This window comes from Lactuca sativa, chromosome 7 (genome assembly GCF_002870075.4).
Source record: "Lactuca sativa cultivar Salinas chromosome 7, Lsat_Salinas_v11, whole genome shotgun sequence".
Lineage (NCBI taxonomy): Eukaryota > Viridiplantae > Streptophyta > Magnoliopsida > Asterales > Asteraceae > Lactuca > Lactuca sativa.
Genome location: NC_056629.2, coordinates 164,523,899 through 164,595,987, shown reverse-complemented (window position 1 = coordinate 164,595,987; position 72,089 = coordinate 164,523,899). Strand labels below are relative to the sequence as shown.

Genomic DNA, 72,089 nt, shown 5'->3' with positions numbered 1-72,089 from the left:
AAGATCACTAAAATCCGAGTTATAACGAAGAAGTTATGACCAATCGAAAATCCACGACAAAACTGGCAAAACACTGTTTAGTGTAAAAACTGAATTTTTAATAAAAGGCTTTTTAGCCTTAACAATCTAAATGAACGTTGTAGTTTATGTTAAACTGAGAACTTTCATAAAAAAGAACGCCAAAATCTGATTTCGTATGAGGAAGTTATGATTTTTCTAAGTTTCAGTATAGCAGTGTACAACTAAAAACTCGACATAAAGATCGAGTGGTTTTTAGCCGACACAACCTAAACGAGAATTGAAGGTTTCGTCATTAGTAGTACAACGGTAAAAAGACAGACAAAAACGGACGTCGGATAAAGAAGTTATGAATTTTTAACGGATTTTCCCATCTCGGTCTGTTTAAAATAATAATATTAAAAATAAATTCAAAATTAGCCGACGAAGTCTAAATGAAAGTCGTAGAGTATAATTTTACCTACGCGTGCACATAAAGAACGTCAAAAACAGAGTTCGTATGCAAAAGTTATAATTTTTACAAGTTTTTGGCACAAAAATAAAGAAAAATCGGGAATTTTCGCATGAACAGTAACGCCACGTCACCCTCGCATGCGAGGCCTCCACGTGTCGGCTGGTGATTGGACCGAAGCCTCGCATTTCGTCTTCTGATTGGAACAACTCTGCGGTCCACTAAGCTTCGGACAGGCTCGCAGGAGACACCCTGCGGATGCTCCTCGGACACCCCCATCGCATCGTGGCATCCTCCCATTGGACCGAAGGTTGGTCAAATCTGAAGCCTACATCTGTCCGACCCTCTCACGTGTACACTTCGCATGAACGATGCGTGGCTGCTGACTCCTCACCCTCGCCAGCTGTCCCTCTTCGGACCGCACCCTCGTACCCCTATATAAAGGGTGCGAGACTTCTCGGATTTGAGAGGTTTTTCACCCCAAATTTCACCATCTTTCACCTTTTCACCCCCTAGACTTTCTCACGACACCCCAAGGCCCTGATATCACATCTAAAGCCCGAAGCAAGCCCCGGAGCCCCGAAATTCTCGAGAATTTATCCTCTCTCCTGTCGAAACTCTGTTCGATTCACCATCTATCAAGTGAGTTCATACCCCCGTATTTTCATAATTTCTACTGTTTTAAGGGGGGGGGGGGGGGAATACAAGTATAAAAAAATAACTTTGTGTTATAAATAAATGATTTCAAATCACGATAAAATGATTCAAAAATACTCCAAATATTGAACTCTTTTATAAACTTATATTTTTCCCAAACATTCATATTTGCATATATATATATATATATATATATATATATATATATATATATATATATATATATATATATAATATTTAAAAGGCTTAGGAATAATAACTCATTCTAGGTCGTTTCCCTTGTTTGGATGTGGACTTATAGTAGCCGTTATTTGTCCGAATGTCGTTTAGCTTTTATTTATCTATAAAATTGTATATGTATATAAATATAAAAGTTATTTCACTAAGTTTAATTACCTTTTGTAACATTGAGCAAAGGATTACATGCAAAAATAGTTATTTACCAATTCATAAAGTACATATAAATTATAATATGTATAATTTATGATACATAGAACAATAATTCATGATTTAAGTATACAAGAATACACTGTTTTACATAAAACGAGGGTTTTAATTCAAAACAAATCAAAGGTTTACACTTGTCAAATACATGTTTGGAATACTAATTCAAGAACATATTGTCAATCATTTATTTCAGAATGATTGGGTTTGCATAAGTGATATACATGTAACATTTATATGCTTTTTATGAGACATTCAATTCAGGTTGTTTAATTCATTTTAGACAACCAAGGTAAAGCCCTGACATTATAACCAGAATCTCCAGTCTGGGGATCGAAACAAGTTGTGTGTAGATCTATATCGGGATTGACAACCCCACACTCAGGCTGCTAGTTACAGTCAGGCATACACGCCAATGAGTGGCAATTGTTATCAACAGTTTAAACGCTCACAAGGCATTTGTTTCAGGCGTTCATGTCTTAGTATGGTTATAATAACTCATTAAAAAGATATTAACAACACGTTAGTGTATAAACAACTAAACGTAAGTATATCTTCAAAGTACCAGTTTACAAAATACAAAGTACAATGGTATACTACAGTTTTCAATAACAGCTGATGAAGCTCTCTTTCCAAATTACTTGTATTCTCAGGGAAATAATAATAGGTACTCCCTGAGCTTTTTGAGAAGATGGAGCCATTATGAGTCATATCTTCTTCTTTTGTATAACTATTTTGGTTTCAATATACAATGATTGAACACATGTAAATATTATACTTTTAAATACAATGGTTGTTTGTACTTTGATTACTATGATGCATGTGTTGTGATACTACAAATGAAGTCCTCCACCCCCGGACGTTTCCGTCGTCTAGTTTGGGGGTGTGACAGATTGGTATCAGAGCATTATTTATAGTGAACTCAGTATATCAATCCATAAAAGATATACAAACTATAAATACATTGGGGCTAAGAGCTCTGAGTACAAGTATACTTTGTAAGAATTCTAAGTATTTTTACAAGAAGTATACTAACCCTCATACCTACAAGTAAATAGTCATAAGAACTTAAAAGTATTTGGATGTTGAACATTACAGTTAAACCCGGGCAGTTATGTAATCATATCTAGAATTAATATAGCCTGATCAACTATATTGATTTCAGACATGACCAACATGTGTTTGGGAGTGATAGTAGTGTTGTGACATATCTAAAACTTACCAACTACAAAAGAAACTCTAGAACAGAACATAAAATACTATATGAATATTTTAAACATCGATATGCTTTAGTTTTTCAGGCATTTCTCATAACCTTATTATCGTACAGACACAATGGCAGGACATCATCTACCAGGGGACCCTTATGTTCCAAATCATGGCAATGAAGGATGGATAGTGGAGGATGTGGAGGAGGATCCGGAGGAGGATCCAGAGGAGGATCCAGAAGAAGACTTAGATGAAGAACCAATTGAGGACAGCGAATCAAGTGGTACAGATACAGAGCCATAAGCCTGCAACCTGGGGTTACGTCCCCCGAGGAAAGAGGAAGCAGTACCCACACCCGAGTAGGGCCAATACATAAACCATTGGAGTCGACAAGACGGCCAACGCCCTCCCTACGAAATCGCATGGGGTTTCTATAACGTCTCATAAGGTGGAACAGCCGACAGAGCTCTTCTAGTTATAGTGAACCAAATAGACTGACAATTTTATCAATCAAGGATGTCAATCAATCGCATCCTAGAAGTGAATGTGACTGCACAGGCTAACACTGCAGATATCCTTCGTCTTGATGAGATGCAAGATGATACCCAGCACCATACTAAATCCCTTCAAAGGAAACTTAATGTTGCTGAATCAGAGATCAGAGAACTCAGGGAGCATCAAGCTGCCTAAGAAATCGCAAGACGAAGCGGAACCCAGTAACCGTCGTAGCAACCGCCGCATGTAGTGTTTACACTACTTTCTAGTTTAATATACTGAATGTATAGACTACTTTAAGGATATGTACAAATCAAGTATCAATAAAATAATTAGCACTTTACTTCAACAAGAGTTATTACAATTTTCATAAACATTCCATTCCAAAGTTTTGGGATTATGGATATGTTCCAGTGTTATTTTTCATACTTTTCAAATACAACTGCGAAAAATTTTATTTTTGGTAGGCCAGTTTGATGTCGATAGTTTCGCAATATTGTGTATTAAAGACCTGCTTTAGGGTTAAGTATCCAAATTACATATACTTAATATACCAATACAATCGACATGTATTTTCATACTCTTTGACAAATAACCACTTCATTTTATACTATCTTGTTGCAAGTTGTACTTGCAGTGGACATCCATTTTCAATTCTTTACAAGATTCTTGTTGAATTAAGTGTTTAAGTTTAGAGATATCAAATTCATATTAATTCTTGATATCTCACTATCTTTTTATCTATTGACTTTTATAGAAAAATTTGCCTCCTTGTAGAAATCCAAGACGTAACAATGAAAGTGAAGCACCGACGCCACCTCCACCACCACCCCCTCAATTCGATGCTGTTATGTTCCAAGCAGCAGTCACGACAGCTGTAGCGGCTACCTTATCTCAAATTAATGCTCCTGGTGCTAGTGGGTCGGGAGCTAGTGCACATCCATCTAACCATGTCGAGGGTCATGAGCACTCGCGAGAGTGCACTTATAAAGACTTCTTGAATGCCAAACCCAAGAACTTTAATGGAACTGGAGGAGTGATGGTTTTAAGGCAGTGGATCGAGAAGACAGAAGCAATCTTTGAAATTTGCTCCTGTCCAGAGGGTAGCAAAGTTAAATTTGTTGCCTCTACTTTCTCAGATAGGGCCCTAACATGGTGGAATGGCCATGTTAAATCACTGACTTTGATAGTGGCTAATACTATAAGTTGAGAGAACCTAAAAACCATGTTGATGTGGGAATACTGCCTGCGAGGGAAAATTCAGAAACTGGAATAAGAACTCTGGGGTCTTACTGTTGGAATAGTGTCTAAGGCTGCAACTATATTAGGCAAGTATTTGACCCGGTTGTGCATGGTCCTTTTGGGTTGCCTTCACCATAGCAACTTGATAGGATGATTTATTAAGAGAGTAAATATTATTAATATATTATGAGAATAATATAAAGAATAATATATTGTTATTTGATTAATATAAGTCATATAATTAATTAGAATTAATTTGGTGACTTAAAGAGATTAATTAAATAAAGGGGTATAAACTGTCAATTGTTTGATAGTTAAGCTTTAGACTGTAAATCCTTATAGATATACAAGGGACAAATTCTAGAAGCTAAAGGATAGCTAAATTCGTCCAAGGCTTATCTATGGAAAGGATTTGGATAGCCTTAAGAGAAGATTATCCAATTAGGGTTTAGGTTGTAACCCTTAAGGAGTCTACAAGTATAAATAGACCCCATGGCTAAGGGAAATCGGCAACTCACCTAAAGTAAGAGAACCCTGGCCAATTTCCTCCCCTCTCCTCTCTCCTAAATCATCTTCCTTGCTATTGGTGTTTGTAAGCCATTAGAGGAGTGACATTTGTGACTCTAGAAGCTCCAAGACCACAAGATCAACAAGGAACTCAAAGGTATGGTTCTAGATCTATTTTAATGTTGTTATTTAACCTAAATTAGTTATTAGAAGTCTTGGATTCAAAGCATGTTTAATTAGAAAGCCTAGATCCAAGCATTAGGGTTTTGCATGCGCACATAGGAAAGTTCTTATGGCTAAAACCCATCAGTGGTATCAGAGCCAAGCTTGGTTTTCTTTAAATTGTTGCTTGATTAACTGAAACAAACTTGCAAAATTCGATTTTTTGTTTTCTGAGTCATGGACTCGGCGAGTTCCAAAGTGGACTCGGCGAGTAGGCCTGACTCGGCGAGTCTAGGCGTCAGGAATGGCCAGATTCGGGATTTTTTCAAAATTATCTTATGGAAACTTACCTTAATCATAATAGATCAATCTAAATCCGATTTTTTTATATATATGACTATTATCTTGATCTAGTTAAAGGTATTTATCAACTAATAAAATACTTAATTTCCTTATATGATAATTAATTAATTGTTTTAATTATTTTGGTAATTATCTTTCAAAGAAATCTTGAATAAAATCAAATATAGATAATTAGGACATTAATTGTTAATTGGAATTATTTGTTATTTGATCCTCCATGTTTTTAAATGTTTAAAACTTGCCCTCAAGTTTTGAAATTTATATTTGTGATTAAAAGTTTTAATTTAGACAACTTAAATTTCAAACCCTAGATTTTAAAAGGTTTAAAATACAACCCTATAGTAATATGATATTACTAGAATAATATATATATATATATATATATATATATATATATATATATATATATATATATATAACTAAATGCTAGTATTACCGTTAGTAGGCCTCTATCACGAAGCCGATCTATAAGGTGGGTATAAGGTTGCGGCCTATAAAATGGCGCTTAATGGGCGTACACTCACACCCACCGCTTGCTTGATTGGTGGAGGGTCGTTAGCCGAACGGGTAGGATAGGGCAACCTCATCCTCTCATTAAAAGTATAATAAGTAATACAAAGTAACTACACATTATTTTTAAAATTTCCCAATCTTAGTTACTTTAGGAAAAGTGAATTGATGCAATCCCATGAAATTACACTTTGCACCCTTGCTAAGAAGTTAGTGGAGCGTGTGTGGTTTACCGGCACACTAATTGGTTCTAAGCAAAGGTGGCAAAGGGTGATTCATTGTTTATCATAGTTCGATGGAGTGTGTGTGGTTTACCGGCACATCGAATAGGTGATCGTTACAATGAAGGCACCATGTGAATTTGCATGGTAATTCACACCCGCTTTGTGATCCTCGGTATCCCAGTCACAAACAAGAGGGGCATATCGAGATTTAAACATGCCATTGAATAGTTCAATGAATCTCATCCGAACCTAGGAGTTCTCAATACACTTAGGACTAATAGTTTAAGTTTTGTGATGGAGAATTAGTGAATCGTCATTCACTTACCTTCAATTTATTTACATGTTAGATTATGGCATCCCTTTTCTAGTATGTAAATGTTATTGTTGGATCCTAGCCCTAATTTTTCTTATTGGGTGATAATTAGGGATTCTTATTCTAATATATCTTTGTCCTTTTCTTTTGTAGATGTCAAACGCAAACAACGCTGCTGCTAGTTCTTTCACGTTGATGAGCCTTTGCCAAAAGGTCACCTTCGATGGAACGAACGTTAGCGAATGGATAAGATACATTCGCACCATTGCTCGCTATGAGGATAAGGAGTATGTCCTAGATGAGAAGCTCGAGAAAATCAACCCCGAAATCGCTACTCCGGCCAAAATCACCGCTTTTGAGACTCATGAGCGAGATGCAACGAAGGTACATTGCATCATGATTGCCACCATGAACTCCGAATTCCAAAAGTCCTACGAGGACATGTACCCGTACGAGATGCATCAACACTTATTGGAGAGATACCACCAAAACGCGAGACAAGAGCGTTATGAGATTTTCACTAACATGATTTCCGCTAAGATGGGTCATGGAGAATCTCTTACCGTGCACCTGAAAAGGATGCAAAGGTATGTCGACCGCCTTCGCAAGTTAAATGTTGACTTTGGGGAAGATTTGGCGATCGACATGGTGCTTCACTCTTTGCCTCCGATGTACAACCAATTTAGGATGACCTACCACATGAACAAAGAAGAGGTCACCCTAAGCAAACTCCAAGGACTTTTGAGGGTCGCCGAGAGCAACTTCAAAGACAAGTCTGTTGCACCTACTCCCAATCCACCTACTGCTCCTGTCTTGGCTATTGGTCAAGGAAAGGGAAAGAAGAGTAAGGCTTCATTGAAGAACTATCGCAAGGTCAAAGCCCGAGATGGTGCCTCTTCTAGTGGCACCAAAGTTGATCCCGCTAAGCCCTGTCCTAACCCGAAGGAGGCAGAGTGCCACCACTGCCACAAGATATGACATTGGAAAAGAAGCTGCCCAGAGTACCTGCAAGCAGTGTTCTAAAAGGCGTGCCATGGCGCGTGCCAAGGCGCGCCATGGCGTGAGGCGTGGCTTCGCCGTTACGAAAAGCCTCATAATGTTGCTGTTAGGCGTAACGCGTGGCAAGGCGTGATATGGCGCGCCATGGTGCGTTATGGCGTGTTATGGCGCGTGTTTTTTCGTTTGAGACATAGTTTTTTTCTCTTCGTTATGTCTTTTCAAATCGGAGATACAAGTATTGTGGTTTTTGTTAACTTTTTGTTATTAGTTATTGATCTAACACTTCTAATAAGTAGTTATATTTAATATAAATTTATATTTATGTGGTAATATAATTTTAAATTAATACAAAATCGCTGCCTTACATCACGCCTTGAAAAACGTCGTGGCTCGCCATGGCTCGTTAAGCTTAAGGCTTGGCCTTGCCGCCACGCCACGCCACACGCCATTTAGAACCTTGCCTGTAAGCAATCAAAGAAGGAAAGATCAAGCCATCTTTCGCAGGTATATACACAATTAAATCTAACGATTCTAATCATGCTATTTCTTGGGTTCTTGATACCGGTTGTGGTTATCACATTTGTTCTAATGTGCAGGGACTAAGAAGAAGTAGGGATGTGGAGCAAGGAAGGATCAATCTAATCATGGGGAACAGAAGATCGTCGCCTGTGACCAAGATTGGAGTGTATTCTTTAGTGCTTAGGAATAATTTGGTTTTAGATTTGAACAATTGTTGTTATTCGCCAGAAATGGCTAGAAACATCATTTCATTTCATGGTTTATATAGTCAAGGATTTAGATTTTCTTTTAATAATGAGAATGGTTCTATTTTGGCTTATCTAAATGGTGTCTTTTACTTTGAAGCTATACCATGTAATGGAATATATGAGACTGTTATGATTGTTGATAACTTAGGAAATGACGTTTTGAATATTGATTCTTCCACTAGTATGGATAAAGCATCCTTGTGGCATTGTCATCTTGGACATGTCAACAAGAAACGCATAGCCCAACTCCAAAAAGATGGAGTGTTGGAGTCATTCGACCTTAGGGAAGATGACACATGCAAGTCTTGTTTACTTGGAAAGATGACTAAATCACCCTTCACAAGTACGTGTGAAAGGGGTGAGGGTCTATTGGATCTAATACATACCAATGTATGTGGACCGTTAAGATCAACCACGAAGGATGGGAACCGCTTCTACGTGACTTTATCAATGATTATAGTAGATATGGGTATATCTATTTAATCAAGCAAAAGTCAGAAACCTTTGAAAAGTTCAAAGAGTTCAAGAATGAAGTGGAGAATCAATTGGGCAGGAAAATCAAGATGCTTCGATCCGATCGTGGAGGAGAGTACCTAAGTCTTGAATTCCACGATTATCTCAAGGAGTGTGGAATAGTTTCACAATTGACGACTCCTAGGACACCACAGTTGAATGGTGTGGCAGAAAGGCGTAATCGAACCTTATTAGATATGGTTTGCTCTATGATGAGTCGTGCTTCACTACCTATCTCTTTTTGGGGGTATGCCTTAGAGACTGCCGCCCATATTCTTAACCGAGTCCCTACTAAGAAGGTTGCCAAAACACCTCACAAGATGTGGACAGGGAAAGCTCCCTCGTTGGAACATATCAAGGTTTGGGGTTGCGAGGCTTTCGTAAGATGAGATACTCACGAAAAGCTCGAACCTCGAAGTGAGCGATGTATTTTCATCGGATACCCGCAGACATCCTTTGGATATCTCTTCTATAGACCAAAGGACAATGTTGTCTTCGTTACGAGGAGAGGAGTTTTCCGAGAGCGAGAACTCATAAGCCAAGGAGACAGTGGGAGGCAAATTGAACTTGAAGAAATTCAAGAGTCGATAGATGAAGGAACCTCTACCGCTGGCACTCAACCCGAGGAGGAAACTCTGGTTGAACCAATTGACGAGTCCTTACCTCTTAGACGTTCCGATAGAGTTAGAGTTCATCCCTAGTTTTATGGTTTTCATATTACTACCGAAGGGGATACGTATATTAGTGATGGTACACTAGTAAATCTTGATCAACCTAATGGCTATAAGGAAGCCATGGCAGGCCCGGAGTCTGCGAAGTGGAAAGAGGCAATGGATAGCGAGATCCAATCCATGTATGATAACCAAGTTTGGAATTTGGTTGACTATGTGCTCGGACGTAAGACCGTTGGGTGCAAATGGATCTTCAAGAAGAAGACCGACGTGGATGGAAACGTGCACACATATAAGGCGCGATTGGTTGCGAAGGGCTTTACTCAAACTCCTGGAGTTGACTATGATGAGACCTTCTCACCAGTTGCGAAGATTAAATCTATTAGAGTGATGTTAGCAATTCCCGCATTTCATGATTATGAGATTTGGCAAATGGATGTCAAGACCGCTTTCCTTAACGGAAAGTTGGCTGAGGATGTTTACATGGCTCAGCTAGAGGGGTTTGTGGATCCGAAGCATCCGAATAGAGTGTGTAAGCTTGAGAAGTCCATTTATGGACTTAAGCAAGCGTCTCGCAGATGGAATCTTTGCTTCGATGAGAAAGTCAAAGAGTTTGGATTTGTACGAAGCGAAGACGAATCTTGTGTATATGTCAAAGCCAGTGGGAGTATAGTAATCTTCCACGTTCTATATGTCGATGACATATTACTCATAGGAAACGACATCCCGACTCTACAGGAGGTTAAGTCCTGGCTCAGGAAGTGCTTCGCTATGAAGGACCTCGGAGAGACTTCTTACATTTTGGGAATAAGGATAGTAAGAGAAAGAAGTAAGAGACTAATTGGACTTAGTCAGAATACTTACTTAGAGATGGTACTAAAACGTTTTAGTATGGAAAACTCAAAGAAGGGAGAATTACCGATACAAAGTAATGCCAAGTTGAGTAAGACTCAAAGTCCGAGTACCGAAGCTGAGATAGCAGAAATGAGCCGAGTACCATACGCTTCCGCAGTTGGCTCAATCATGTATGCTATGACTTGTACTCGCCCTGATGTAGCCTTCGCTTTGAGCATGGTTAGCAGATATCAAGGGAATCCTGGCAGAGCACATTGGATTGAGGTGAAGAACATCCTTAAGTACCTTCGGAGGATGAAGGAATGGTTCTTAGTCCTCGGAGGGAGTGATGACTTGAAGGTGCGAGGGTATAGTGACGCCAGTTTTCAGACCGACAGGGACAACTACCGTTCGTAGTCAGGCTGGGTCTTTACCCTAAATGGAGGAGCAGTGACATGGAAGAGTTCCAAGCAGGAGACCGTAGCTGATTCAACGTGCGAATCAGAGTACATTGCAGCGAGCGAAGCGTCGAAGGAGGCAATATGGCTGAAGAACTTCGTCGGTGATCTTGGAGTTGTACCTGTCATAAAGGAGCCCTTGGAGATTTTCTGTGATAATGAAGGAGCGGTTGCCTTAACCAAGGAACCGAGGGATCATGGTAGATCAAGACATATCGACAGAAAATATCATTTCATTAGACATCGTGTAGAAGAAGGAAAACTCGTAGTAAAGAGGATATCAGTAGAAGATAACCCAGCAGATCCGCTTACGAAGGGACTGAGTAGGGTTAAGCACTTGCAGCATGCTAGGAGTATTGGGCTGAAGGATGATATTAGCATAGATTAGATAGTATTAGAAACGTGTAATAGATAAATGTAATTAACATTTGATGATTAAATAAAGGAGTTTTATTTATGAGTAATGTTACTGTCTTATGTTAATTATTTAACTATTGTTTCACTTTGCATGTTTTGACTTCCAGAATAATTGAGTTTATTAGGAATAATCGAATTGTTCAAATTGTCCACAATCGTTCATATGATGGAAGAAGATATGAATGAAGATTGTCATGAATTGGTGTGTAGAATGTCTAAATGGTGTTAGACATAGCAAAGGGTTGCTGCAACATTCATGAGTGCTTATGAACTAGTTTTGAGCATTGGAACAAACCCGCGCTTGCTGGAATCACTTTATGGAATACGATATAAAAGGTGATCGCAAGACGATAATATCATATAGTCTGAAAACCTAGATATATGGTTTGTTGTTTGTTAATTGATTGTACATTGATAATGCGAAAACGCATCAGTAACTTGATGTTATAAAACGCATTGTTGTGTATAGTTGATTAATGAATAAGTAAATGCATATAAGTCGAAGTTTATCTGTAACTTTTATCTAAGAAGGTAAAAGAGATATCTCGGCCGCTCGATGATTTGATTTGACTTATGTGCCGGGCCCGGTCAGAACTGAAGTGATGTGTTCGATTAAGTTCTATATCAAATAAATCAGAGATCGAGAAACCTGAATGCTTGACCAACAATTCCATAGGATTGTCAGCATGATATCTAACAGAGGACTGTACGATCCCTTATCTAAAGGACAAGATTGATTAGATCAGAGTTTGACAGCGTCTTTGAGAGCTACGATTGCAAACCGAATTGTACTTGTGCATATAGTTACTAGACTTATCCAAGTGGGAGACTGTTGGAATAGTGTCTAAGGCTGCAACTATATTAGGCAAGTATTTGACCCGGTTGTGCATGGGCCTTTTGGGTTGCCTTCACCATAGCAACTTGATAGGATGATTTATTAAGAGAGAGTAAATATTATTAATATATTATGAGAATAATATAAAGAATAATATATTGTTATTTGATTAATATAAGTCATAGAATTAATTAGAATTAATTTGGTGACTTAAAGAGATTAATTAAATAAAGGGGTATAAACTGTCAATTGTTTGATAGTTAAGCTTTAGACTGTAAATCCTTATAGATATACAAGGGACGAATTCTAGAAGCTAAAGGATAGCTAAATTCGTCCAAGGCTTATCTATGGAAAGGATTTGGATAGCCTTAAGAGAAGATTATCCAATTAGGGTTTAGGTTGTAACCCTTAAGGAGTCTACAAGTATAAATAGACCCCATGGCTAAGGGAAATCGGCACCTCACGTAAAGTAAGAGAACCCTGGCCGATTTCCTCCCCTCTCCTCTCTCCTAAATCATCGTCCTTGCTATTGGTGTTTGTAAGCCATTAGAGGAGTGACATTTGTGACTCTAGAAGCTCCAAGACCACAAGATCAACTAGGAACTCAAAGGTATGGTTCTAGATCTATTTCAATGTTGTTATTTAACCTAAATTAGTTATTAGAAGTCTTGGATTCAAAGCATGTTTAATTAGAAAGCCTAGATCCAAGCATTAGGGTTTTGCATGCGCACATAGGAAAGTTCTTATGGCTAAAACCCATCACTTACCATGGCCGGTGTAGACATAACAACTTACACGAACCGGTTCTGTGACTTGGCGATTCTGTGTCCGGAAATGGTTGCTCTAGAGAGCAAAAAGATTGAATGGTATATTTGGGGACTGTCTTCCTAGATACAGGTAAGTGTCATTGCATTTAGGCCTGTTACCTTTGACAGTGCCAAGGAACTGGCACAGTCACTTATTGACCACGGAAATCGTCAAAACTTTGTCATTACTGCCCCAGAACAACCTAGGGAGAACAACAACAACAACAACAACAACAAGGGTTGGAACAAAAGGAAGGGAAAATCTCCTCTAGAACCTTTAATAAAGCAACAAATAGTGGCAGTCCATGCTACCACTGTACCTGCTACCATACCTACTACTGTGCCTGTTGTTGCCCTTAACAACCCAGCACCAACTAAACCCTATGCTGGTAGCCTCCCTAAATGCAACAAGTGCAATTTTCACCACACTAGAAATTTCCCAGAGATGCAGTGCCGTAACTGTAACAGGAAAGGGCATACTGCCCGATTCTGTAGAACACCACCTCAACCCCTTAACCAAGTACCGGCCGCTGGAGTAGGTCGAGCATGCTACCAATACGGTGATGTGGGGCATTTCAAGAGAGATTGTCCAAAAGATGGAAATGCCGGTGGGGTTGGGAGAATTCTAGCATTGTGTCACGAAGAAGCGGTGGCAGACCCTGCAGTGGTCATGGGTACGTTCCTTCTCAACAATACATATGCATGCATTCTTTTTGATTGTGGTGCTGAGAGGAGCTTCGTGAGCCATAACTTTAAACATCTACTAAATCAAAACTCCTAACCAATAAATGAAACTTTCACAGTAGAAATGGCTAACGGGAAATCCGAATCCACCAATGATATATACATAGGATGTACCCTTACCTTAAATGACTTGTCTTTCTCAATAGACCTTATGCCAGTCTCTATTAAAAGTTTTGACGTCATAATAGGCATGCTCGCGAAGTTTTCAAAGTGTGAATTTTGGGTCAGGAAGGTAGATTTCCTAGGCCACGTGGTCAGTTCAGAAGGAATACACGTTGACCCTTCCAAAATAAAGGCAATTGAACACTGGTCAGCACCCAAATCACCTACAGAAATCCGTCAATTCTTAGGTCTTGGTGGCTATTATCGTAGATTCATTCAAAATTTCTCTCGAATAGCTAAGCCTCTTACTACTCTAACCCAAAAGGGTGTAACCTTTAGCTGAGGAGAAAAGCAAGAAACAGCGTTCCAAACGCTGAAGCGAGCCTTGTGTAGTGCACCAATCTTGTCTCTCCTTGAAGGGACATAGGATTTTGTAGTGTACTGTGATGCTTCTAATCAAGGGCTTGGATGTGTTCTTATGGAAAGAGAAAAGGTTATATCCTATGCCTCAACACAGCTAAAGACACATGAAGTCAACTATACAACACAGGACCTTGAACTATGAGCAGTGGTGTTTGCTCTGAAGATCTGGAGACATTACTTATATGGCACAAAATGCACAATATTCACAGACCATAAAAGTCTCCAACACATCTTCGATCAGAAAGAGCTGAATATGAGACAACAATGATGGGTGGAGCTACTGAACGATTACGAGTGTGAAATTCTTTATCACCCTGGTAAAGCAAACGTAGTAGCTGGCGCCCTTAGTAGAAAAGAATACTCGGGATGCCGGGTAAAGTCGTTGACCATGACAATCCATTAGCATCTGTCCACGCAGATCAAGGAAGCTCAACTTGAAGCCTTGAAACCTGAAAACGTGGCAGGTGAAACCCTGAGAGGAATGGATAAGAACTTCAAAGTCAGGGATGATGGAATCTATTATTTCATGAACCGGGTTTGGACACCAAAGTTCGGTGGTTACAGAGATGTGGTTATGAATGAAGCACACAAAACCCGATACTCCATCCACCCAGGTTCAGACAAGATGTATCTGGACCTTAAGAAAATATATTAGTGGCCTAACATGAAGGCCGAAATCGCTACCTTTGTGGGCAAGTGCCTTACTTGAGCCAAAATTAAGGTAGAGTACCAGAAACCTTCAGGTTTATTAGAACAACTTGAAATCCCTGAATGAAAGTGGGAGCGGATTACAATGGATTTCATAACCAAGTTACCCAAGACATCAAGTGGTTATGATACTATTTGGGTAATCGTCGATAAATTAACCAAATACGCACACTTCTTATCAATCAAGGAGACTGACAAGATGGAGAAGCTAACAAGAACATACCTCAAGGAGATTGTTAGACTGTATGGTGTGCCAATATCTATTATTTCGGACCGAGATAGTAGATTCACCTCTCGTTTTTGGCATTCTTTACAAAACTCTCTAGGAACTAGGCTAGACATGAGTACAGCCTACCATCCGCAAACTGATGGACAAAGTGAGAGGACAATTCAAACGTTAGAAGACATGTTATGAGCTTGTGTGATAGACTTTGGAAAGGCATGGGATATTCATTTACCCCTTTTTGAGTTCTCTTATAACAAAAATTATCACACTAGCATAAAAGCTGCTCCATTCGAAGCCCTCTATGTCCGCAAGTGCAGATCCCCTCTGTGCTGGGCTGAAGTGGGTGACACGCAGCTAGCTAGAGGTCAAACTCCTACCAGTGCTCTCACGGGTCCATAAATTATTCGAGAAACTACCGAGAAGATCGTACAAATTCGGGAGCGACTTAAAGCTTCCAGAGATAGATAGAAAAACTACACTGATAAGAGGAGAAACCCCTTGGAATTCCAGGTCAGTGACCGCATTTTGTTAAAGTTCTCACCCTGGAAAGGCATGATACGCTTTGGAAAGCATGACAAACTGAATCCAAGGTACATAAGACCAAGGTACATACGCTTATGGAAGTTTCAAAACTCTTAAGATCATAACTTAAAAAAAAAACTTTTGAGTTCCAAAATTTTATGACAAAATTTGTAACTCCTTAAAACCACTTAGATCAAACTTTTAAAACAAATAAAATAATCATATCATTCTATCTTTTAATAAATTGACCTAATTCAACTCTTGTAGTAAAGTGACTCAAATTTTACAAATAATTAGTTTTTCATAAAATCAAGTAATTATCATAAAATTTGACAAACTTCATGTTTTTTTTCTTTTTTTTTTCATCAACTTGAAAAAACAAATACATTTGCATCAAATATAGTAGAAAACAACCCATGGCTCTGACACCACTGTTGGGTTTTGGTATAATACAACATCCTATGGTGCATGTAAAACCCTAAATACCTTGGATCTATGTTTTCACTAATTATACATGCAAATGGTTTCCAAGGCATTGACCTATAACTAGCATGCATTTGACATCAACCATATAATATACTAGTTAGGGAAACATACCTTTTATGTGGCTTGAAGTCTTGATGTATTTGGCCTTAAGAGCTTAGCACCAATAGTATGAAATGCCTCAAATGGAATCACAACACACCTAGGACAAAGGTGGCTCTTGAGAGAGAATTCTATGCACCAAAACACCTCCATATTTCTCTAAGAAAAGAAGTGGTGATCTTGGCTATGGAGTAACCTATTTATATGTAGGATTCCAAGGGTCATGGGTATAACCCATAATCCATACCCATGGGTTTTATGATCCATGGTTCATGTGGCCCAACTCTTTATGTATCCATACATAAACTTGGTCCAACATGGATCATAAGCCCAACACATATAAATATAACTAATTATCATAATTAGTCCCCATAGATTTAATTAGTCTCTTTTGATCACTAAATTAATTCCAAATTAATTACTAATTAAAACATATGATTTCATATTAATATAATATAACTTATAATATATTAATAAACCATGAATAACCTTCTCTCAAAAGTCCATCCTAACAAATTGTCATGATGATAAGCAACCCAAATGGACCATGCTACTCTCGGGTCAGGTACATACCAATAATAGTTATAGGCTTAGACATCTAATCCAACAGTATCCTTCAATTTTATGTTATTTGGATTTTGGGATACTCTGATTACTAAAATACACTTTTGAAACAATGGTTTTGTAAAAATTTATGGTTTTGGGTTATTTATGTAAAGTTAGAATTTGTTGTGATTTTTGGGATGTTACAGATTTTTAATCCGATCTCCTTAAAGCTCTTTCTCCAACGAAATCAGGTCTCTAAGGGTTCCTTGGTTTCTTTTGGCAAAGAATTCAGAATCTCTCAATGGATGCACCTTTAATTATGACCTAAAAATTGGTATTTAAAGTTGCATAATTATGTCTTCCATGCCATGGCAATATGTTCGACACACCGTGGGAACCACATAATTCGCGTAAGTAGCAAGTCTTCAGTATAATCGAGAAGCTTCCTATCGCCACGACGTGGACTAGAGTTAACCATGGCGTAGAGTTCTTAGAATGCACACTATTTTCTAGCTTTCCTTCTTTACGAGGATTATATTCTACAAGTTTCCATCTTTTCTCAGTTTCAACCCTTCTCCTTGATAATGTCTACTTTGATATAAAATAGAAGTTAAACTTATAAGTACCCAATATCTTTATATTATACCAAATTATAGCTCAAATGTATTAATATAACACAAATATGTATACAACTATGGAAAGATCATATGAATTATGAAATAGGTGTTTTTGTGATCACGAAAAAGCAACTATGGTGGAAGTTCTGATAGAACTACACCAATCAAATGTTATTTCCACACAAAAAGTGTAATGTAATTTAATTTTTGTAATACATGATCATAAAACTAAAACTACGAGAATATAGGCCTTTAATGACAAGTGAACTATGATACGTATTGGCTTTATAACATGCAAAAGTTTGTATCGTAAATATAATGTCGTCTCTGCTAAAATGTAAAGTGTTCAGGACACAAATTTTGTGTGTCCTAAAATTAGCATCGTTTTATAAAATTTTAAGAACATGCGTCGTCATCCTTAATAGCTAAGGAGGGAAATGATATCCCTAAATTTTTTTGAAGACCACATCTTCCTCTAACTCTACATACTCTTCATTCTAGATCTCTACGCGTTGGACCTTCATTCTCTCCCTCCCTTCTCTCTGCAAGCCCTACATCACTGCCATCACCATCGAACCCAATTAGATCTAGAAGTTTGGACAACATCTGATGAAATCCGATCACCGACGATGCTATAATAGTTCTCTCACACTCGAACCCTAGATCTTACCTCCTACATTCCTACATCTCTAATCTCTCCGTTTGACCACCAAACCATGCATGAGCACCGTCGATCGACGAAGTCATGACGCCTATAATTCTGAATCATGTGCACCGCCAATTGAAGGCAACATGATGCATGTATATCCAATTCCTCTCAAACCAAAGGTGGCATGACATCTTATATACAATGACTGCTGCTCCTCATTGTTTCATTGGTATCATCTTATTGAATCTGAAGTCCCAACTTCCTCTTTATAAGGCAATAATGGTTCAATCAAGGTTCATTGTGTGTTTACTTCTTATTTGTGTGTTTATTGTGTTTACTTTTTTGTCTGTGCTTCGGTTTGAAAGAAATTTTCTCTCATGTTTTGCTCCACCTTAGGTCGGTTGCTTCACTTCCTTTCCATTATTAGTTCTTTAGTTTTCTTGAATAAAGTAAATAGACATTTTTATATCTTTATCAGTTACATTTAATCATAATAATCTTGATACTTGATTTTTGCATCTTGTTGCAGTTTTATTTATTAGTGAAAGGGAGAAGGGTAGGGGGTAGGGGGTTGCAAATATTGGAAATCTTGGTTTTCTAAACTTCCTTATATCTATATTTTTTATGTATTTGTCTCTGCTTCCAATGGATATGATTTCGTATGGTCTAAACTGCAACTTTTGTTTTCAGACAAAACTGAATGGAGAAAATGGTCGGTATAAATCTCAAGTAAGACAAGGGTTAAGAGTTATGTTGTCAGAACTAGGATAACATAGAATGGAATAAAACATTTGCAGCATGTAACTCATCCCAATTTCATTAGAGCTATTGTAAACAAGCAACAAAATGTTGTCCTTCTTGCTGATAAGATACCACTATTCAAGGAAGCTGGTTTGGCCAAAGGGTATTATGGTTCTAAAGCAATACACAATGGAACTAACTTGAGTAGAGATTTTCTAGTAAAGTTGTGGGTTGCAAATTCTAAAATGAAAAAGACACAAGAAAAAAGAAAGCAAAACTTTATTGAGCGTGCAGTTAAAGAAGAAATAGTTTTTGGCACTAAAGGTTTCCAAGTAGACCTTTAAGTGGGGATGGACCTTATGCTTCTAAACAATTCACAGAGCCTCTAGAATCTTCATCTGCGAGGAGGTGAAGCTTTTAATTTTTATTAAAGATTACTTAGTAAAATTAACAGTTAAAGAGACAAATGACACACTCATTTATTGATTCTTCATCTTCCAGGTTTGGATTACACCTATTTTTTCAAGATCTAATATGCTAATTACAAGGGACATATATGGGCCAATCTTACAATTGATTTTGAATGCTAATTGAAACAATCATGCATGTATACTAATTTCACTTTAGATATGCAAAAAATAGTTGTTTTAATTTAAATTGACACCTTTATTAGGCAAACAGATACGAAATAATTGATGTCAGCAACCGAAATGAGGTATTTGCAAAATCCATTTTCTCTTTAAATATTGATGTTATATAAAATTAAGACAACATTTTTCCTATCAGCCTGCAGGTTTTATTCGTAAGGAAAACTATGTGATTACGAGACAGGTATATCATTCTTGAGATTAATCATATTTTGTTGTATATAACCTAAAACTAGGGATTTTATAGCAATGTTATGTTTGTGGATACATTGTTGAATATGATGCTTTGACTTTTTTCTCATTTTGCATTTGCAGTTGCTTTGTCTTAGACAACCTTTTGTTGCTACTATTACCGATGGCTTAGGTAATGAGATGTTTACGGTAAGACTCATGGACTTATATAATTAGATTTATTTGTATAATTTTATTTAGTGTATCACTGACTTTCATCTTTTTAAGCTAATTACATATATTCCCAACGGTTCTAAGTCTATTTTCTAAGAATTTTTTACTTGAAGATGTTATAAATGGGTTTTTAATTATTAACCTTAGCGTCATCTAAATGGGTGATGTTTATTAGGTTGAATTGTTTGGTCAGTTTTTTTTTTGAAACACTGAATAGGTCTCCAAGATATTGTTATCTGAGCACAAAGGGTATATATATATATATATATATATATATATATATATATATATATATGTATATAAGATGTCTAATAATATATCATTTATCAAAGACTATCTGGAGAAAGTATGTGTTTTGTAAGCATGTTGAATAATTCTTCATTAGAGAAGTACCTTGTTTTTCATATTATTTATTTTGACTAACTTTTTTTCTTCAAAAATGTCATTTTTATGATGGCATAAATTCTTGCAATACAACTCTTGAAGTCTTGAAAGTGCTACTTACTGATGTTGCATCTACCAAGATTAGAAGTAATCTTAATGCTTTTAAGGGATATTTATTCTGGTTATATGGTGTGAAATGTTAACGTTATGCTTTCTTATATGTAGTTCATGGGGAAGCATTACTAGGGGTAATTAGAGTTTCTCACTTCTATTTTCATATGATGCAAGAATCAATTCGTCTTGTGCAACAACAAACCATGGAACCAAATGGAGATGTCATGGTAGAATTCTCCCAGAAGGCTTATTATGTTTATCATCATATATAGTGTGTGTAACTAGCTAGTGTTGTAGTCTACCTAATGAAATGAATTTGGTAGGTGTAAATCTTAAATACAGGTTGGTGGTGAGAGATTTGAAAAAGAATATGTAAACAACATATAAACAAATTACGGTAAAGAAGTAATGAAAACTACAAGTTATCCTGATTTGGTCATCCATCAAACAAAAGATTGTCTGGATAATATTGTAGAATGGTTCCAAGATCACACAAAACTATTGATTATAGATGGTGAATTGAAGAGGCTGGTAGAGGTGGAAACTTGTTGTTGAAGAGGCTGGTAGAGGATGGTTAAGATAGATGCATCTTCATGTGGTGAAGTAGCAAGGGTTAAAGATGTCATAGATACTATAAAAGAAGAGCTTACACATCCTTTATTTTTTGTGTTTTGTTTTTCAATAATATTTTTTTTTACAATATTAACAATTTATTACACCTATTTACCGTTGTAATGATCATTTGTATTTGGCATGTTATATTTGTTGCAATGAGTTATCTTTCTTGTGTATGATATTTTATGTTGTATTATGATACTTTAAATATGTTATTTAATTTGAAAATTAGTAAATCTATTAAAATTATATCTTTTAGAACATTGAAATTATGACATGCAAAAATGTGTGTCATCTTCCTTTATGAAAGGGGCTTTAATACATACAATGTGTGTCATAAATTGATGTTGTAAATGGGTGTCATAAATAGATGTTGTAAATGGGTGTCGTAAATAGATGCATGGCGTCTTACTTTATGATGGGGGCTATAATGGCACACATTTGCATATCATTTTTACCCAATTTATGACACGCAATGTGTGTCATTAAAGGGTTATTTTCTAGTAGTATAATGTACTTTAGTTTGCTTAGTATATGACAGAAACACCAACGTGCTTTTATGAATTACAAAATATGTGTTATCTATGATCAAGGCAAGGAACCTATAGTTAAAGGGGTAAATACATGGTTTGAAAGGGTGAATGAGGGGAAACAAGATGTAGAAGTTGTACTAACTTTTAAAGGCCATAAAGAGGCCTAAGATCTTCTCAAATTAAGAAACTCAAAAGATGAAATACTAAATGAATTGAAGGAACTCACATTATGTGTAGAACAAGCAGTACATGACGTGGATGTGATTATCAAAACACAACAATATGAAGGAATTAAGGAAACACAAGAAGGGGAAGCAATTGAGGAAACATAAAAAAGGGAAAATAATTGAAGAAACCCAACCATATAGGAAAAAGCTTAAATTTAGGAAGAAGTCAGAGAAACTTCTAAAAGAAAACTAAAGAAACCCAACCCATAGGTAAAAATGTTGTTGACTGTGCTAGCACTAAGGACGCTCTAAGCTTAAAATACAGAATCTTAAGAAATAAAGGGGTATATGGACATTTTCTGAAATCCCCTTTTTTATAAATGAATCCTCTTGAATTCAATGCTTTTTAAGTGGTATCCCAAAACTGTAGTACCTTTTTTGTACATTGGGTTGGGTACTTTGTAATTATTTGTCATGTATGATGAATTGACTCTCTTTTGTAAATGGCATTCCCAAACTGTATTACGATTTTTGTAAATTGGGTTTGGTACTTTCTAATCCATGAAAAATGTAAATTATGGTAATTGTGGTATTTTATGACATATAGTATTTTTTGTGTGTAAGGTAGTTGATAGGTGAAACGGTATGGGTTGCTTTAATATCGTCTCAAAAGTATGAAGGACCTGATACAGTTGGTAATTACATTTCCAATATTCAAGGGTAAAATGTTCTATGTTGGCTAATTAGAATAGAAATCGAACAAAGATCCATACATGCCAAGGACCAATGGAATCATGGTCTTTTTTCACATGATAAAATGGCCTAGGTTGCTACTATAGACCAATTGACTTGATCTAATCATGATTTTTTTTCATCATCTCTCAATGGTTATTTGAAATTTCACAATTAACATAGTATCATTTTTTCAACTGTCAAAGGTATAATGGACCAATAGATTTATTGTAAACTATTGCTGCCAACCATGGACCAGATGTATAACTATGAAGTATTGGTTTATAAAATAGATAGTAGATTGTTATTTATGACAATATATTGTTATTTAAATTGAAAGTATGTTGCAACATAATAACCAAAATTTCGTATCGACCTTATTTTTCACAAGGTGAATTGTTTTTCTGTCAAGGGTAATTGTGATAGTACAATTCTATTTAATTTGAAGGCACATTTTTTTCAATTGTCAAGGGTATAATGGACCAATGGACCAGATGTAACTACATGGTTTTTTTGTTAGATTGTTTGATTGTTGTTGAAATAGGAAAAAATGCATCACACATTATTTCAAGGGCAAAATGGTCGACCGTAGTTCAACATCCATATCTCATGTGGGCTAACTCTTCATGGACACTTACATAATCTTAGCCCATCATCCATCAATAGCCCAAACAATATATATATATATATATATATATATATATATATATATATATATATATATATATATATATATATATCACTCATTTACATAATCAGTCCCTATTAGTTCAATTACTCTCTTTTGATCACTAAATTAATTCCAAATTAATTCTTGATCAATACTAATTAAATATGATTTCATATTAATATATTATAATTATAGTATATTAACAAATCACAAATAACCTCTTTCTTAAATATCCATCATATCAGATTGTTTTGGTGAAGGCAACCCAAAAGGACGATGCTACTCTTGGGTCAAGTACTTACCAAATATAGTTATGGGCTTAGACACCTAATCCAATAGTCTACCACTTGGATAAGTCTAATAAATATAACTGCAAGTACGACTTAAAAGCCGACTAGCAATCGTAGTTCTTAAAATCTGATGTCGAACTCTGACCTAGTCAATGATGCGTCCTACAGATAAGGGATCACATATTCCTCCATTCTAGATATCGTATGGACTGAGACATGGATTATAATCGTTCTCTCTGTCCATATGCTATTTCCCGATTTCCGATTTATGACGACCGACTAATTGAACAAATCAAATCAGTCCAGGCTTGGCCAAGCACTTAGGGTTATCATCATAAAATCATCGAGGGGCCCACATATATCGCTTTTATACCTCTAAGGGTAAAAGGAATCGATAAACTTCAACTCATTTTCTTGCTCTATTCACTCATCAAATCACATACAATAATATGTTCTATAACACCATGTTACTGGTGCGTTTACATATTATCAATGTGCAACCGATTTGTAAATTGCAAGCATATGTCTCCGTTTCAAGAATATAAGATATTATCGTCTCACCAATCACTCGTGATAAAATCCATGAAGTGATTCACATGAGCATGGGTTTAATACAATACTCAAATCTTATAAGACTACCCATGAACACTGCTGCAAACTTATGTTATGTCTAAAACACTTACACAGTCTACAGTCAAATTCATGAAAGTCTTACCTCATTACTTACTTCCAAAGTATGGTTGACCATAGATGTTTGAATAACCTAATTATTCGGGAAGTAAAACATGCGAAGTGAAACACAAGAATAATCGAATCCAATATGGTCTCAAAACTTTTGAATATAAATAAAACACTTTTTATTTTATCACCATATTGATTACACATTATTCATTATATAATGTTTCGATTAATCAACTTAAGACTTGAATAATAGTTATCCCATGCTCCAAGCATGCACACTATGTTTACGTATGGTCCTTACTTTGTCAAATAAATTAGTTGAAGACACATCACTGATGCAATGATCCTTTTGTAATGTCGAGGTACAAAAGTCAAAGAGAGTTTGCCAATAATATTACAAAGTATTCCTTTGGAGATTGATAACAAAATAATTCCAAGGAAGTGAAGTCTCAAATTCAAAGTACATTCCTTTGAACATCCTTCATGCATAAATAGATTCTTAATATCCATCTCCCATTATGGAAACATTTCCATATATGCCATATGACAAATCATTATCAATAGAATCCTGTCTATTCATTATAATGTCAATATGGTCTATTCATTACTATACTTCCAACTGTCCTTAAGAAACCATTCCTTAGCGAACCTTAGATTGTCCTTGACAGTTGTTTAACCACTTTAGTCATATTTAGTTAGAATCCTTTTTCCCTCTTAATGCCCTAGTCATTTGGAAAATTAGAACACGTGAATATTACAGCATATGCAATCAATCCTATATCTGAAGCATATAGGACACGATTCATAATATCTTACATAAAGAGATGATACTTGACCAGTCTTTTGTTATTATATTTCTATATATAGAATTTCCACTGTTGAAATATTTCAACATGGTATTTATATATATCCATGACAATGTTTGATTAATACTTCAATCTAAACTTTTAGATTCGAAATAAAGTATAAGTATCCTCTCCCTTACTATAGCGAAACAACTTTTCAACCTTTGCAATTTTACAAATTAGAACTTTGTTTCCTATATATAGCATTGCTAACTCGTAACACTTACCATAATAATTATGCTCCCACTAACATAAAAATTATTTTTTTACTAGCATAACATTTATTCTCCCACTAGATTTAACATGTATCCAAAATCAGTTGGACTTCTAGAAATCAATACTTTATTGATTTTCTTACCAAAGTTCAGATTTCTTATACGAGTTGCTTCAATAAGCCTTTATCTAAGCTCCTACACCTTTTATTAGAAAGCCCATATGTGTCTAAACTATTTCAGAACTTACAACAATAAGTTCTAAATGTTCCAACTATTTGCCACTTCTCACAATTCGAACTATGAAGAGGGATGTCGTAATCAAAGTCGAATTTGAGAATGCAATTAACATAACTGCTATATCCTTAAATCTACTTAGTGAAAGAGTTTCCTCAAAATCATTTTCATGAATTGGAGAAAAACCTTATGAAACTTAGATATTAGGGTGTATGTGTTCCTATCCATGTGAATCTGTCATTTCCAACTCTAACGCCTGTAGATCCGGGCTAGTCAACTTAGAGATAAAAGGGGTCGAAAATGACTTTTCGACAAAATATTATTTGGAGTAAATAATATTAACCAACTCGTAGAATATGTCTCAAGGCTTCCGTACATATAAAGAACACCGAAATCCGAGTTATAACGAAGAAGTTATGGTCCGTAGAAGTTTTACGGCAAAACCGGCACGACACCGGGAGACGTAAATGGTGAACTTATGATGGAGGAATTTTTAGCCTTATAAATCTAAACAAAAGTTGTAGTATACATTAAACCGAGAGCATACAAAAAAAAGAATGCCCAAATCTGACTTCATATGAGGAAGTTATGATTTTTCTAAGATTTGGCTTAGCGGTGCACAGCCCGAAACTCGAATTTTAGACCGAGTGGTTTTTGACCTATGCGACCTAAACGAGAATTGAAGATATCATTAATAGTAACTCAACGGTAAACATACAGATGAAAACAGAGTCCGTATATATTTAGAAGTTATGAATTTTACACAAACATTTAACAGTATAATCTCCTCGTACTGTTAAATTTAAGATCGGTCGAGAATTAGCCGACAGAGGCAAAATGAAAGTTGTAGATCTTATTTTTTACCTATGCGTGGATATAAATAACGTCAAAAATGGAGCTCGTATGAGAAATGTACGGATTTTATAAGTCGAAAGTGTGCTGTGAGAAAATGGGTGACATGGCACAATCTTGGCAATTGCTTTCTCCCCAAGTCTTGCCATCAGATGGTGACATGTGGCACCAAATTCAGCCATATTTCACCCTACAAATAGAACCTCTCCCACCCTCTTTTTCTTCACACCTTACCCATTCTTTCTTCTCTTTACTCTTTCTTTCTTTCTAGAACCTCTCTCTAGCCCCGAACCGCGCCCCCCCCCCCCCCCCCCCCCGAAAAGCCTAGGGAACCTCCCTAGCACGAGGCGGAAACCCCGTAGTGCTCGACGGCTCCGAGAAGAAGATATTTTCGGCTTGGTAACGTTGCTCCAAGCAAAGCCAGGTTTACTATAAAACCCGTTGTAAGTGAGCGACGCCTAAGCTATTTTTAATATAGCTTTTATTTAATTATAGCAACGTTATTAGAAACTTATAATAAGTACTTGGGCTATTATTATAGGTTATATATGTATTGTTTAACGCTTATATAATAGTAATAATAGCTAGACTATTAATTAGTCTCGGTGAATAATAGACTAAACTTTAGTGGTAATAATACTAGGTTTCGTCGAAGAAAATTATTTTTAAGAAGCGAAGCACTGTCTGAGTTTGGAATCACCACCTTTTCAAGTGAGTGCATAGTCCCTTTCATCTTAAACATAGATATGAAGTATTTTAATATAAATTACGTGCTATGTGTGCATATTGTCTGAATACTTGCTGTCTATGCTGGGTGAAAGATTTTTATACATGTTTTAAATGATTTAAACTATATATGTATTTTATATCTACAAAATGTGTTGGGTAAAACATGGGTAGATGAAATAGTTGATGTGTGATAACACGATGAAAAAACATCAATGTTGACAGTGATTCATTCATCTAGTGGAGTATAGATGAAGACCACGGACTATACTAGACAGTCCAGTGGAACGCTAGCAGGCTCGTAACCTGTAGGTGTTTTTGAACTAGGTGCTCATTAGGTATTTTGAACTGAGTGTGTTCACTAGGTATTTTTGAACTAAGTGTGTTCACTAGTTATTTTTGAACTAAGTGCTCACCATATGTTTTGGACTACGTGCTCATCAGTTGTAATCTATAAACCTTGGTAACGACGGACTTCATGCCAATTCCTTAGGATGATCCTTAGGAATAAATGAACGATGAATAGTTGATTCTTAGGAGTAAAGAAGATAAAGGGGATGGGTAATTGGGTTGATTAATTGTTTTAACAATAAACATAATAATTATATTATTGTGGGTTGAAAACCCTATGTACTCACCAGGTTTCCCAACCTGACCCACTCAGTTTATTTATATCACAGGTGTTGATATGAAGTCACATTACACTGAGAGATTAAGGAGATATAAATCACTAGTGATAATGAATGTAAGTTTTGTTTATGCTTATGTTTCTGTATTGACGATGACATCCCAAATGTTTTAAAATGAATAAAAATACTTTTCTATGGAAACGCTTTGATAACGTATTTATCATGTTTTACTAGGAACAAATTCCACAACATTTTTATTAAAAGATGTACTCTGATTTTTACAAAGCATAAACAAAATCGGTCTTTTTTGGCCATGAAAATGGATATGTCACGCCAACCATTATCATAAGACAAGATCTTTGACAAATTCAAACTTATATGGACTGAACTTGTTCAATCTTAATTTCTTGCCACTTGGCAGCACAAGGGCCTACCATGTCTTCCAAGTTGTTCAACAGATCACCCTTACTGATCAATGAACTTTCATTAATCAAGATGCTTTGCCTTATGCAAACAATTGAGAACTCATAGAATTCACATGCATAGTCACCTTTAACTGGAATGGGCACAGAAACAAGAATATTTTAACACGATAGGTGATGAACCTCAAGTCGTGTGCTAGCGATAAAAAATCGGTTTTATTCTTGATTAGTTTTTGAATCTTTTAAACATCCTTAAGACTCACACTAACCTCTTGATATATAAGATTCTCTGTCAAGAACTATTCCTTGACAAACAAATATTCAAGAGTTAGTGCGGATTCTTATCAAGAATGACACTTCATATAATTGGTCTTAGTTGGTCTTTGGTTTAGCCAAAACATCACAACTACCAATTTGAAATATTCAAGAGTTAGAAAACATTTCTATTCCATATTTCATGATGTGTTATAAACCTACTTAAGACATGTCACTCAAGTCATTATCTTGGAGAATGACTCTATGACTTGATTTTGGAACGAAGTATGATTCACCTTAATTGATTTAACCATTTCAAAAATTCCTTATTCCTCTTCTTAGCCATACAAATGTACTAAGGTGTCCTTAGAGGATCATTGTGATATGGTTTTCATAATCATTAAGATTATCATAAAACACGATACTAAAGTACTCTCCTTTTGTTTCAGATTGGAGAACTTTTGTCTTTCTTCCTAATTGATTCTTCTTATTCGTCCTGCTATACATTGAAACTTTTTTTCAATGATTCATAATTACACTTAAACTTGTAGGCATAACCATATTTAATAAACTTTTAGTAAATCATGATGAATAGTCTTATCGTTCTTTGTGCTGGACCTGACCAGTGCGCAACCAAGTGTACTTGATCCCCTAGTCCTTCACTTGACTCAAATATACATGTGAACAAGGAATTACTCTTTATTTCCAAAAAATGAAGGTTCTCATTCATCACACAATACAAGTCACATGTTTCCAAGTTTCTATCCAATTGAAACTTGCGTGATGAGAATCTTTCCTTATTTGGTAAATTTAGACACTACCACAAACGATAGAATCATATCAATTTTCAACATTGCTAACAATAGAAATGTACAAACATCAATTTTCACAAATGCCATTGCAAGGAGATATAAGATAAGATAAAATCAAATTTTTATTTATTTATAAAATGTGGAAAAACTTTTCTTTACAATGCAATTACAAATCAAAACTATGTTGCTACATATTTCTAAGCAATCTTTCATAACTCCTAAGAAGCAGCTCAAAAATCTGATCATCGAATCAGGCGATTAAAATCCATCTCTTCACAATCAGATTTAGATTACTGTTCCTTTAAGCTTTCTTTCTCTTCTTCGATCCTAGAAAACATCAAAATGTAATTACATTACATCATGTAATCAGAATTTCCAAATAGAAACTTAATAGAGTTAGATAGTGGACTTACCTGAAGCAGAGTCAAACATTTTGACTTTACCATCCTTGTGGTCCTTCAGGTAGATACGACAGTTTCGCAACCAATTCCCCTTTTCTTGGCAGTAGAAACAAACAAATTCTTTTGGAATGGTACATGGGACAATCTCAGACTTAGCCTTTCTCTTTACAATTAGGTCAAATGGTTTGACCATGGTCAGTCCCTTTCCATTGGGAAGAGAATACTTTTATGCACTTCCAATGTTACCATTGTCAATGTCCATGGAAGTTTGGAAGGGAGACCTTCCAATCAAATTTGTTTGACCAGTGCGCCAAATCATTTCTAATTCAGCAGCAATTAGCAAATAGGTAAGATCAATAAGGGTCACGTCGCGGTCTATCATATAGTAATCTTTTACAAACCGACTATACGACTCGGGAAGCGAATGGAGAACCAAGTCAACAACCAAGTTTGTCGACACAATGACTGTTAACATTCCCAGCCTGTCAATGTGTGACTTCATCTCCAAGACATGTGCACACACAGACCTTCCATTTTGGTGTTTGCTTGCCAATAGGGTTTGACTGACATTGAACTTTTCAAGTCTTCAAACATGTGGGTTAGGAAGAACTATTGGAGGAGGTGCAGGAAGTAAAGAATGATTTTCTGGAACATCATCTTCATGAGGAAAGCTTTTTCGAAAACATTCAGGAAGACCATAGTTGTTAGAACTAGACATCTACAAGGGAGAAATTCAAGTAAGGTTGATTTAAGTCCTTAATATAACACCCAAATGAAATATTACGGCTAGGACCCAACACAATAATCTACAATTGGGAAGAGGGATGCTGTAATCCAATTGCAAACTATTTGTCGGTAGGTAAATGATGATTTACCAATTCCACCATGAAAACAAATTTTTTTAAACGAATTAGGTTTTAAATGGAACACCTAGATCTTTTGAGATTCATTGTACTTTTCAATGGCATGTTTAATCTCGATTATGCCCTTTAAGTTTGTGACTAGGATACCGAGGATCACAAACAAGGTGTGAATAACCATGAAAATTAGCTTGGTACTCTCGAAGTCGTTTATCACCTAATCAATGTGCCGGTTAACCACATACGCTCCATTGATCTATGAAAAACATCAAGCTACCCTTTTCCACCCTTGTTAGTACAAGTTAATGTGCCGATTCACCACACACACTCCATTAACAACTTGTCAAGGTGCAAATTGCCATTTCATGGAATAGCATCATTTTCACATTTTTCCTAAAGTAACTAAGATTGGGTATTTTATAAAACATTTAGTTACTTTATAATTTTCATTATACTTTTAATGAGAATTAATGTCCTATACTACTCATTCGGCTAACGACCCTCCACCAGTCAAGGAAGTGGTAGGTGAGAGTGGACATCCATTAAACCACCATTTTATAGAAAATATCCTTATACCCCCTTTATAGACCAGCTTCATGAATGAGGTCTACTAATGATAAGACTGACCTTTTAGTTATACATATATAATATATTAAACTTTTAATTTTATATAGTATAAGGGTGTATTTTAAACATTTAAAATAGTTTGTGGTTTAATTTATTAATTAAACTATACTTTTAATTGAATTAAACATGAACCATATGATTATGGATTTATTAATCTCTTTTAATTTTATACTTCAATTAATAAAATGAAATTCATAAAGGTGTAATTTGAACTAGTCAAAGCATCAAAGTTCTAAATATAAAAATTCAAAATTAAAAAATGTTTAATTAATTTTTAAATTATGAACCTAAGAGTTGCATCTTTTGAAACCTTTCAGTTACAAGAGTTAATGTTTTCATGAATTAGACTTCTCATATGCCATAACTTGAGGGCAAGTTATGAAACTCTTGAAAACTTTTCTATTCCACAACTTATGGACTTAATTTTTTGTAACTCCTTAAAACCTTTTGAGTTCCAACACTTGATGATAAGTTTTGTAACTCTTCAAAACATTTAGATAAAATTTAAAACTAATAAAATAATCATATATTCTTTATCTTTTACCAATTTGACCTAATACAACTCTTATAGAAAGACAGTTTCAAACTAACCATTATCTTAAAAATTTGACAACTATCTTTTAATTAGATGAGGATAGCCACTACCATATCAGAAAAAACAAATCTTATGATACAAAACAGTTTAAGGTAATGATCCAAATCCAATTCTGGCAAAAAAACCTCAAAAAACTGCAATCAGGCTATCCGACTCAGCAAGTCAGATTATGGACTCGTCGAGTTAACTATGAACTCGCTGAGTTCATGAGTGGACTCGTCGAGTCCCCCTTGTAGAGTATAGTTTCCGACTTTTCCAGCTTTGAACAATTAAGCATGCATCAATATAACAAAAAACAACCAATGACTCTGATACCACTATTGGGTTTTATGTACTCTAACATCCCTATGGTGTACATACAACCCTAATGCTCTGGATCTAAGTTTTCTCTAGTCATACATGAAATAATATTATCTAAAGCATAAAGCCTACAACTAGCATATAATTTGACAATTGAATCATAAAACTAGTTAGAAGATTACCTCTTGTTGTAGCTTGTTGTCATTGGCCTTTAAGAACTTAGCACCTCAAGTGTGATGCCTCTAATAAGTCACAAACACCACCAACAATTGGAGGATAATAAAAGAGAGCTTCTAGGCACTAAAATTCAGCTATAGTATCACCAAGATTATTAATGTGTCCAATTTTAGGCTAAGGGGTGTCATATATATATATATATATATATATATATATATATATATATATATATATATACAGTGTAGGAATCCAAGAGTCATAGGTAAACCCTAATCTATACACCTAGGTTATGATCCATATCTCATGTTGGCTAACTCTTCATGGACACTTACATAAACTTAGCCCATCATGGATCAATAGCCTAAACCACATATATATATATATATATATATATATATATATATATATATATAACTAAATTAATTCTTGATCAATACGAATTAAATATGATTTCATATTAATATATTATACTTATAATATATTAACAAATCACAAATAACCTCTTTCTCAAATATACATCCTATCAGATTGTGTTAGATGAAGGTAACCCAAAATGACCATGCTACTCTCGAGTCAAGTACATACCAATTATAGTTATGGGCTTAGACACTTAATCCAACAATTGTGAATCAAAAGAGAGGCCACCATCACCATCGTGAGGTGGCTGCTGTCACCTTGTACCACCGCCAACCACCACGAGGGGGGTTGTGTATGTCTGCGTTATATTATTAGTGTGTCTCTTTTGGATTTATGTTGTATAATGGAATTCTTGGGTAGATTATTCAAGAAAACCCACCACCACCACTGTGAGGTGGTGGCTGCCGCCTTCTGTCGCCACCAGCCTCCGTGTTGGGTGGCGGTGTGAATTTGTATGATTGGACTACTATTTTAGATACTGGGACATGTTTTGGTTTAGAATCATAACCACCACCACGAGGTGGTGGTCGCTGCCGCGAGTCGCCGTTGACCACCAATACCCGAGGTGGTAGTCGGTGGTGCCCAACTTAATTAATAAGTAATTAACCTAAAAGCTTAACTAATGGACTAATTAGAATGTGATGGGGTTGGAAACCCTAATTTTGTATGTGTTAACTTGGAATTGTCGGGACCTGTAAGTTTGGACCATTGGATTGGAATCATGAATTAAGCCCGACTACATTGTATGCTTGACCTAGTAGAGTGATGGACTTAATGGGTTAAGTAAGAACACTTAACCCTACTCATCATTTTATGTGAGAAACCCTAATTTTGCTTTGATTTGGGCCTTTTTATTGGAGTTAGGTTATTGGGCTATTCATGGATCATCCAAGGACAAGCACATGGATTAGAATATTAGAATATATATATATATATATATATATATATATATATATATATATATATATATATATAGAGAGAGAGAGAGAGAGAGTGTGTGTGTGTGTGTGAGAGAGAGAGAGAGAGGAGTAGGATCAAATGAGAACACAAAGAACGTTGAGAATGCGAGAACAGATCTGAGCTATTCAAATATTACGATCTAAGGATAATATAATTTATAAAAGTCATGAGATGAAATTGTAAATTTCTAAATGTCATGGGATGAGATTGTAAATTGTTAATAGTCTAAAGGGCAAAATGGTCATTACATGTTAACCTATTTTTGTGAAGTTGTTGGAATGTCTATCCCCCCTCTCTATCTCACACTCATATATCCTTCTTCCTCTCACTCTCTAAATAAAAATTTCAAACCTTTAAACCCTAATTGAGTCGTCACCACCATACACTTCCAAAACCATCATAACAACCTTCATCTTGAGATTCCAGACTTGCTAATCGATTTTAATCAGAAAGGATTGTTCTCAATTTTTCTTAAATGTGCTACTATGAAGGTCTCCATGAATAGATAAGATCAAGAAGCTCGAGGTGTTGAATCAATTTTCAGGGCATCGCTTGTTCAAAATGATCAATCATCTTGATTCCTGCAAACTCTTTCAGCGGTTGCTGTTGCAAGTGACTAATCATGGTTTGAAGGGCCCATTTGCGAGCCAAGGAATAGGACTTCACGTGGGAGGGTTGTAGGATCTCAGTGGCTAGATTGCGATGAAGGACCCTCCAAGTAGGGTCGTATGAGGCTGAGGTGATATTAAGAGTCTCCAAGATGCTACGACGGTCGTAGACGCCTGAGTCTCTCTGGATGAATAGTTGGTGGGTGAGATCTTGGCTGCCGACGAAGATGAGTTGACGAGAACCAATGGAAAGAGTGACCAGTGGTCCATATTTTAATTTAAGATTTTCCGATGATGGGGACGAGCTCTTAGATGAATTTGGTTAACAATAGGAAGTTGGAGGAGAGGAATGAAGGTCCTGGTGGTAGCTTCTTGCCATCTTTTCGACTGGAGATAATTAGGGCAGCCAAGCAGACGTAAACAATGATGATTAATATATCATTGTAAATGTGTTTTGGGAAACAATGATGATTCATATATCATTGTAAATGTGTTTTGTGTTCTATTCATTTAAGATTACAAATGTATTTATTTTTTTTATTTTTATAATGTTTTTAATCAGTTACGATTATATTTGTATTCATTAAAAAAAACTATAATATTTTATATATACGAATGAAACTATGCATTCATATATGAATACATGGTTTCAAAGTGATTCTAATCATTAAATACGATTGTGTCAATATAAATGTGCAAAGTTAAATTATAATATAATCATTTATGATTGATAGTTTAGTTTTTTATTTATTTACGATTGGCGTATAGTTTACGTGAAATCCGAGAAAAAAAATGATTTTTTAAGAACCATAAGAACCATTTACTTTTAGTTTATATTTAAGAGTATATTTATCATTTTTCAAAAATACATATTTATAAATATGAAAAAAGACATTTTTGTCTAACAGTTATTAAAAAAATAATGGCATGAACATAAATAACAACAAATCTTAGTCTAATTTCACAAAAAAATAATAATATCTAATATGCAGATCTGATTCATTTGGTCATAACTCTCAAAAACATCAACTTTGCACATCCCTCCCTCTTTCTACCACCGGCAACCTCTAGTCATTGCTGCCGTCGCCGATGTCGGACCACCACCAACTTACCAGATTAGAAGTATGCACTAGCTTCGCCTCCCGATCTGTGATTTCTGCACTAGATCCACCAGTAATGTCTATTTCTTCCATCCCGAGATTTGTGATTTATGTCGGTAATCGCCACTACTGACAACCGCAACACCATTGACAATAGGCGAGGCTAGATTACGAACTCTGATGTTTGACGATGCTAGATCTACAAGCAACGACGGGCAGCAAGGATAGATCTATGAGCTAGGCAAACGGAAATGATCCACAACAGTCACCTCCTTCAAGATCTATTTCGTATATGATCGCCTCAAGCCACCTTGTTCTTTTCCAAATACCACCCCTGCTTCTACTCTACCGCTGGTGCCTTACATATCTTGTTGAATTCAAAGCGAATTAACATTTGTTATGTTGTAATCACTGACTAAAACTTTAAAAGTCGGAAAACTATCCTACTCTCGGGCCACTGGGGGATGAAACAACTTCAAAACATCTTTGCTGCAGGAGAGGGAGGAGTTCCATTTTTGCTTACTTGTGTTTTTTTTTTGTAAATAACGACTTCAATTTTGGAGATAGATTGAGGTAGTATTCTAGTGTTTCTGTTTAATTTAGTTAGCTTGACTGTGCATCATATAACCTAGATAATATTATACTGTTTCTTTTTTGGGATAATGACTTAAAAGGGTAATATATTTTTCAATTTGTACACATTTGGTCACTGAGTTTATTTTCGTCCACATTTACCCCTTCAACTTGTTAAATTGTACACATTCAGTCCTTATGATCAGTTACTGCAGGTTAGCCAGTAAAAATGACATAATAGGGTAATATATTTCTCATTTTGTACACATTTAGTCCTTAATAATTTTGTACACCTTTAGTCCTTAATATTTTTTGTTTCAAATTAAGTCATATTTGTTTTTGTATACATTCAGTACTTATGAATGTTTTCTTCAGGTTTCTCTTACGACATCTTATGTGGGACAATTATTGATGAAGTGTGTGGGGCTGTTGATGTTTATGTGTAATGTCTCATTTTCACAACCAAAAGTTTTCATTTTTAAATAAGCTAAAACTCCCTAATTATAAATCCATTATTAAGAAAAAAACATTTATACCAAAATACATTTATCGAAAATCAGAGTAACATAAGAAATGTAGAATGCTCAATATTGTTGATGAGTGTGTACAGTAATGCATTCTCTTTCTCACGACCAACGATAGAACCTGAAAGCATAAACAATTAGGTAAATATAAAGTTTAGTGAGTTTACCCCCAAATACATGATACAACAAACTAAGTATCTTGCATAATGGACCCACACTCATCAGACTGGAAAACTTTGGCCCAATCAGTCATCGGACTAGACTGCCAACATGCAACAGGTCCAATCAATCATCGGACTGGATTACCCAGGGTTTGTTGGCATGTCGCCTTAACCCAACCGCTATTCTCGAGTCTTTGTGCCTATAACTTATAGCCGGTCCACACCAGGTATCTTGCCCTACAACATATAGCAGGACCACCTTAACCCATCCCACCACCATATGGTTATCCTACATAAGATGTCGTGAGAAAAACCTAAAAAATTCATTCGTAAGTACTGAATGAATACAAAAACAAAAATGAGTTATTTTGCAACAAAAAAATATTAAGGACTAAATGTGTACAAAAATATTAAGGACTAAATGTGTACAAAAATATTAAGGACTAAATGTGTACAAAGTGAGAAATATATTACCCTATTAAGTCATTTTTACCGGCTAACTTGGATTAGCCGGTCATAAGGACTATATGTGTACATTTTAACAAGTTGAAGGGGTAAACGTGGACGAAAAAAAACTCAGTGACTAAATGTCTCCAAATCGAAAAATATATTACTCTTTTAAGTCATTATCCCTTCTTTTTAATTTTGACAACTTTACTGTACATTATCTAACGTGTTATATATTGCTTTTCTTTAGAGCATTGGGTGTGGGCAACAAGGTGCAATACCAAGTTGTGCCACCTCACATGCCACATAAGCAAATGGTGATATAACACCAAGTGAGGAAATAGGCAGCAAGATGCAACACCAACTTTTTGAAAATAAATATTTTTATTTTTGTATTTTTTTTTTTACTATTTTGTTTTTTTACCTTTTTTTGTTTTCGTTTTTTTTTCTTTTTGCGTTTTTTTTAATAACTAATATATTTTTTATAAAACATATAATTTTAAAAACAAAAAAAGACATAATATTTAAAATCTAAAATCCGATTACAATTAAAAACACATAATTTTAAACCTTAATTAATAACTAAAATACCATTGAAATCACTACTAATACCACACACAAATCCTAATTAACCCAAATATTTTTTCCTAATTTGTTCCTTCATTGCTTGTAGCACCGCCAGATCAGCAGACGCTAAACCCTCCTCGTTTGTCCGAAAAATTGACAACTGTTGTGTCATTAGTTTCCTCTCTTTTTGCTCCTGCTTCTCTCGTGCCTGCCTTTCCAGGAATTCCAAATGACGACGTTTCAACTCATTTTTTTCTTTTATTAATAAATTATGCTCGTCGAATTTCGCTCTCATTTCCGCCGCATCTTTTGCTCTCGTCTCCACCTCCTCCGCATGTCTTGCAACGCGCCTCGCTTTGTCGCGTCCGGGTGGTCGTCGTAGTGGGGATATCTCTTGGATATCATCCGGGATCTCATCGTCATCGGCGTTTAGGTCGATGTTAGTCCTTGCGTCCGACACGTCGATCGAGCTAGAATTGCGAGACCTTTTGGATTGAACCTCCGACGATGTAGACGTTTTATTCCACTTTGGATTCGCTCGCAACAATTCCCATGATTTTTCAAAGTCGAAAACATGACCCATTTCGACCCGATATTGTTCCTTAGCAGCTTTGAACAAATCGAAGTCGTTGGTTCCACTTTGTTGTTGCGCCGCAATCCGGTTGTAAATACCGTTGAATTTGTTGCACCGCTTGTTTATCATACCCTATTTGCTGCTCAACATGTCGTTGTTGCGATACAGATTTTTCTTTAAAATAGCGTGAAACTTGTCGAGCACCGCCCCCTAATAAGCTCCTTTTTTCATTCCATTTCCGCGAAGTTCGTTTTTTAAAGTAGCACACTAAGCCGCCGTCAAAGCGTATTCCTCCTCCGGTGTCCATCATTGTGGAACGTTTGCATTTTCAGATTCCACCGCTATTGATTTCCCTTTTGATTTTCCTTTCCCTTTCCCTTTCCTACTACTTCCCGCTTCCACTTGAACTGTTGGTTGTGTTGTAGGCGACGGTTGATTGGTTGTTTGTTGCATCGAACCAAAAGTAGAGAAAAGATTTTGTTGTAAATTTGGATTTTGACCAAATTGATTTTGTTGAACGTAAGGTGAGTTGGGAAATTGCAGTGGCGGTGAAGCGGTATTGAAAATGGCACCTTGGTATGGTATTTGTGGTGAACCTTGAGACGACAAAAGGTTGAAATAATTTTCATATCCCGCAAATCCGAGAGACGAGGGGGGGTGTTTGGGTTTTGCTCCATTTTTTGATTAACAAAGTGTAGAAAATATAAAGAGGATTTTAAAAAGATATGTAAAGTTTAAATTAAAAACAGTATATATATATATATATATATATATATATATATATATATATATATATATATATATATATATATGTGTGTGTGTGTGTGTGTGAAAAGATTAAAAAAAAAATTAATTGAATTTCGACCGTTTTGAAACGGTCAAAATAAAACGGTAAAATAAGCGTGTTTCAATTCATCATGACGCTCACGAGAATTGCTTGATGAAATGCAACGAGATGGGGGGCGGTGTTTTCCCCGTCATAACAACATCGTCGGCTGCCACGTCACCGTGTTGTGCCACGTTTCTGGCCCATACCGACTACTTTTATATTGCAATAGCCTAGTCACTACACATTATCATATTAAAGTTTAAGTTTTATTCATTATTTCTCATTATATAAATATGATATTCGATGTTCTGTGGCTTTGCTTTGGCTTTTGTTTACATTTTACATTTGCTTTTGACTCTTATTTATTTTTTCTACTTTTAGCTTAATATAAGTTTTTTGATTTTTTGTTTGATTAAGAATTTAGTTAAATTTTCAAAATTTGAATTATTAACTATACAAGTTTTGAGTTTTATTTTTAAGAGTATATATATAATTATATTATAACGTAAACCCTTTTATTCTAAAAATCTTGCTCCACCCTTGACATTAGTGATGAAAAAAAAAGTTTTCTTTCTATTATTTTTTCTTTTGTTAAGGTGTTAATTTAATATTTTGATATCTTATTTGTTATGTTTTTTTGGTAATCTTGTCTTTTAACTTTTAAGTGCTATTAAGTTGTGAATCTATGTTTTTTTTTTTTTTTTTTTTTTTTTGTTATTATTTTTTTTATTTTATACTATTTGCATACAAATGTTATCCAAAGTTTATGTTTTATGGTTATTATTCTATGAATTTGATTTAGAATGTGTGTTATTATGTTAGTTCCTTCACAAATAATATGAATTTATGTTTTTTTTTAAGTTGTGAATGTATATTTTTTATATATAAACTGTGATTTATTATATTAAACTGTGAATTTTGTATTTTAAGCTGTGATATTTGTGTTTTAAATTGAAAATGAATGCATTAAGCTTTGATTTTTTTTTATTAAACTGTGAATTAACTATATTAAATTGTGTATTTTATATATTAAATTGTGAATTGATTGTATTAAGTTTGGAATTTTATATAGTAAGTTGTATATTTACTATATTAAGACTTGTAAGGTGATAATATGGCTGTGAATGCTTGATTTTTGTGTACTAAACTGTGAATTTATTGTATTAAGTTGTGATGTTTATGTATGAAGCTGTGATTTTTTTTATTTTAAACTGTAAATTGACTGCATTAAGTTGTATTTTCTTTGTTTAAACAATGAATTGTATATATTAAGTTGTGAATTCTGTGTATTAAATTGTGAATTGAGTGTATTAAGTTGTAAATTGATTGGTATTAAGATATGATTTTTTATAAATTTTTTGTTTTCTTCTGAAATATAAGATGAAAGAAGCCTTATACATAGATATGATTTTATCTAATTTTGAATAAAGTTATAAAATTTAAATTGTGAATACTTGTGTAAATAAACTTTGTAAGAAGCAATGACTTATAAATCTTAAGGTATACATATAAGTTTTGAGTTAAGAATATGACTGTGAATGTATAATTATTGTGCATTAAAGTTTGAATTTATTATATTAAGTTGTGAATTTTGTATACTGGATTGTAAATTGATTGTATTAAACTGTTAATTTTTTATAAATTTCATGTTAAAATATGAATGATTTATGTATGAATGTTTTGTATTAATTTTCTTGTGAGTATATTTATTTTTTGTATTGTATAAATATGTAATAACGTATTAGTTTTTATATTTTTTTGCATTAAACTCGAAATTAGTGAATTCATTGGTTTATTAAACTGTGAATATAATATTTAAGTTGCAAATCCATGATTTATATACAAATATGATTTGGAGGAAGGATGGATATGACAGTGGCACAAGTTGTTAGTGGCGACGTATGGTATTAAGTTGTGAATCTTATATATTAAACTGAGAATAGACTATATTAAGTTGTATATTTTATACAAATTTTGTGTTAAAATATAAATGAATGTATGAAAATAATATATTGTAATTAATAGGTCTATTGAACTGTGAATATGGTATTTTGAACCGTTAATATATTTTATATATTTTTTAAAGATATCTATAGTTTAGAAGAGAGAAAATTGCATTTGTCAAGATATATGTAAAATAAATTTTTTATATTTGACAAAAAAAGGTTTGTATTCAAAAGTATTACCAGAGAAATGGAAGTTATAATGATTGTTCTATTAAACTGTGAATACGACTAAAAAATCTAGTAAATGTGTTATTAGTTCGGCGATGATCCAATGGTAGTCCGACGGTGATCCAGAAGGGTCATACGTCAAGTGGAAACTATTTGTAAAGTAAGGTAGGAGAGAATTTGCTTAATATATTATTAGTGTTTGATTTATCTAAAATAGACCTAATTAAAACATTTTCAAAAAATAAATCTTAGGGTTTTTAATTAATCTTTTTGGGTTCTCATTAGAACCACTCCGTATATATATATATATATATATATATATATATATATATATATATATATATATATATATATATATATATATATATATATATATATATATATATATATATATATATATATATATAGGGTTAGGTTATTTTGTTTTCACTATCTATTGTGTGCATGTATGACTGATTCTGGACCAATCATTTTAGTTATTTTAAGAAAGTAATTAATGCATATTACATGTTGAAGATATAATAGGTATTAATTACATCTTCAACATTTAATAAGCATTAATTACTTTCTTAAAATAATTAAAATGATTGGTCCAGAATCAATCATACAGACACATAATAGATAGTGAAAACATTTAAACCTAACTCTATATATATATATATATATATATATATATATATATATATATATATATATATATATATATATATATATATATATATATATATATATATATATATATATATATATATATATATATATATATATATATATATCACGTGTGCGAAGTTTGGTTATTTTTATGATCTACTCTTCTAAAAATTTATGTTCACCTTCACTTCTCCTATAAATACCCAATATTGTCGAACTTTTTTCACCCAGTTCAATGCCGAGTGGTCATAAGATTCGCCATAACTCAAAGATGACCAGAAATTCATCTTCATTTTTTGCATTCCTTCTACTCGCCTTCGTTTTATGTATCTCAGGTGTTGAATCAAACTTATTTATCTCTCTTTTAATTTTCCAATTATATTTACCATTACTTAGCACAAGGAACCTGCAATAAATTTAAGATGTTTTTCTTGGTATAATTGAGAATAAGTATTCCCTCGTAAAACATGATGTATTATATTAATAAATGACAAAACCTTGTAAATAATCTTTGGTTTTTTGAAATATGGGATATACTCTCTAAATTAAAAACCCTTATTGATGGTTTTAGTGTTTTCAAAGCTTTTAACAAATAATCGTTATGGTTTCAAAACTTTTAATTTAGGTGAGCATAATAACAATAAAACCGAACCATAACCAAATTACTCGATAAAACCGAACCGTAATAATGGAATCATTTTCATAACAATTGGTTCGGTTTCTATTTTTTAGTAACCGATAGAAAATGGTACGGTTTTGATTTTATAGGATAACCGATCCATTATTAACTGAACCAATAGAATGATATGTAATTATATATATTATAAATTATAGATATATCAATATTGTATAAACCTAATTAAAAATTGATGAAAATCCAGTAAACCATTGATTTTATACATCTAAGACAGTGTTTGGCTAATCAACCAATCAAGTCTAATACTTAACTGGTTGAGCTAAAAAATTTGACCTTGGAAGTCCATACGTCTTGGGGTTTGAGTTCTACATATTTCATATTTTGTTGCAATCTCAAATTGGCGAATTTTTAGTTTTGTAAATTTACATATTTAATGGAACGACACACTAATTGAACCTTACATTTCTTTAGATTTCCCATCCCTAGAAACATTATCAGTTAAATGTTTATTAAGTTTTTGCTCATCCTTTGAGTTTATCAATTTATAGTATATTAACGATTTGTTCATGTATTCGAGTACACTTTCTGTTTTTTTTTTCTTTTTTATAACAATGTATTTTGAATATCTATATCAATTTTTTTTCATTATGGTTAAACGATATTAACCATTAACCAAAACTATTAACCGATTAAAACCATTAAACATAACCAATACTAACCGATATCCAATGACTACCGAAATATATTAACCAAATGTAATGCTTATGGTTCGGTTTTGGCCAGGGGCGGACCTAGGGGTGGTTCACAGTGGCACAGGCAACCACTAAATTTTCCATCCACAGTGGAAAATTTTTTGAAAATTTTTGAAATTTTTATTTTTTCTACTACCGTGCAACTCCTAACTTTTCCGCGCAACCCTTACTGTGAAATCCTGCGTCCGTCCCTGGTTTTGACCTTTAACCGAACCAAAGCGTTCCATACAAACTCCTACTTTTAACCGATAGTCAATCACCCATATATAAAAATACTTATACCCATATATAAAAATATTTATCTACCCTTTTTAATATGTTTTTTGATTTTATTTATTTAAATCTATTTTAAAACAAAAAGGAAAAAAATAACATGGGTCTCTCTCTCTCTCTCTCTTGCTCTCTCTCTTGCTCTCTCTCTCAATGTGTGTCTCGTTCGTTTCTTTTGAATTCAGACCTCAAACTCAAGATTTGAAGGGAAACGTAATGGGTTGGGGAAGAAGTCAAAAAGAAGATGTTGGTGGGTGTGTTTTTTCTTTGCAGAACGGGTATGTGTGTGTTTGATAAGAGAGAGTGTGTGCGTGTTAATTATTTCTATTTTTTTTAATGGTTTTAATTAAAAAAATATAAAAGAGACTAAAAAGAATATAATTTTGTTTATATAGGAGAGAAACTAGTTGTTAAAAGTTTTGAGACCAGATATTTTGAACTATATCCATATTTTTAGGAAACTACATGGATCATTTATGAGGTTTTTGAACTATATCCATATTTCTAAGAAACTACATGGATCATTTATAAGGTTTTGTCTTAATAAAACTATAAAAATGGTCTTTGCGGTTTATATATTTTCCAAGATGCCATCCAAACCTTACGAGATTTATAAAATTTTTCATTTTCAGCATATTTCTTAGCGAGTTTGGTTCATTTTAAAACTGAAATGACTAAATTGGTCTTATAATATTTGTTTAAAACTTTTTCTATTTAATTTAAATTTTATTAATTAAACATATTGAGACCTACTTCTCTCATACATACCCACACACCCACACCAAACACTAAAACTAACTTTTTAACTAATAAAAGAGAAAAAAAAATAGAGACCGCCATTCATCTCTCTCCCTCTCTCTCTCTCTCTCATATCAAACTTATATATCCCGAGAATAAGCATAACATTAGGATGAGAATTTGACATGGAAATCCGAACCGAACTAAAACACGAACAGAACCGAATCGATTAGGCGTGAATAAGCAATTTGATTCGGTTCTTGGGTATCTATATTAGGCTTATTTGATTTTCGGGTTACGAAAATAAGGGCTTATTCAGTTCTAAATATCTGACCCGGAATTGAAAAGTCATTTTTTAATCATATTTTTCTTGCTATACCGGATAATCCACATTCAATCGATTCGATTGTGTTTTTCCATGTCCTTCCTTCTGTGATCAAGTCGTACATTCAAAACAGAAAAAAAAAAAAAAAAAAAAAAAACATATTGCATCGTATTGTTGAAGTCGACTTCTTACTCAATCGTATTACCAAAGTCGACTTCCTACTATATATTTATATATGGATTTTTGGGTGTTTTGGATGTTTAATGTTTAGTGTTTAGTATGTTGCTTCATAACTATATTTCAAGATTTTGGTGTTTGGATTTAATTCTTATATCTCAAGAATAGTTACTTTGTGTTTACATTCTTACCACACAAATTCTAACTTTTTTTGTGCACCTTTGAAACTATTATGTAAACTTTGCATTATTTTTAATTAACAAATTTTCTTTAAAAGATTTGTTGTGGAATCAAAAGGTACAAAAGTCATAAAAATACAGTGTTTATAATCATATTGTAAATGTTATTTGGATTATACAATCCTAATTATATTGTACATGTTATTCGGGTCATTCGAGTAATAACCGAACCGAACCGATTAATACCCGAACCGAACCGAATCTGTATTGTTATTTGATCCGATTTTCGATTCATGCAATTACCCTTATTTGATTTTCGGGTTATTCGGGTTCAGATCAGTCTGGTCCGATTCCAACCCGCATAACATCCTTACATAATATGTTGGTGCTCTCTATTCACGTCCAATAAATCTAAAACACGCCCAAAAAATCTAAAAACTCTAAAACACGCCCAATAAATCTAAAATCGGTACTTTTTCTCTTGCCTTTCACACATAAACTCACACTCAATGGATCATTAATAAGAGATATGTAGTCACATTTTTACCTGGAAAGCATGGTCAGAACCTAATCATAACAAAAATATGATACCATCAAACAATCCGATCGAAACTCTCTCGATTTCCTCTACTCGGTAAAAAATTAATTATGCACGAGGTTCGGGAACCAACCTTTGTCTACCTACTAATATTTTCCGATTTATCTAATAAAAAACAATATTTTTCATCAACAAAGATTGATTTCTAGAATTAGGTCTTCATCTTTAATGACTTCGTGATGTGATGCCAATTATTTGGTAGATACATGATTTTTTTTTGGTAACCAATTTACTTGCTTTAACTTATTGTAGGTAAGTACGTAAAATCAATGTTTTAAAAACCGGTTTAAACCGGCCGGTCGAACCGGGAACCAGGAGAGAGAGCGGGTCAACTATCACCGGTTTTATGTCGATTTCTGAACTGGATTGAACCGGCCGGTTTTTACGAAAACCCGGGTGAACCGGTCAAAATAAACCGGTTAAATCGAATAAAAACACATAGAAAAGAACTATTTACATAATAAATTGTGGTGATTTTTTTCAAATCTATTAAGTTTTCTCTAAATAAAAACATATGATAAATGTTATAATGTTTTTTGTGTGTTTGTATTCATTCAAAACTATATTTTGTTTCAGTATTATATATATTTTTTTCATTTCAACGTATATAGATTGATGTAAAATAGTAAAAAGTATTGTTATATGTTATTTTAATGTATTTAGATTGATCTATAACTTATTTTTATGTATGTTTTTAATGTTTGAACTGGTAAACATCAAATTCATTATTTATATATGTATGTGTGGAAAAATATGAAAAAAGATGAAAATTATAGAAACCGGTTGACCCGACGGTCGAACCGGTTGAACCGGAAACTGCTCACTATACCGGTTCAACTAAAAAACCGGTTTTTAAAACATCGTGTAAAATATTATACTTATAAAAATACCCAAAATGTATTTTTCTTATGGAACAACAAAACTTATCATTAGAAAATAGGCAAAATAAAATCTGTAATAGAGAATTTGACTTTGTTAATCACTTCCTTAGATCGGACTGTCCAAATATACTAAGTGAATTTAGTAAACCAACTATAATAGTGTGTATTTAAGAAAAAAAAATCTTTTTCTTTTTGGGAAAATAATCATCAAGTAGGGAATGAGTAAAATCCGGAATGTCAAAAAATAATGTCTGAAAAAATATATATTTCAGTCTAATATTTCGGATTGTAGTCTAAAATTTCGGAATTTGATTTTTTCTTTTGAGAATTTCAAGAGCAAGTCTTAAATCTAATGAAAAGTTTCGGTATTTAAAAAAAATTGTTTTGTTTTAATATAAAATTTTACAAAAAGTTAAACAAACATAATAAATTAGAAAGTGGTAATATTAAACACTTTGAAATAGTAACATTGGACATAAGAAAATTAATTTTTTTCAAAAAAAAAAAAATTCAAAAAAACAAGTACTCTGAAATTTGAAGAAAAAGTCTGGAATAAGACATTCCAAAAAAACTAATGATTTTCCACAAACTAAACAAATAACTATTTTCTTTAAAATAGTCATTCACGATAATTATTTTACTAAATTTCCAATATATTAAGTTTTACATGATAATAGAAGTCAACATATGATAACGGATAGAACAAATAAATAAATAAACAACTTTAATAGTAACCACTGACTTAATAGATTTGAGAAACATATATTTTTCATTTCCTTTTAACTTCTTTAACAACGACTATAATACACCCTTGTCATCTATTCTCATCCTACTACTAAATCAACATCTTACTATATCACTGGACTTGAACTATCAACCTTTCGGTTGAGATGCACCTTTCCAATATACTTGATACCGCTAAACATTATCTCAATTAACAAATATTTCTTTAACTAAATTCCATTTCTAATGGCGTGAACAGAAATCACGACCGTTAAAGGGAAATTATGTGAAAAGCCAAGCAAGACCTGGTTTGGGAAGTGTAAAGACACAGAACTATGCGACAAGCAGTGCATAGAGTGGGAGGGTGCAGAACATGGAGCTTGTCATCAACGTGAAGCAAAATACATGTGCTTTTGCTACTTCAAATGTGAACCCAAGGCGTCTCCTACTCCTCCCTCTACTGCTCCTCCTGAAAACGGGGCACCCACTCCAACTTTTCCCGGACCTCCGGCAGGAGAAGGTGGACAACCACCTCCTGCAGAAGGTCAACCACCTCCTGCAGAAGGAGGTCAGCCACCTCCAAGCATTTGATACAATCTATTCATTTTCCTCCAATAAAAAAGCCTTATATGACTATGAATATGGAGAAAATAATGCTTCCTAACAAACATATGAGTGTTTTATAATATGCAATTGTGTTGTGCCGATAATATATAACGTATGTTTAATTCCCGTACATAATTGTTTCTCTGACGTCATAAATTTTAAGCACCTCCTACGATTGAATAGAGGAATTGAAATTTATGTGATTCATCATTTGGTCTTATTTTTCTATCGTTTACAATGTTGAAAAAGAATATTTAAAATAAAGATAATGAAAATGTCAGGTCTCTTGTCGTGAGAACAACGAAAGAGAAACACAAAGAATAACAAGTATTAGGGGAGGGTATTTAATTTAGGTCATGTTTACTACTGTGTTTTTATTGAATTCAAAAATAATAAGCACATGTCAAAATAAACTCTTATATTTGAAAGAAAACATCAAAAATGGAACGAACTTGTATGTTTATCTTTACTCGAGTGTAGGAAATATAAAATCAAAATCAAAACAAGATAAGTCAAATGAAACATCTTAAATTGACCCTCTAATCTAGCATATCTTATGTTCTTGAATCCCAACCATTCTTGCATTTCTACAAAACTGACTATGGCCACAGAGTTTGTGAGAGTGTGTGTCGGTTGTTCTTAGCTGCTCATGTGCTTGACTGCAATATCTCCCTTCTCAATACATTTTTGCATAGAAAGAAATCATGTGTTCCACTGGTGAAACATCAGGTTCTACATCAAAGCCAGTGTAGAATTATTGCCAAAATACAACATTGTTGCACTGATATTGCTATGTAGTAATCTTCATGTGCATATTCCTTGACATGGTGTTGATATAGCAACAATAAATTCAGCCTCTGGTTGGTTTACGTAAACTTCTTCTTCCAAATCTCAATTGGGAGTGCAGATTTCATGTCGATATGATGTAGTTTCCACTTATTGGGAATAAATAAACCATGCATCACAAATCCTTCTGGTTGGTTTACGTAAAGTTCTTCTTCCAAATCTCAATTGGGAATAAATACACCATGCATCACAAATCCTTCTAGTTGGTTTACGTAAACTTCTTCTTCCAAATCTCAATTGGGAATGCAGATTTCATGTCGATATGATGTACTTTCCACTTATTTTTACCCAAGAGAGAAAGTAAAACCCATTTCATTTCAAATCATGCAACGTCCGTCAAAGCTTCATCATAATCTATCCTAGGAATATGTATACAACCTTTCGCTACAAGTCTCGCCTTATACTTTATAACATTGTCGATTAGATATTCTATTAATTTATAAACATGTTTAAGGACAATGGGTTTACGACCTGTTGCTAGAAGATCGGTGAGGCTCTAGGTTTGGCTCCTTTCAGTTGCACCTAGCTTACTTCTCATCACATTGACCCAAATTCATTCTCTGTAGCCATGTATTATGATGTAGCTCGTCAATATCTTGTGAAAATAATAGCTTTACAGATTCATCATAAATATAAGTTAATAATCACTAACTTTACATAGTTCTTCCTCTTTTCGAGCTTTATGATATAGTAGTTGAACCAACCAAGCTACCTAGTGTCATGGGCACAGAGGAAGAATTTGGGGTGTTTAGTGATTGGTCTTGCTCAATTAATGAGTTTTGGTTTGAGTCTTCAGTTATACTTTTGGGATACAATGCCATGGACGGTTGAGTTTCCCTTTCAACATTGTGACTTGGTGAGTCGTACCCTTCATGAACAAAACTGTCTCCGTGACTAGTATTTTACTTCACTATTTATACGCATGAACACCATTTATCTTCTTCAACCTTTACATCTATACTTACATGTATATAACTTCATCCCATAGTGTTCTAGGTACATGTGTACTCTTCAAAACGCTTCTGTCTATATTGACCTTGGTATAACTACGTTTCTCCATGAAACCATTCTATCTGTGGGGATTACGATATCGTGAATTGTTGGTTTAGGCATGTCTCGTTATAATGGGTGGTGAATTCGAGATTAATTAACCCCTATGATATTTTCCACATGTCTTGAGCTTAACATGTGTTTCATTCTTTACCAACAAATGAAAATTTCTAACAAGACCAAATGTTTCATCATTCAACTTTAGTATATACAACAACATAACAAAACTGTAATCATTAAGAACAAAAAAGATTTATCGATTACCAAAGGATGTGAGTGGTAAAATGGGAAGATAAAATTTTCCATTCATATGCTCAAGTATTATCTCAGCCCTTTGCATATGTTGGGTATGTTTTTTGTTATTGCTTTCTGACTAAGCATCATTCACATAGTTGAGTGTGGGTGTTCCATTTTAAGAAAACTAAATACCATTTCTCTATCTCACATTTTTCATAGAAGGAATGTTTGCCATGCTTGTTGACTTATTATTTTTTTTCCAACAAACGCACTATAATGAATTCTTCTGAAATTATTTTGTAAAGAGGATATGGAGATTGTTATACGTTCATGAAGATTTTCTTATTGTATTCGTGTATCCATAAAAGAACACCATGCATCAAAATTCCTTAGAATATTCCATGAGTTCTTATAAGCTTGTGATGTTCCATAAGCATGGGATTCAACACACTTCATCTAGAAACCATTTCTCTATATTGTTCCGTTGAAACAAAATTGATGCATAGCATTATATATAAATTTTTAAGCCTGTTGGGTTTTATTAACACCAATAAACTTTCTAAAAGCAAAAAAAATAATCAAAATTTACTTAAGGTTACATACACCCTAAGATCTAGGTTTTACTGGTTATAACAACAAACTTTAAAAACTGACTAAAAGGAAGATTAATAATCTCTTGGTTCTTTCCTTGAGACGTCGAGAATACCAGACCTTGCAATAGATGAAGAATTCAAGCGAAAGTCCCTTTAATGTAGTTAGACCCACTTACTCCTAAAGATAACAAGGAATAACCCTATGAGTAAGGTTATAATTTTCGTATATGGGGAAAAAGTAAGGGAGTATGGATGGTTTTTGAGAGAGAAACAACAACTAGTAACCTTAGCAATCTATTTATAGGCAACATATAAATCCTTAAGAGATTCAAATTCTTCAGGATAATCTGTATCCAGTTCAAAAACGGTTGTATCCCTATCCAAGGGATATCAAAATCGATAGTCTTCCAAGTGCTTTTAGAATATTCCAAGTAATCTTTAGTATTTAATTAATATTTAACCTCTTTAACTAATTAAATCTATTTAATTAATTCCAAACTAATATCTAATTAATTTATTAATTACTTAATAAATTAATAACTTATTTTCTCTATTTCCTTTTGCTATCTGTGTAATGATTCTAACCCAAAAGTAACATACTATTAGTAGAAATATTACCAAAACAATTAATGATATTGGAGACTATTTCCAACAGTCTTCCATGTGGATAAGTTGTAAACTTTTAGGATCAAATATGTCACTAACAATCAACAAAGAGTAGTCAACAAATGCAACCGCCAAACTCTGATCTATTCAAAATTTAGTCATTAGACAAGTGATCAATTATTCTTTTGTTAGAGATATATCTATAAACATGAGACATGTATAAGGGTTAATCTCAACATTCAAAATTCTGCTTTCCGATTAAAGATTTTTGATAATTATATCTAACTTCGAAATCGAACACATCAATTTACTCAGGGATCGGCTAAGCACTTCAAATGCCAGCACCAAATGATTGAGGGGCCCATATATACCCCTTTCGAGTTACAAGAGGGAACAAGTAAACTTGGACTACATAGTTTTTGTCTACTCATCTAATCATACATGGACATATCCTTTATGACTAGTAGTCACGAATAACGTTAGAATAGACCAATGCACATCAGATTTTGAAAACAATACCCTAAATGCACCTAGGTTTGAAGAATAAAAGATATTGTCATTTTATAATTACTCATGACTAAATCCTTGAAGTAATCTCTAAGTGTGGCTTGTAACAATAGCTAAAATGTATATTTTCAAGTTATCATGGGTGTTAGCATAATATCTATGGCTAATCAACCAATACTAATGACAATCTTAAATCACTCACTAACTTCCTAGTGTATGGATGACTGTGGAGGTTTGAATATAATTTAAATATTATGGAAGTGAGTGCAAAACATGCAAAAGTGAAACACAATATTGAATTAACACAAGTTTCGTAGCAAAGAAAAGCTATTTATTAAGTTACTATGAAATAAAACATCAAATCGGTTACAATTCACACTGTTATATGTTTCAAAACAATTCAAACTAATCAACTAAAATATTACATTAGAACAGTAAAAGGTCTTATGCCAATGGTCCTTGCATGACCATCATGTTTCTTTCTTGGTAATGTTATTGTGAAAGGATCAACATGATTCTCCTCAGATGATACTCTATTCACGACGATATCTTCGTCTTCTACTGTATACCGAATGTAGTGGTATTTTCTGAGTATGTGTCTCGAGTTACCATGATCCTTGAGTTATTTAGTCAAGGCGACAATACCCTTGTTAACAAAAAATATCTCCAATGGTTATTTAATGCTTGGTACAACTCCAAGATCACCTATGAAGTTCTTTAACCATGTAGTTTCCTTTTCCGCTTCACTACCTGCAATATACTCTGAATCACACGTTGAGTCTTCTACTATCTTCTGGTTCGAAGTTTTCCATGTCACCCTCCTCCATTCATCAAGTTCACCCAACCTGATTATGAACATGAGTTGTCCTTATTAATCTAGAAACTTGAATTAGTGTAACCTGTAACTCACAACTATTCTCTACTATATAAACTATGAACATATCCTTAGTTCTTTTCAGATACTTGAGGATACTCTTTACAGTTGTCTAATGACTATTGCTAGGATTGTCTTGATATCGACTCACAATGCTCAAAGCATATGCAATATCAGGTTTGATACATTTCATGGCATACATGATAGATCCAATAATAGAAGAATATGGGACTTGACTCATTCTTTCAAGTTCTTCTTCAATGTTGGGTGATTCATCCTTTCTTAATCTTATGCCATGTTACATGGGTAGATAACCTTTCTTAGAATCTTGCACTTGGAATCTTTTCAAAACCTTATCCAAGTAGATACTCAAGCTTAGTCTAATTAGAAATTCTGATATACCTCTATAGATCCTTATTCCCATTATATAAGATGCACTTCCTAGGTCCTTCATAACAAAACACCTCCTAAGCCAAGTCGTTACACCTTACAAAATTAAGATCTCATTCCCCATAAGCAGTATGTCATCAACATACAATACTATAAATACTACATTACTCCTACTGTCTTTGACATATATGTAAGACTTATCATCACTTCTAGAAAATCCAAATTCATTGACATTTTCATGAAAGAAATGTTTTTAGATTCGTGATGCTTTTTTGATTCAATAAATAGAACTCTCAAGCTTTCACAATCTATTACGATATTTTGGATCATTTAAGCCTTTAGGCTATGTCAATTAGACATCCCCTGTCAATTTCCCGTTAAGGAAAGTAGTCTTCAAATCCATTTTCCATATTTCATAATCATAGAAACCAACTATGGTAAGTAATATTCTGATAGATTTAATCTTTGCTAATGGGGATAACATTTCCTCACAATCATTTCCTTGAGTTTGAGTATAACCCTTTGCAACCATCCTAGATTTAAAAACATGTACATTCCCATCCATGTCAGTCTTCTTCTTAAAGATTCACTTGCACCCAACGATTTTAATACCCAATATACGATCAACCAAATTCAAAACTTGGTTATCATATATGGATTGAATTTCAATTTGCATAATCTTCTTCCATATGGTAGCTTTGGATCCTGTCGTAGCTTCTTTGTAGTTAGATGGTTCATCCATAATAGTAGTGTACGATCACTAATTAGTACTTCTATTTATGTTTCAATATGGAAATCATAAAAATCTAGAGGAAAGCGAAAGCTATCATATCTACAAAGAGTAGGATATATTATTATGTTAGTTGGCTCAACAACTTGATTAACCTCTGATTGAGTGCAGGTTTAATTGTAGGTCCTTATTTGTTTGACTCTTGAATTTCTTGAAGATCTATTGAACTCCTACTAGTCTCTTTAGATATTAGCTCCCTCTAGAGGAAGAAACCCTTTCAAAAAAAATATGAAAACCTTGTTCTAAGAAGGATTATAGAAAAGTATCCAATAGGCTTTTGTTGATAGCCCACGAAGAAACATTGTTCCAATATAGGTTCTAATTAATAGTTAGCCTCGTGAAGAACGAAAACTTCGCAGCCCCATACATTAAAATGTGCAAGATTGAGAGGTTTCCCATTCCATATTTCGGAAGGTGTTTTAGCAACCTTCTTAGTTGGTGGGAGGTTCAATATATTACCGACTGTCTCTAGGCGTAACCCAAAAACTTATTGGGAGTGTAACTCAAGTCATCATGGATCAAACAATAGCCAATAGAGTTTAATGTATTCTATCAACAACACAATTCAATTATGATGTTCTAAGAGGAGAAAGTTATGAGACAATCCCATAATCGTTTACATGATCGATAAATTAAAGACTCAAGTATTCTCCACCCCTATTAGATCAGAGCGTTCTAGATCTTTGTGCCAGTTGATTTTCAACTTCCTTTTGGAATTCTTTGACCACTTTAAAAGTTTCTAATTTATGCTTCATTAACTAGACATAGTCATATCTACTAAAATTATCAGCAAAAGTCATAAAGTGACTTTTACCATGCCTTGTGGCAGATTTAAATGTTCCACAAACATCGGTGTGGTTTAAGACCAATAGATTCTTTCCTCATTCACAGTTTCCTACGAAAGGCGTCTTTGTCATCTTGCTAAGTAACCAAGACTCGCACACATCATTCGACTCTATCTAAAATGATTCCATGATCCAATCCTTTTAGAGCTTATTAGCATGTTTCTTATTTATATTCCTAAGACGACAATGCCACAACCATGATTTATCCAATAAATTATTAGGAAAACCAACATTTAACATTACATTATTAGACTTTACTACAAAAAAACACTTTCATACACACCATTACAAGGACTAGCTTCAAAAATAAAAGAGCCATTTTCATAAAAAAAATGTCACCATTATTATTATCAAATGAAAAATGAAAACCATCCTTGTACAATGTATGAAAATAAATAATGTTATGTGACATATTTGGTGAGTAGCAACAATTAGACAAACTAAATAAAACACCATTATCTAGCACGGTCTTGTATTCCCCCGATCCTTGTAACAGGTTTTGTTCCTCTATCTCTCATGATCAGGTGTAGATCCCCATGCTTCAGTCTTCTAGTTTCCTGTAGTTCCTACAAATTCGAGCAAATGTGAGTACCTCATCAAGTATCAAGAACTAAAAGTTAACATACTATGGAGTTCAATCGTAAAAATACCCAAGGTGATAATTCTCTTGGCCTTGTTCTTCTTTAGATCCTCCAGGTACTTCGAGTAGCTATGTCCATAGTGACCCCGTTGCTTGGCAGTAAAAGTGAATAGCCTCTTTTGGACCGGTGTTCGGAGTTATCTCATAATCTTCTTTATCTTAATACCTTTATTTGAAGATCGAACCTTGGCCTTACCCTTACAATGAGAAAACTTCTTCTCCAGGTTAGCACGACCACACCTAATGTCTAAGACAATAAAATTAGGGTTGGAGCTTATGGCTTTAACCAAACAAGCTCCGGCAGTTTTTAACATGCCATGAAGATCCATTATGGTCCTGTTGAGGTTGTTCATATTATAGTTCATGACAAACTGACAATATGAACTAGAATGAAAGTTCAAGACCATGTAAATGGCCAAATCCTTTGGAAACTCGACACCCAAGTTCCCCAGCCAATCAATGTACAACTTCATTTTCTGATTTTGTGCGCATACAAAGTTCATATCTTGATTTAAAATCCATCAAGGATATCAAGATCTTGAACCTTTCCTCTTCATCATGCTCTTGGAACGTTTCCTTAAGATGCTCATTAATGTTGAACTCCCCAAGGATCTTAAAACTCTTTTGGATTTCAAAAGACATGGTTGCCAACAGTGTGCAAGAAAATTTTGTTGATTTATCGTAATGCTTATTGTAATCAACCACTTCCACTTTAGAGAAGTCCCCATCCACTAGTGGGAAATCTTGATCGAGGACATACTCTTTGACCCCATACCTCAAGGTACAAATCTAGTCCATATATTTTTAACCAGTCGGTTTCTCCTTTGAAAGGATGGATATGGGGGAGAAGTTTGGGTTTGAGGGAGGTCGAGGAGGGGGATGAGGATGGTTGTTTTTTTTTGACATTTGCAAGACGAACTAGTTTAGTTAGTTTGAATTTATCCTTAAAATAATGTTTAACCATAAATGAGTTATTCATTAAGTTTAGGATCCATATTTGGCTTTGCAATGTGTAAAGGGATGTCGTAAACGAACAACAAAGTTATTTAGGCAGGCAATGCTCGTTGCTAGTTTCAATCTTATGAAGCTCCTAGATTATTTGAGATTCAGAGACATTCAATGGAATGTTAATCTCGTATTGCGCTCATCTCAATTAAATGATGGGGATGCTACAAATCATTGACTATAATGTGAATCAACCATGCTAAACCGTATAACCCTTGATATAAAATTATTCTCAAGTTGACGTGCCAATTAGTCATACATGCTCCATCAACAGAATAATTTTACAAGTGACAAACCATATGAATTTATATTGTCGTAATGACGTTCCCATTAAACAAACAATTTTCATCATTAAAATATAAACAATATGTGTGTTTTCATGGGTAACACATAACTCATGCTTTTTAATATAAAACGAGAATTTTGTTTAATTACTAGATTAATACTTTTAATCTTGAAACAAAATCAAATTGGATCCTTTAAATAACTCCACTCTCAAAATACAAAAGGCAGTGAGGGTGGTAAGCCATAATGCTTTTAAAACCTGACTTCATTTGGAATCAAAGAGACTTCCTTCAACCTCTCTTATAATATTAGAATGGGTGTGCCCAGTCTTGATTCAATGATAATGTTAGGAAGTAAAGTAGATAACTAGCAAAACCAAAACAAACATAAGACATAATATTTACATGGTTTAGTCAAAGTGACCTATGTCCACAAGTAGGAGGGGAGTATTCTTTACTTCAGAGTTCTCAAAAAGAGGTTATAAGTACAATTTCACAAAGATTCTCCTATCACACTATCATTATAAACACTTCAAATGACATAACATGCATCCCTATTTATACTTGAGGGATCAGACCTAAAACCCTAATGGGCCAAGCCCATTGGTTCACAATCCCATGAAGGTGTCAACCAATAATAATCTGCCATGTAGCATCTTCTGGAACGTTCATCCATGTCGTACAACCCATGAGCATGAACAACACGCCATGATGGAACATCATGAGCCATAGTGGCGCATCATGATGCACAAGTGGCACATCATGAACACCAGTGACACCTCGTCCATCATGGTGGTGCATGAAGGTGTTTTCCTTGAGCATCTTAATCTTCATGGCATCCTTGGACAATCTTGAGAAGCATAGAGGAATTCATAGCATACGGATCATCATGGGATAGCTTGGCATATAAAGGAACCAAGTGACGAATACTTTCATCGAGATAGCACATCAGGCATGTGGATACCACACACGGGATGGAGCATCCTCTCCTATGTTGGCGCATCCTCTTTCAAGTTGGTACATCCTATCCATAATGGCGCATCCTCCTCATGAATGGCATATCTAGTCACTTGGTAGCATGTCCTGTCATTTGGTGGCGTATCATGCCACTTGGTGTCATATCATGCCACTTGGTGTCATATCAAAACACTTGGTGGAATATAAAGTCAACCGGTGGCATATCAAGTTAATTTGTGGCATTTCCAATCACGTTGGCATATCATGTCCTTTTTTAGGAGATCTATTCCTTTGTCAAGGGATACATTCCCTCCTCGGATCATCCATTCCTTTGACACATTCTCCATGAATCCTAAGTTCTACATTGAGTTCCAAGTGATCCATTGAACTCAAATGATCCTTGCGAATGCTCTAGATGCTCAAGTTACATTTAAAAATCTCCACTTTCACTTGAGCATCCTTTGAGCTCCACCTTAAACAAGAACATCCTTTCCTATCCTTCCATTCATCCCTGAGAGGACCTAACTCCTGTGAACATCAACTAATTTCAAGCAAATCCTAAATTTCTCCATGGGCAACCACTTTGTCAACACATCTTATGTATTCACCATGGTATCAATCTTAAGTATTGACAACCTGTCTGATTCCAGCATATCACATATGAATTTCATTTTGAGATCATTATGCTTCATCTTCTCATGATACATAGGATTATTTGCAAGATTCAATGCATTCTTACTGTTACATTACAATTCCAACTTTTCCACCTTTAGACCAAGACTCTTGATAAGCCCATGCAACTATTTTCGACCTTCAATGCATCCTTTGAACTCCACCTTAAACAAGAACATCCTCTCCCATCCTTCCATTCATCCCTGAGAGGACCTAACTCCTATGAACATCAACTAATTTCAAGCAAATCCTAAATTTCTCCATAGGCAACCAGTTTGTCAACACATCTGATATATTCACCATGGTATCAATCTTAAGTATTGATAACTTGTCTGATTGCAGCATATCACATATGAATTTCATTTTGACATCATTATGCTTCATCTTCTCATGATACATAGGATTATTTGCAAGATTCGATGCATTCTTACTATCACATTACAATGCCAACTTTTCCACCTTCAGACCAAGACTCTTGATAAGCCCATGCAACTATATATCATCCTTTATTCCTTCCATCATAGATATGTACTCAGATTCAGTTGTAGATAAAGTAACAGTATCTTGTAATGTTGACTTCTAATTGATGGTACATCTGAACAAAATGAAAATATAACATGTATGTGACCTGATCTTCAACAAATTACCACCGTGATAAAAGTCTGCATATCCAACCAAGAATTTTTTCATACTAGCTCCATACACATAGAAAACATCCATCGTTTCTTTCAAGGATCACAAGCTCCAGTTGATTGCTTCCCAATGAGCCTTCCCTAGATTGCTTATAAAACTACTTACCACATTAACCGAATGAGCAAAATCAGGTCTGGTATAGAACATTGCATACATAAGACTTTAGGAAACACTAGGGTATGGAACCCTAATCATGTACTTCATTTCTTTATGTGTTGTTGGTATAGTATCTGGACCAAGTTAAAAGTGAGATGCCAAAGGAGTTTAAATTGGTTTAGACTAATCGTAATTGAAATATTGCATAGCTTTCTCCATGTACTCTTGTTGAGAAATACAGAACAACCCTGCTCTTCTATCCCTTTAAATCTCCACCCCTAATATCTTCTTTGTTGCTCTTAATCATTCATCTGAAACTCCTTTTTTCAGGGTTGCCTTCAAGTCATTTATCCTAGCCATGCCCTTGGCTACGATGATCATGTAATAACCATATAGCAACAAATATATGTCGGAATCTGGTGAAATTCCTTTGAGTAGACACAATTGTCAAACTGGTTATAAGTGTATCCATGCGAGATCATGAATGAATAAAATATCTTGTACTATTTTCTTGGAGACTGCATCAAACAATACATAGGTTTCTTCAACAAACATACATGATCCTTTTAAGAATCAAGGAATCCTTCTAGCTGGGACATAGAAATCGTCTTTTTTAAGTTCCCATGAAGAAATGCAGTTTTCACATCAAGCTATTCAATCTCTAGATCAAATGAACTCACCATAGCCAAAAGAGTGAGAATTGTCTTGTCCTTCACGACTAGTGAGAACACCTCGTGATAATCAATTCCTTCTTTTCGAGAAACCCTTTTTGCAACCAACATTTCCTTGAACCTATTTGGTTCAACTCATGGTGTCCATTCCTTCTTCTTAAAGATCCATTTGCATCCCGCTAGTTTTTCTCCCTTAGGTAATGTAACTAGATCGTATGTTTCATTCTTCTCCAATGATTACATTTCTGCATTCATGTCCATCAACCAATTTGTTTCTTCCTTACTCGCCACTGCCTCTTTATACGGTTGAGGCTCCTCAGTGTCAATATCTTCTCCAATTTCTAAAGCAAAAGCAACAAAGTCAATATCACCGAAATTGACAAATCCCATATCTATCAGATTGTCATATAAGCCTCTTTGATTTCCTCTTCGCTATAGATTCAGAGCCATCATCCTTCCCAACATCACCACTACTAGACACAAATCCCATGGGTTGCTCTCGGGTTTCATCTTGTCCAAATTGTTCACTTCCCCTGCTCTTCATCATTTATCATAACCATGTCTGGAGTTTGAGATGTAAATTCCACCTTTTGGTTAGCACCCTTATCTTTATTCCCTTCTTGAGTTGTATCACCTCCTCTCTAGTTATCCATGTCAGATTCATCAAAGGTTACATCTCTACTCCTGATACATTTAGGATTTATTGCTTCTTCTGTACACCACATTCGATAACCATTTACTAATGTTGAATATCCTAGAAATATGCACTTCATTTCCCTTGGCTTAGTTTACCATCGTTCACATGACCATGTGCGAGACATCCAAATATACGTAATCCAGAATAGTCAGAGGGTTTTTCGAAACATACCTCTTGAGGAGTCTTCAGGTCTATTGTAGTTGATGATGATCTATTCACCACATAGAAAGCATTGTTAACTGCTTCCTCCCAAAATTGCTTGGATAAGTTAGCAAATATTCACATGCACCTAGCATGCTGTGTGAATGCTTGGTTCATCCGTTCTGCCATTCCATTTTGTTGTGGCATGTGTTGTACAATGCAGTGCCTCACTATACCTTCAACCTTGCATAAATTATCAAATAGAGTGTTGCATAACTCCAACCCATTTTTAGTCCTTAAAGTCTTTACCTGTTTTCCAGTCCTTTTCTCAACCACGGTGTTCCACTCATTTAAGTTCCCAAACACCTCATCTTTGGTCTTCAGAAAGTACAACCAAACCTTCCTTGAATATTCATCAATGAATGTTACAAAGTATGAGCATCCAATTTGAGACTTCACTGGTGCAAGACCCAACATATCTAACTAAACATATTACATGATTTCCTTGCTTGTGTGTTGAGCGATACTGAACTTCACTTTGTGATGCTTTCACTTGATGCAAGCTTCACAAAAATTTATCTTTCTAGTAGCCTCTCCACCAAGCAATCCTTCTTTACTTAGAACTGACAAGCCCTTCTCACTCATGCGCCCCAAACTACGATGCCACAACTCTGTCTTCTCATTGAATTCATTCAAGGATTAAAAGATAGCCACCATTCCTATAAATTTACTGCCTTCTAGGATATAAATCCCTCCACGATTCATCTTCCCTTTAATTATAACCAAAAAACCTTTGGTGACTATGTCCCAGTCACCTTCACCACCGTACCTCATCCTTTTCTTAGCCAATGTGCCAAGATAAATTAAATTCTTTCAAAGTTCTGAAACATACCTTCAATTTAACTTTTTGACCATGTCGCCGTGCATCTTAATAGTGCGATCCCACTATTTGATACTTCTCACCCAATCGTCAACCATATTAACAGTGCGATCCCACAATTTGAAGGAATCAAATTGGTCTTGATTATACGTCATGTGATAGGATGCTCTAGAATCCAAGACCCAAACATCTACAGAGCTAGATGTAGTAACAGTCAGTACATCGCCATTGTCCCATTCATCAGAACTTTCCTGAACCACAACAAAAGTGTTATTGCTGCTTGATTCACTTTTGAACTTCTCATTCTCTAGTTGTAGACAATTTTTCTTGAAGTTCCCATTGTCCTTACCATTATAGCATTTCACAATTGATGAACCCTTAGAGTTCGATTTTGAACATGATCTCCCTTTGTTTCCCCTTTTCATCTCGTTTGTACTTCCTCCCCCAGAGAACAAATAGGAATTGGATAACTCTTTTCCAATTGAAACTTTTATTTTTAGTTCCTTGGATAGTAAAGAATCCTTCATACCATTCACAGTGATGATTGTCCTACCATAGAGCATGGTATCAACGAAATTCTCAGATGAGTTTAGAAGACAACATAAGAGAATGAGCGCATGATCTTCATCTTCAATCTTCACAATAACTCCTTGTAGATCCAACATGATGCGATTGAATTTATCCATATGATCTTTCACTTGGGTACTTTCAAACATTCTGATAGTGTACAACCTTTGCTTCTGATGCAAGTTGTTCACCAGAGAGTTGTTCTTGTACTTGTCTCAAAGTTTCTCTCAGAGCCTAGATGCAGTTGTTTGATCCACGAAGTCCCTCAATACTTCATCTGTCAAACTCAGTAGAATGACACTATTTCCCTTTGTCACACTCTCTACCTTCTTTTCAACCTCCATGTCCTTTTCCAGTTTTGTCTCTCCTTCTAGTCCCGCTGCACATCCTTTTTAAACTAGAAGAGCCCTCATTTTCACTTTCCACAGAGTGAAGTTATTTGGACCATTGAACATATCCAAATCAAAATTTTGAGTAGACATCTTCAATCACAAGAACACATACTACAACTCTGATACCACTTAGGAAATAAAGTGGATAACCAACAAAACCAAAAGCATACAAGACAAAACATTTACGTGGTTATGTCAAGGTGACCTACGTCCACGAGTAGGAGGGGTGTATTATTTGTTTCAGATTTCTCAAATAGAGATTACATGTTCAATTTTACATAAATTTGGGTATCACTCTAGCATTACAAACACTTCAAATGACTTAACATGGATTGGTATATATTCTTGAGGGATCAGACCTGAAACCCTAAAGGGCCAAGCCTATTGGAATATAGTCCCATGAAAGGTGTCAACCAATCATAATCGACCATTCATCATCCTTTGCAACATTCATCCATGTCATATAACCCATGAGAATTAACAATACAGATGATGGAGCATAACGAGCCGTAATGGCACATCATGATGTACATGTTGAGCATCGTGAACACTAGTGGTGCTTCATCTATAATGGTAGTGATGGGTTTTGAGCACTATAACAATCCTATGGTGCACATTCAACCCTAATGCTTTGGATCTAAGTTTTCTCAACTTATGCCTGCACTTTCATTTTATCCGAAGAATATACCCTAGCTAGCATGAAATTGGAGATATACAACATAAAAACTAGTTAGATGAATACCTCTTCGTCGTAGCTTGTAGTTCTTCGCCTTTCAAGAGCTTAGTACCTCAAGTGTGATACCTCTAATAAGTTACAAACACCAAACGCAAAAGGAGGCTTATTAGAGAGAGGTTAGGAAGCAGAAATCGACTAGGGTTTCACCTTGGAATTCTTCTAGCAGATTTTAGGGATGTTAGGGGTTACTTTTATAGTGTGGAATTCCTAGGGTTTCTTACATGTAAACCCTAATTCCCCATGATTCTTCACATTTGGTAGGCCCTTTGGACTAAACCTTCATGGACTCTCATATAGGTTTAGTCCATCCCTAACCAACATGGATCATTAGCCCAAACTATAAGTATTGCTAATTATTACCTAATCAGTCCTCACAGATTTAATCAGTCTCTTTTGATCACTAAATTAATTCTTTATCAATACCAGTTAAATAATATGATTTGTTAATTAATATATTATTCATATAATATATTAATAAATCACAAATAACCTCTTTCTCAGTTATACATCCTATCAGATTGCTTCGATGAAGGCAACCCAAAAGGACTACGCTACTATCAGTTTAAGTACATACCAATTATAGTTATGGGCTTAGACACCTAATCCAACAGTCTCCCACTTGGATAAATCTAATAACTATAACTGCTAATGTAACTTCAAAATCCGATTAGCAATCGTTGCTCTCAAAAGCCGATGTCGAACTCTGACCTAGTCAATGACGCGTCCTTTAGATAAGGGATCATATAATTCTCTGTTCTTCAATATATTATTTGGACAAAGACATAAATTCAATTCATACTCATTGTTCAACAGTTTGTTTCTCGATTTCTGATTTGTTTGACATAAAACTTAATTGAACACATCAATCGAGTACTGACTGGGCCCAACACATAAGTCAAAACAAAATCATCGAGGGGACCAAGATATCACTTTTAATCCTCTTAGGATAAAAGGAACATATAAACTTCCACTTATATGCCTGTACTAATTACATGTTAAATTATACACAACAACATGTTTTTATAACATCAAGCTACTGATGCGTTTTCGTACTATTAATGCACAACCAACTCCTAATAAACAACTCATATATCTTTGTTTGAAGATTATACAATATTATCGTCTCACAATCATTCATGATAAATTCCATGAAGTGATTCATGTGAGCATGGATTTAATCCAATACTCAAATCTTATTTCAAGAGCACTCATGAATGTTGTAGCATACTTTTTCTATGTCTATAAACTTTAGACAATCTACAAGCTAATTCATGATAGTCTAACGACATATCTTACTTCTAAGATATGATTAACTATGGATATTTTAAATAATCGTATTATTCTGGAAGTCAAAACATGCAAAAGTGAAACATAAAATAATTAATTGACAGAAGACAGTAAGCATTACTTATAAATAAAAACCTTATTAATTAATCATCAAATGTCAATTACATTTATTTATTTACAAGTTTCTAACTGCCTATCTAATAACTAAAACTAATATCGTCTCTTAAGTTAATGCTCTTAGCATGTTGAAAATGCTTAACCTTACTCAGTCCCTTCGTAAGGGGATCTACTAGGTTATCCTATGAGGATACCCTCTTCACTACGAGGAGTCCCTCTGCTACTTGATGTCTTATGAAGTGATTTTTTATGTCGGTGTGCATGGATTTGCCATGATCCCTTGGTTAAGGAGACTGCACCCTCGTTGTCAAAGAAAATCTCCATAGGCTCCTTTAAAGTTGGTACACTCCAAGGTCGCCAATGAAGTTCTTCAACCATATCGCCTCCTTCGACTGCTCGCTTTCTGCTATGTACTCTGATTCACACGTTGAATCAGCTATAGTCTCCTGTTTGGAACTTTTGCATGTTACTGCTCCTCCATTTAGAGTAAATACCCAGACCGACTGAGAGGGAAATTATCTCTGTCGGTCTGAAAGCTGGCGTCACTATACCCTTTCACTCTCAAGTCATCACTATAAGGACCCAGTCCTTAGTCCTCCGTAAGTATTTAAGAATGTTCTTTACTGCTATCCAGTGAGTTCTACCAGGATTCCCTTGATATCGACTAACCATACTCAAAGCAAAAGCCACATCAGGGCGAGTACATGTCATAACGTACATGATCGAGCCATTGGTAGAAGCATATGGTACTCAACTCATTTCTGCTATTTCAACATCTATACTCGGACTCTGAGTCTTACTCAGTTTGGTATTACTCTGGATATGTAATTCTCCTTTCTTGGAATTCTCCATGTTTAAACGCTTCAACACCTTGTCTAAGTAGGTACTTTGACTAAGTCTTATTATTCTTTTACTCCTACTTCTCAATATTCTTATCCCTAGAATCTAAGTAGCTTCCCAGAGGTCCTTCATAGCGAAACACTTTCCAAGCCAGGACTTAACCTCTTGCAAGGTTGGAACGTCGTTTCCTATGAGTAATTTGTCATCCAAATACAATACCAGAAAGCTAAATATACTCCCACTATCTTTGACATATATGCAGGACTCATCCTCGCTTCACGAAAATCCAAACTCTTTGACTTTCTCATCGAAACAAATATTCCATCTACGAGATGCTTGATTTAATCCATAACTAGATTTATCAAGCTTACAGACTCTATTAGGGTACTTTGCATCTATAAAACCCTCTAGCTGACTCATGTAAACTTCCTCAGCCAACTTCCTGTTAAGGAAAGCAGTTTTGATATCCATCTGCCATATTTCATAATCCTGAAACGTAGTTATGTCTAGCATAACCCTTATAGATTTGATCTTCGCTACTGGTAAGAAGGTTTCGTCATAGTCAACTCCAGGAGTTTGAGTAAAGCCCTTCGCAACCAATTGTGCCTTATATGTGTATATTTTCCCATCCATGTCGGTCTTCTTCTTGGCGGAAACTTAGGGTTAGTGGTACCTGTGAACGGTGTGTGACGGTGGCGTTGACGGTGGCCGTGGGATAGGTTTAGGGTTTCTCGTCCTGATAGAAGGTAGAAGTGGGGTGGCATAGGGGGGTGGCGGATTCCGGTGGTAGTATAGGTAAACTTCTTGGGCGTCAATTATTCAGTTAAAATGGAAGAACAGTCGGGTTAGTATGTAAGGGTTAATGGGGAACCATCTTCAATGTTGTAGGGACGTAAGGTGGGTGATGGTAGCGGAGGCCTGCCGGAGGGTGGAAGTAGCGTCTGTCTCAAGAGAGTGGAGGTAGCGAGGACTTCAAGAGGTAGGCAGAATGGCGGTTACGTTTAGGGATACATAAGAGAAATGGGAGAAACGACGTGTGAAGATATGTGTATAGGATTTTAGGGTTTTTCACAAAAGGAAAAGCGTATATGATGTCAAGTTAGTTATATGCATAACATATTTGTGAATGATGTATTGGGTTTTGTAACTCTTAATTTTCAAGAAGTGGGCAATATCCTTAATAATATAGTAAAGATATATACACACACACAAAAAAAATCCAAATACAAATAAATTTTTAGGTAAATTAAAAATCTAGTAAGGATAACATATATAGTCATTTTATGTTTCACAAAGGATGAACTATGCAAATTTAAACTAACGATGGTTGAAGTTTATAATTTTATAACAAAGGATAGTCTATTCGAATTAATTATTGAAAATATGGAATAAACTGATACGTTGCATGAGGGATGATTGGTTTAATTTACTCTATATGGATGCACGACAACAAATAAAAATAAAGAAAAATATGGTATATTAAAGCGACAAAGGCTAACTCAGTATGCCTATTCACCATGTCACTAAAGGAAGTGAAGTGAAAGAAAACTAAGGTATCTAATATTTTGATATAAAGGTATTTAATGTGCTCAAAAATTGAAGATGTCCTCAAGGAGATCACTAAATTAATACAGCTAAACAATGGCTATACGACAAACAACTTACTAGCAACTAGGAAACATAGACTTTTCCAACATCAAACTATTGACTTTTAATATATTGTTGTGTTATGCCAACAATGGGAGCACAAGTAGAAAAGTTCCTTCATTTTGAGTTAAAAAACTAACAACACCGATATTTTGATACTTCCTTGTCTTAAAGAGCATGAAGTATAAGCAACGAGCCCCCTAGTTTATATCTCATATATTCTTTTTCCATTACGTAATTTCACATCATGATGTATAGTTCATAAGACATGAATCATGAGAAAAAAGCATGTTAACGAGTTATTCACGATACACCATCTACCGCTCAAAAGCCTTGTTAATTATTAAATTGGAACCAAAAGTCTTAAAGCTCAACGCGATACTGTGTCCCTCACCTCAAGTGGTTGAGGATGTAGTCTAGTTAGTCTGGTCATGTAATCTAAAATTGGATTCGATTAGAGAATAAATGTGTCTATCCTAAAAGAAATTATTCCATTAGAAAACATGGAGTCATTGATTTACATAAAAAGAGGATTTTTCCTGAATACCATTAATTTATTTAATTGGGTTTTTCCCTTTAACTGATCACATGATAAAAATTATTATGTAACTAATTTTCCATTTTTTAAACTCCATTTTATGGTGTTAACAGAAATCGCGACCTTGGAGGGGAATACATGTGAAAAGCAGAGTAGGACCTGGTTTGGGCCATGTAATGAAGCCAACATGTGCAAGAAGCAATGCATAGAGTGGGAGGGCGCAGAATATGGAGCTTGTTATGAACAAGATACTAAATACATGTGCTTTTGCTACTTCAACTGTGATGCACAGACGCCTCCTAGAGAAGAGAGTCGCCTCCTCCCTCTTGACAATTTAATCGTACCCACTATGAATCTTCCTTGAGTAGGAAGCATTATATAAAGGAATTCGTATTGACGATGATTTCTTTTATTTTTTATTACATTAGGATATATTTTCGTTATGTTTGTCTAGTAACTTGCTGCTTTCTTCCAAAGATTTCTCGTGCATAAAAAGAATCTCGTAGCCTTCAATAAACAGTTAGTCAGGAAAGCAACTACTTCCAATCTTAAACCTTTTATCCATTTCTTTACGACATCAGAGTGGGTCTCTTGATCTGTTAAAATGCCAAAAACAAAGCCATGACGAATATAGGTGAAGCCGCCACCTTTGGAAGCTCCACAAACCTGTCAATCAATCCCAATTCACCAATCTACATACACCTAGATGACTACCAAAGACAAATAATCGTAAACGAATGCCTAAATGACAACAACTATTCACATTGGTCACGAGAGATGAAAGATTTCCCTTTTTAAAAAAATATAGGTTTGGCGTTATTGATGGTGCCTTAAAACAACAAAAGGAAGGATAACAACAATCAAGAGCATGGCAATGCAATAACGCAGTTATCAAAAGTTGGTTGATGGAGAAATATATATATATATATATATATATATATATATATATATATATATATATATATATATATATATATATATATATATATATATATATATATATATATATATATATATATATATATATATATATATAAGAAATTGCGGAAAGTATGCGAAGACGTGAACGAGTTTTGGGATGATTTCAAGGAGAGTTTTGGAACAAAGATTGCTTCATGCACATGAAATAGAACAAAACCTAACAATAATAAAGCAGGAAAACTTGTTTATGTCAGCTTATTTTACAAAAATGAGATGAGTTTAGAATGAAATCCAGCCTGTCTCACCTTTGACAAGGTGCACGTATGGATGATGGTTATGTGATCTTGGGAAGAAACTCATGGACGCCATAGAAAATAAATGTATGTACCACTACTAGAAACTTGAGTTTCAGCTATGGATTTTGCTACGGATTTGTTCTCTAGCAAAATTTAGACTTATAGCTAGGGAATTACGACGGATCTACCATGTTTTTGATAGTTATTTTATTTATTTAACATGTGGAATATTAGTGAGGCTTTAACGAGGGATCAGCTATGGATCTCGCAAGTATTTATCGATGCACCACTATCCCTGGCTAATCAGTCGAAAAATGAAGGGCCTTAGCTAGGGTTCAACGACGGATAAAAAATTGCGCCAGCCGGTACGCATTTAGCGAGAGAACATCGACGGAAACTATATTGTGGGTACGCGCGTTTTGTTTTTTCTATCGCCAATCTCTAGCTGAAATTGGCATAACCCAGTTCCATCTTCACGAAATGCATTGAAAATTCTGGTACGCGTTTCCTCTGGACTCTGGACATGAATTTTGAACAGATGATGGCATAGAAGTTCCTTCAATCTATTAACCCACTTCCATCTCACAATCTCTGTTTGAACAGATGACGATGACGGCACTACTCACCCGATTCCGACAACCTCCGCATTTTTAAGCTGAAAGTATTCTTCCTTAGCTTTCGGATTCAGGTAAATCGCATCCCTATTAGGTTAGTTTTAGTTCAATTGCACAATATACTTTGTTAGGGTTTAATTTCTCAATTTTTCTTTCAATCGACGTCCCTCTTATCTCTCAGCATTATATACATGAATAACCTTGAAAGTTAGAATTAGAACTTGATTTAGGGCTTGATTCATCATAGTTTGTCATCCAATTTATGAGAATTTAAGGATTCAGGAACACCAGTAGCCAAAACCTTTAGGTTTTCCCCAATTCTCTTTCATATTTAGGAGGTGGTCTCTCTGATAAGTCTTATTCCCTTTTGAGGTCTTGAAGTTGATGTGGTCTCTCTGATAAGTGCTATTCCCTTATGAGGTCTTGAAGTTGATGTGGTCTTGAATCATGATGCTGACTTCTACTGCCAGTTGCTGCTTCACTTGGAGCCATGTTAAGGCCAGTGGTACTTGTCACAGGAGCAACAATAGCATATACAAATTTTGAAGCCAACACTCTCATTTTCATGCATCTATCTCTCATCAAACCATGTTTCATCTTATGCCCTTGCATCCACACATTTTCACAGATCCTCTCAAGGGCACAGAATCATAATCTTCTTCTTCTACTTCATAGAAAATTACCAAAATACCCCCCGAAAGACTTACACCATCCATTGAGAGACCAGTAGTATCAACACCTGAATGAAGCCCCATCATATATGGTGTAGGAGCATCAATATAGTCAACTCCGCTGAAAAATAGCAACGGAATGTAGACATGATGATTCACCACACAAACAATCATATTCATATCAGATAACAATCCTATCAAACATCACACTATTTTTAAATACTGCAGCCCCAGTCATATCATGTAATGTTACTTGGTTCAGAAAATTCCTTTAGTGGTGGTTTGGGTTTGTTAAAGCTATAATAAATCCATTTAATTCAAAATTCTATCATAGTTAGCAACGTGCTTCCATTAATTAGCACAGCCTATTTTGTGCTTTGGAAGATCCATCCATTAATTCGGTAGGATTTTCACAGAAAATACGATGTTAGGATTTGCATATATTATTCAAATTCAAACTCAATGTAGGATAATAATTTTTCGAAAGTAGAATGTAGTAATTAATAGAAAGAAATGAATGTAGGATGCTATGATATATGAAACTACATTGCTATTTCTTGCGTTTATCCCTCCCTATTTTAGTTGATTAGTATGCCTATGATATCTTTTTAAACGCTTGAAAGACCCGCCCAGGTTGATGTATTAATAATTAATTACTTGTTAACTCAAAGTTAAGTTAAGTTGCTGAAGATAATTGGATAGGATTATAGTCTACAAACTTTTTTTTATTTTTTTCCCATGTTAAAACTTTATGTGCAGCCTCCCAGAAAAAGTTAGGATAAGTCACACAGACAAGACAAGTTGAGATAGATAAAGCCTGCAAAAAAAAGTTTACCTGCCACCGGAAAGGATAAATCAAAGGGCATATTGCTTCGGAAGCAAGCGTTAGTAGAGAGTATCTGCATAAAACAAATAATTCACAATCATAAAACTTCTCTTTTACTTGATTAAGGCCTTCATTGTTTCTTTTTTTCGATTGTCTAGATAAATAATGGTTAAAAGATATTCGAGAAAATAAAAGGGAAGAATACATGAGGGCAAATTTGTAAAAAATTACAACTTTCTGGGATAACGAGTTTAGGCTTTAGGATTTGGGATTCCTTTTTAGGGTAAAGAGATTACCCTTGCTAAAATCCATGCACTGAAATAAAATCTTGTGCAAGACAAAGAGCAAGGCTCCTGAGTTTAGGTGTAATCATTTCCCTGACTTTCTCTATTAAGTGGTTTTTAATTTATGGCATCAAGTGAAGTCAAAAGGACACAGAAACACTGATGACTGATATGTAGAGGTTAATGGATTAAGTCCATTAAGATAAAAAGAAACAACAGAAAACACCATGGGGACTTAAACATAGTTGCAATTATTGCATATATACTCAAACTTTTACATTTCTTTACCCATCATTGTGTAATATCATCTTTTAACTAATACCCTACAAATATGTGATACCTTCTCTCCAACCTTATGGTTCACATAACGTTTTGGAAGAGATTATTAGCATTTGTAGGAAATGGAATGGAAATTTGTATATATTTGTTGGTTTATAAATCCATTTTTTTAAATAACGTTGACCATTTTTTTAAGGACACTGACCTTCAACATTTTGAGCTCCGTTTTAGTGATCACCCGATTGTTTATCTTTACTTTTGTGTTTCCATTGCTAGCATTTTCCATGATTGAACCACCAAGTGACAGTTGAGGAGTAATTCTTTGAGGACAAGGCTTTGTTGTTTTCATCTTTTTGTTGAATAAAAATAAAATATACCTTTTTTGCCCTTGCTTCAGCCTTCCTCTGTTTTTGCCTCAGTTTCTTCTTTTGTGAAGCAGACATTTTTGCTAGCTCATCATTTTCTTCGGTTGATTATTTTTTTATCAGATGTTATATCAAGTTGGTAGTCACATTCTAACTAAATTCTTTATAATATGAACTATGATTTATATTTGATTAAACATATAATTAAATCCCAATACCCTTAGCAACAGTGCCTGCGGTAAAAAAAATTAATAATAATAAAAACCTTCTTTTTTTTATCCGTTATCTGCTTCTCCTTTTTACTGTATATCTTTATTGATTTGTGATCCCCTTTCCTAAAATGAAGAATTGAATTGATGTGGGACTAATAAAAAAACAACCCAGTACATATTAAAAGTGGCATGACTTAGGAAGAGTTAAGTTTTCTAGGTTATGAGTTTGGCCACAACATTTCTGTTATTAACATTTGTAGCCCCTTATAAATTAAAAACTTTTGCTCCATTATTTTCAGGAGTTGTCACTTTTGTTCCCTGTAACTTCATGGGTAGCCAATTAAAACCCTCTGACCCATGCAAAGCATGGGTCACTCCACTAGTTGAAATTAAAATTAGGTACAAGAAATTAATATATATAAAATTATTTTTTTTGAAAAGATTGTATAGTATTACGTTAGATAACAAAAGATATGCAAATGAAACTTTAGGTCCCTGTAGTTTTAATATTCCGGAATTATATTTTTCGTCCCTGTAGCTTAAAATTTTAGGAATTACACTTTAGGTCCCTGTAGTTTAAAGCAAAAGACACTTTTGGTTCCTATA

At 34.6% G+C, this 72,089-nt stretch overlaps 3 protein-coding genes across 6 annotated transcripts in view; 2 read left to right on the top strand and 1 right to left on the bottom strand.

Moving 5' to 3' along the window:
• Window positions 1–37,364: 37,364 nt before the first annotated feature.
• Window positions 37,365–38,006, bottom strand: LOC111895662 (uncharacterized). Its single transcript, XM_023891738.1, has one exon. The coding sequence runs from the start codon at window positions 38,004–38,006 to the stop codon at window positions 37,365–37,367; it is 642 nt and encodes a 213-aa protein (XP_023747506.1).
• Window positions 38,007–41,714: 3,708 nt separating this feature from the next.
• On the top strand, window positions 41,715–47,622 carry LOC111895712 (anther-specific protein SF18). Its single transcript, XM_023891784.3, has 2 exons — window positions 41,715–41,866; window positions 47,071–47,622. Exons 1-2 carry the CDS (start codon window positions 41,767–41,769, stop codon window positions 47,400–47,402), a joined length of 432 nt encoding a protein of 143 aa, XP_023747552.2. The 5' UTR covers window positions 41,715–41,766; the 3' UTR covers window positions 47,403–47,622.
• Window positions 47,623–68,146: 20,524 nt separating this feature from the next.
• The window catches only part of LOC111895742 (uncharacterized), a 6,197-nt gene continuing 2,254 nt past the window's right edge, over window positions 68,147–72,089 (top strand). For 2 of the 4 annotated variants that reach the window (XM_052765320.1, XM_023891820.3), the window contains exons 1-2: window positions 68,147–68,729; window positions 68,836–68,920. The gene's annotated coding sequence lies outside the window, so the exon portion shown is untranslated. Of the gene's footprint in view, window positions 68,921–72,089 lie in introns of all 4 variants that reach the window. The other 2 variants (XM_052765321.1, XM_052765322.1) reach the window with 2 other exon arrangements.

Excerpts from the sequence above, each read along its gene's own strand:
- LOC111895662 (XM_023891738.1), bottom strand. The coding sequence starts at position 38,006 with ATGATAAACAAGCGGTGCAACAAATTCAACGGTATTTACAACCGGATT.
- LOC111895712 (XM_023891784.3), top strand. The coding sequence starts at position 41,767 with ATGCCGAGTGGTCATAAGATTCGCCATAACTCAAAGATGACCAGAAAT. Across the intron at positions 41,867-47,070 it reads CTTCGTTTTATGTATCTCAG|AAATCACGACCGTTAAAGGG; the intron begins GTGTTGAATCAA and ends TGGCGTGAACAG.